The sequence below is a fragment of the Tauraco erythrolophus genome, chromosome 9 (assembly GCF_009769465.1).
Source record: "Tauraco erythrolophus isolate bTauEry1 chromosome 9, bTauEry1.pri, whole genome shotgun sequence".
Classification (NCBI taxonomy): Eukaryota; Metazoa; Chordata; class Aves; order Musophagiformes; family Musophagidae; genus Tauraco; species Tauraco erythrolophus.
The window spans coordinates 7,155,183-7,227,271 of record NC_141473.1 but is presented as its reverse complement, the minus strand read 5'-3'; the positions used below and the strand labels follow the sequence as shown (position 1 = coordinate 7,227,271).

The 72,089-nt window shown below is 41.1% G+C and overlaps 1 protein-coding gene across 1 annotated transcript; it reads right to left on the bottom strand.

Moving 5' to 3' along the window:
* Positions 1-13,289: 13,289 nt before the first annotated feature.
* CACUL1 (CDK2 associated cullin domain 1) lies at positions 13,290-62,387 on the bottom strand. The gene is made up of 9 exons (XM_009982498.2): positions 62,102-62,387; positions 55,374-55,500; positions 50,776-50,878; positions 39,811-39,906; positions 33,644-33,746; positions 23,522-23,611; positions 19,239-19,377; positions 16,473-16,516; positions 13,290-15,341 (listed from the first exon to the last, which is right to left on the bottom strand). The coding sequence occupies exons 1-9, from the start codon at positions 62,385-62,387 to the stop codon at positions 15,301-15,303; spliced, it is 1,029 nt and encodes a 342-aa protein (XP_009980800.2). The 3' UTR covers positions 13,290-15,300.
* Between the last annotated feature and the right edge of the window lie 9,702 nt (positions 62,388-72,089).

Below are 72,089 nucleotides of genomic sequence, written 5' to 3'. Positions count from 1 at the left end.
TCAATCAAGAACATGAAGTTTACCAAGACTAGGATTTCGCAGCAAGTCATTCTACATCATCATTTCAACACAAGGAAGCAATGGGAGCAGAGAGCTGGTACAATGAATTCAAAAGAATCGACTCATTAAAAATAAATATTGAAATGGCTTCAGCAAAACCAAATCGCTAATACAAAGGACACTTCTGGGCTTGATTTCTGGGTATCCAACTAGATAATTTTAAAGTTCCTGCGAGCACTCACCAAGGCACAGACCTATATGAAAAGTCTTGTACAGAAGGGAATTGAAACTCTTCGAGTTGATAGTGATATAATGGATTAACCACAGTTTTTCTGTGATGAAAAGATGCCCGAAGACAAATATTTAGAAAGGTTGCCTTTCAGTCAAAAACACAATGACCTGTCACAGAGAGTGAACTGTGCTGTTACCCTCAGGAATCATTTTAGGCTGGCACAGGTTGTATTTGCACTGAGGCCCGGGAGCAGGGGTCACCAATTCCACACCACATGGATCGTCCCCGATATCACCCTGCACCGATATCACACTGTTAAGAAAAGCAGCAATGCTCATGGCCACCAGAAACGGAGAAATACCTCAGGAGCCTGAAAATGTGATTTTTCAGCAGTTAAGACAGTCTTATTCATTAAGCTGACTTTAGCACTAGTGGTCCCGAGAGCCATTCTCCTGCACGGGTGCCAGTATCTACCCAATCCTGCTGGCAGCTGGTTCAGGGAGAGCTCGCAGCAGAAAACCCCTCACTTGCCTGGTTTTGCTGGACTGTTTCTTTCTTTGTTTAGTTCCCTGAACCAGCTCACCTCGGGATCAAAAAGAAAGAAAAAAAGAAAAGAAGCACCAATATCATCGCTTTGAACGTCAATCGTGCACTTACAGAGTTGAGAGTGAATTAAAAGCACCACTTCAAGATGCTAATACACACAGAGAGACCCTTAAAGATGGCCCAAGACCAGTACAAGAGAGTAAACAGGAATTTCGCACAGGGAGTTGATACAGAAGAGGAACAAAGAGCTGTGACGCGAGGCAGCCTTGCTGCCTGCTCTTGCTTTTATACTGCAGGTGATGAGAAATCCAGCAATGAGAGGATTCAATGAGAAAGTCTTTGTGAAAGGCTCAGTCGACCCTCAGAGAGCTTGTTTACTATAGAATGGTTAGGGTTGGAAGGGACCTCAAAGATCATCCAGTTCCAACCCCCTTGCCATGGGCAGGGACACCTTCCACTACACCAGGTTGCCCAAAGCCTCATCCAACCTGACCTTGAACACCTCCAGGGATGGGGCATCCACAACTTCTCTGGGCAACCTGTTCCAGTCCCTCACCACCCTCACAGTGAAGAATTTCTTCCTTAGAGCAAATATAAATCTACCCCTTTTTTTTTTTCCTTTTTTTTGTTTCATCTGAAGGTGCTGCAGCAACCCCACGATTTAGTTCTGACGAAGGGATTCCTACTGGCAGGCCCCAACAGTGAGCTGCCCCATGCCTGCGATGTCAGACCAGCTACAGGAGCAGTCCCCGTGGGTAGCAAGAGCCCCAGATGTGGCAGGGAGGACATCGGGGCACCTGGACAGTTTCAGCTCCTGCTCTGCCTATGCTTTGTCTTGGGAAACCACCTGTTGTCTGGAATAACCTCAGGAATACACTCATTGTCTGAGATAATCATGCTGGTTCAGGTGATCAGCTTCTGTTGGTGTCCACATCTCAGAAGATGAATGTGCTTCTCTTCTGGGTTGCTTCAGCAGGAAAGAAAATATGGGGGCAGGGCAGGGGTGCATTGGTGGCGCTGCTTCTGCAGCTTCCCAGGCCACCTTTGACAGCGGAGACCCCCCTCCCAGCTCCTCAGGGTAGAGAAACACAAAGGTTACCCCACCTTTTTGTTTGTTTTAGTGCCACAACAGCTGAGTGCAAAGCTGTAGTCTTGTCTCCTTCACAGGAAAGAGAGGGGCACATCCCACAGAAAAACCTCAGCAGCTTCTCCGCCCAAACCAGAGCTATGGAGACTGCCACCTCCTCGAACTCCCACTCGTGCTCCCAGAGTGCTCAGATGAGGCACACAGATTGGGAAGTTGAACATCAAGTGATGTGACACCACTAACAAAAAACCTTTCACTGGGTGTCAGAGGTCACTGCAAGGATGTGCCATGTTCCACGTACCAGGTGGGGAAGGCAGAGGTTAGTACACAACACCCCCAGCTACTGAACAAGAGGTTGCACTGGCCTGACCTGTGAACCAACCAGGAGCTTGCAGTGTGCCCACCAGCCTCTCTGGGACCCCTGTCCACATGATACATGTGCTTCTGTGGGGTCTTACTAGTGGCAATTACATCCTCTTGATTTCCTTCATCACACAGAGCGAGGAAGGAGCAGCTCGTATGGCTTAATGCCTCCTCCTGCTGCCCGGTGACTGGTTTTTATTGCATTGGTATGAAACCTCCAGGCAGCAGCCAAATCTACCAGGCAGCACAGAAGCAGCGAGAGGAACATCAGGATCTGTTTAGCTGGCAGCAGTTACCAGCTCCACATCCCTCCGTGAGACAGAAACACAGAGGAAACATGATCTGAGAAAGGCAATTCCAGCAAACGAGGATGCTGTATTGAACGTGGCCAGCTGCGCTACACAACTGCTCTTTTGAAGGAAACAGACACTTCATTACCAAAAGCACCATTTCTAGAGACCCAGCAGCACCAGCCACAGCTGCATCTGCTGCAGTATTTAGAAGGTGCAATCTCCATCAAAACTCTGCTGTGCGTCAGGGAACGCACAGTATAAACCAGGCAATGTGATGGGTAGGGAGGCAGAGAGGACATCAAAATTTGATGAAGAATTCCTCAAACTTGTTAATTATTTAATGAAGCAAGAAGAGCCTGCATTTGTACTCTGTGCAGCATCATCTATGGGGAAACAGCAGTGGTAGGGCTTGTAGGAAGACAGTGAGGTACCTTGTTCTGTGAAATATCCAAAACTGAGACAAGAAAAAGCAATTATGTCCTCCTCATGGGTGAGGAACAGAAGCTTAGCATGATTTAGCATGACATGTTAAAAGTGAAGTACCTCAATACTTGGCAAAGCATCTAGAGTACTAGACAGGAGACAGCTAAAACACATCTGACTGTGAGCTCCACTGATTTCAGCAGTATTTCCATGCTCAGATGGGTTTTTTTTTTTGCAGTTGAAGCAGATACTGAAGTGACTGGGTATGGCTGAGGTGCAGCAAGAAGTGAAACAGAAGTTTCCAAAATTACTGACATCCTCCCTCTCACCCCTCCTCACCATGCTGCAATTTCTTTCCAAAAATTGTATTCCAATCATCTCCATAGTCTGTGCAGATTCAACAGTTTGGGGCATGGGGAACTCAATTCGGGGCATTGGCTCCCTCAACGGTCAAAGAGATGGAGAAGGGGCAGCAGAGAAAGAGCAAGTCAAGAGATTGCAGAGCATGAATCAGGATCACGATAACAAGGATGGCCCAGAAAACCCATCATGCAAATAAAACCAGGGGTAGCAAAGAGCAGCATGAGGGTTTACAGCCTTTGGGGGTTCAGCTCTCAGAAGGAGTCCAGACTTTCACCCAGGAAACACGGTACATGCACATGTCCATGCACAGCATCCATGCGTTCCTCCTGCACTCCGAGAAGGCCCGTTGGCTTCACAGCAGGTGAGTAATCACGGTAGAACTAGGACTTTCCTACTTGCCTTATTCTGGAAGGATTTGTGGAATTGTGCAAGGGACTGTCAGACCAGTAATGTGGGTGAGGAAAAGCAGAGCTAGATTTTTTTTTTTTAAAACTTATAACTCTGTTGTAAATATAAGTGCTGAATGCTCTTTTAAATTGTTCATAAATTGTGTTACAATAACAGTAACATTAATTTTGATGTTAGTGAATAATTGTCCTTTATGGAGTTCAATGAATTACACTGAGCAAAATCTGATTTTAAGCACAGGAAAAGACCTTGCGACTGGAACAAAAAGTCTGTAGGCTACAGCCATAAAGTTACTTACCAAAAGTCATTGGGGGTTTTCCTGCAACGGTATGCACTTCCTCATATAGAAGGTAACAACCAGCTTTTGATCTTGATGCAGTCACTGGGACTACAAGCAACGTCCGTTGGTTGATTGCCCATCAAACTACAGCAGCCCAAAGCTGCAGGCAGAGATCAGATGATCCCTTCCTGCAGAGCTGAAGCTGTGATTCACAGAGGGAGTTCAACGTCTTTTTGAGGGCCAGGGCTTCATATCGATCTAATTTATAACTTCATCCGTTCCAGGTATCTGTCACTGTGCTTGAAGACACGACAGTGGGGAAGGGACTGATGATGACCATGTGCAAGAATATAATCTCAAAATACCAGTCAGAGTTCTTGAAGCAGTGGGAGGGGGGACTTAAGAGTATGCAGGAGGGGGAAGCCTACAGAGAAGAAAGGTGCCTCAAGGCTCAAGCTTCACACTCTGCAGATGTGGGTTCAGATCCCCACTCCCCAGCAGAAGTCCTTCATGAATGCACAAAGTCAAGAGTGCTGTTTCTCCCCAGGAGATACAATCACCTCCCAGGTCCAGGGATGCGCTATGAAGAAAATCACCTGAAATGCTGAGAACTACAGAAAAATCTCAAGTACAAGAATCATGTAGTCCTCCCAAAGGCTACCTCAAGATCACAGCATGCAGGCAGCCACAGCATCTGGAAGCTTGAGAGGAGTAGCTGGATTCTTGAGGTGGTTCAGACAAGCAGAGCCAGAGATACCAAACCTGCAGCTCCCCACACGTAAAGACCCCTCCAGCCATCCCCATTCACTAATTCCATCCCTGCAGACAGCACACCACCGCTGTAGGACCAACATGCCTACGTTGAGGGCAATGGTAGCAAGTCTTACTAAAACTCACAAAGTCGCTGCTAAGCTCATGCTATGAAGCTCTTCCAGACAGCGTTGTTCTCTTTCTCCAGGCTCTACGAGCACACATTCATGCTGAACAGAAACTTGACAAGAGGAAAGACAAGCAGGGCCAGGCTGGGTGACCATGACCTCCTTTCTGGCTGCCTCCTGTACAAACACTACCAGAAACGCAACTGATGTTTCCCACTTCCCTCTCTCTTTCCTCTCCGAAGGTGCACCAAGCGCAATGCCAGCCCACAGCACGCGTAGGAGGTCTGCATGCTGCTTCTGCTCGCCAGAAAGGGAGTGGTGCAGTTTCCCATGTGGCACATGACTGGTTTTTTTTTTGTTTTGTTTTAAGGCCAGACAACAGCTCGGGGAGATTAGAAAGCAGCTTTAATGAGTGTGCCAGGCCTTTACTCTCCCCTGCAATGGTTGCACGAGTTCAGGTTGGTGGATACATGCCTAGGTTACATCAGATGACCTTTAACAACATTTTGTGCAATCTGATGTTGCTACTCAAACCCACAGGTTTCCCTATGTTTACTCAGGGGCCAGGCAGCTCTGTTACCTGATGGAGAAACCTATCTACCCACACACTTATGAGGTCTGACAAAATTTGATAAAAAGTTTGCCTCTTCAGCCCAATGCAATTGGGCATTTACCCTATTTGTTCCTCAGCAGCACCATGTTTGCTGTCAGGGGGATTGGGAATAGCCCCAAGGGCACCCAGCAATCAAACACGCCATGCTTGGCAGATGTTGCAGACTGACTGCTTGCATTTCCACAGGATGTACTTTCTCCAGCCTTTTGAGTACTGCCATCCCTCCAGAGCTGTGAGCAGGGCCGGTCGTTTTGGGTGAGCCCTTCCACCCCTCCGCCACCAACACTCAGAAAACTGCAGGCAAACTGAGCCCACACCATCTCCTTCACTGCTCCTTCGTCAAGGCAACGATCTTCCATGAACTCTCTGAGGTCAAAGACCTCAGTAGACTCTAACGTGTTGCCTAATTTATTGTCTAACCAGTTTCTGTAAGTCTGGATCCTTCATTGGAGCCACAGCTTAACACAACATCCCTATTCGGTTTGTGCATAATTTAAGGAACAGCTGAATGCCATTTCCTTCCTTGTGCAACAGTGGAAGCAGCTGCACATCTGCGCACTTTGCTGCACAAAAACCTCAGGTCAAAACCACGGCATTTGGTATTTTGCAGGGAAACTCCTGCCAAGTTCAGCGGCAACAGAACTTCAACCTGTCTTTATAACACCAGCATCCTTCACTGTTCATTGCGTGTGCCACCTTGTTTTCTTTACAACTGCTGCTTCATTTTATGCTGTGAGGTATTTTTTTGTGGCTCTGTGATCTAAAAAAAAAAATGTTAAAGTATATTTTCTCATTGAATACAGACAAGAAAAGTGTTACTCTGTGGTGAAACAAACCTCTCACATACTGAATTAATGGCTGGCACTGCCTGATGGCTAGACACACACAACCTGTCTTCAAGCATACAGACATCCTCAAGGAATTCCTCAAGGAATTTTTCTTTGCTGCAACTTCCAGGAATTTTCCATAAAGAATAAGCCTTTCTGACAGCTCTGACTCAGAGTGGAAGGCAGAAGCAGTGACAGGTTTGGACGGCTTGAGAATAAAACCAGAGAGAACACACCTGCCAGTGACATCAGCTTCATACAGATTGAAGTAGACGATAAAAAAGTGACAGCAGAAGAAAATCATACATTGTAGGAATCCACAAATCAGGAGAACTTGATTGACAGCATAGTAACACCTAGACAATAACTGACTAGGATCGCTGGCGGAAAATTTAAATATATTTAAATTGATTCCCCCATTCCTGAGAAAGTCAATATGTTGACACTCGGAGTAGCTGCAATTTCAATCTGTTTTGAAACATCAAGCTGCCAATATTTTCATCTTTTCTGCAATACGACCATTAAGGAGAATTAAAATGCAACATTGCTAAATGACTGCCGGTACATCATCCAAGACAGGAGGGAGAGATTAAAGTTGCTTTGACAACCGCAGCCTCACCCAGCTGCAGGAGAACATTGCTTATGATAAACAGCCTACTCCTGAGCAGCACTCAAGGACAGCAGCTCAGAAGGGAATGAGTACAAACAGCTTTAACACCATGTAAAGGCTCTTCAGAACACGTTTGGACAGCCAGTAGCACAGATCACCAAGTGGTTAAAACAGGATTAGTAAACCCAGTGGAATTCAGGTCATGCTATTTCTCCTTAGAAAGGGACAGAGACCACCTACCTGCACTGTGGTCCTTCCTTAACCAAGTGGTCTTGTCCTGTCCTATCCCTTCTCCTCCCCTTTCTGCTCACAGCATCTGCTTACAGAGCTGCACAAAGCAGCCCAAAGGCCATGCCCTGGGGCAAGGAGGGAAGTTGGGGGATCTGAAGGTGTTCAGCATCTCCAAGTCAGAAGACACTGGAGAGCCAAAACAGAGACAATATTTGACACTCTCACGGAAAATGGCAAATTTCAGACATAATTCGGTGACTACATGGGAGAAGCTAAAAGATGCTAAAATCATGCCTGAAAAGGCACACACCAGTTTCGCACCGTCTTAGCATGTGATCAAAGACAAGCTCTTCCAAGGGATGAAGTGGTCCCTCCCCTTCTGTCTGTGAGTTGTCATGTTCAGCATGACCTAGGATTTTTATTATTAGCTCTTTGTGATTCTGAAAATTATCTAGGACTGAGCCAGTTGTTTTCTGAAATTTATCTAGCCAAGAGAAGAATTATTTTTTCTGTACAAATATCACTCATTTGCTTCAAATTCAGTTTATTAGCCTTAATTTGACTGATACGAAAATAAAGTAAGTCACAATGACTCAATTAAAAGCAGCCAGATATGCTTTGATTTTTTTCTGTGTGTAATTTTTTTCTGTGTGTATGTAGCCCACGGAACAACAAAAAAGAATAATTTAATGACAGCCAAAGCAGTTGTTTGTATCCAACACAAGAGGAATTCATCAGTCTAAAGTAAGCCTGAACTAAGTCACTCCAAGTATGCAGACCAACAGAAAGTTAAATGAGCTCCAGTGGGAACTAACTTCACATGGATTATTTTTCAAGATGCTTTTAAAAATCAATAAAATAAAGCTCTTGCAATACTTTAAATACAACCAAAGACTGGCTGCAAAGTAGCTAAATTAATTGAAGAGTGGAGGTTTGTTCTGCCCCAGGAATTGCTAAATAAAAACAGAAGTGATATTTGGTGGTACAAATAATAACATCCTCCCTAGCCAAACACACCCCCCAAGTCTAGGCACGTGGCCAGCACTTCTCCCACCATCAGTACCTGTGCAAACACCAGGGAATCCTGCTCTGCTCAGCACCCTTTACTCAGCACGTAGCTCTACACTTCAGAGCATGTGGAAAAGTGTCCTCTGTTAGCCAAGAGCCCAGTCACTGCTGGTCTGGCAGGAGACTGGTTTTGTGGTTTGGCCAGCGTTAATTCAGCTTTCTACTACGTTCTCTCCCAAAGTCCAAGGGAGAGCCATCCAAATCCAGGGCAAAGGACAATCTTTTGTTTCCCTGTTTAGTAGGTGTCCTGGTTTCGGCTGGGACAGTTAGGGGTTTTTTGGCAGCTAGAATAGCGCTGTGCTTTGGATTTAGTATGAGATTTGTTATGAGATGAGTGTCAATATCACACTGGTTATAGCTGGTACTGAGACATCAAGCACTTTCCAGCGTCCCACGTTTTGCCAGCGTGCAGGAGCACAAGAAGTTGGGAGGGAGCAGTGAACAGTGCAATGCAAAGTTCACACACTATCATCCAAGGAAGTAAAAACTATAAAGAGGTACAGGACTTCATTAAGCAATGGGTGAGAGATCCAGATTATTTATGTTTACATTGGCTGACAAAACAACGCATTGGGAAAACACGATCCAAACTTTACTTTCACAAGGAGGAGCTACTATTACCCACAAATCACATCTTGGGTTATACCAGATAGCTCTAAGAAGCATTAGCTTGATATACGCTGATGATTAAGAATAGGCAAATTCAACACCGGGAATTATTAGAAAAGAACGAACAAAACATTATTATTACACAAAACATGAATGAGGTGAAGGATTTATACCAACGATTGTGTGTGTAGTTTTTCAATTCATGACGCATCCCTGGACGGGAACATGAAACAGAAGTATTTACGGAGAACTTCATTTTACTCCATAGGTCTGCCTCTCTCGCGTATCTGTACTCGGTACCTACGGCATTCTGTGAAATAAAAGATTGGAGGCATAACTGGAAAGCATATCTCCACTTGAATATGCTTTCAGAAGTTGTAACCGAGGGAACAAATAGGATAATTAGATTATTTAGATTACAAGTAGATAATCACCAGGTGTGATGCATCTCTGCATTTTAAGGGAAATGGTTCTATAGCTGGGATGAAATTCTGCCTAATCAAAACCGCATACCTTGAACAAGTTGGACTATCCAAGCAACTGGGAACAGCAGGTGCCTGACCAGTAACGACTTAATATAAAAGTCATTAAGAAAAAGAACCAAGCAGGCCTGTTTTCGTTCTGCTCTTGCACACGTAAGACAGGTCCTGTCTAGCAAGTTCTGCTTCCAGCTTCTTTGATGAGGAAGGTTCAAGTACCAGCAGGCCATAGCTAGTAACAGAGACTCAAAACCAGAAATCTTGGAAGCATTCTCATTTAGTGCTGCGTGGTACCTGCTGGAGAAATCTTTCGCTTCACATCGATCATACTGGTAATTTAAGTTGGCACCTTAACAAAGCGGCAATTTTAAGACGTCATGCCTTGACCTGTTTCAAACACGAGGGATATGTCACTGCTCAGCCGTTCCTGCCACAGGAACAGGTAACTATGAAGATAAGACATGAATTTGCAGTCCATCAGCTATCTCATGGTAACTGACTCTGCAGAGACTTTTTGGGTGTATGCTCACAGCGCAGCTCCCTCCACAGTCGCTCCATGCTTCTACGGGGCAGCACCATGAACCCAACCAGATGCACCACCTCAGCTCTCCAGCAGTGCATTCAGATCTCCATCTATCTTGTGCTTTGAACAGGTGCTCTTTATCCTGACAATGCACCTCATCCACAGGGTAACATCTACCGACTATCCTGAGATAATTCATTTATGAACTGTTCTCTGGACAAAATCGTGCAATTTGCTGATAGATGGCAAACGGTGCTAACAGATAAATGACCTGCTGCCTAACAGAAACCAGTGGTGACCCAGGTCATCTCAGAACCTGTAACAGCTTTTCTTAAGGAATGGTTAGCTGAAAAAGGCAGTAAGTGGTATTACTAAATTCATCCTGTTGTCATCATTAGGGGAGTCCACTTTCCTGTTCTGTGCTAATTAGATCAGTTAGCAGAAGCTCAGAAACATTAACCAAAGCGTACCTGGAGCATCCCAGGGACAGATGGAGACAGCCAGAAGGGATTTCTGAGTACCCATTGCCTATGAAATTTTGGAAACATCTGAAACCAGTCATTCAGGTTAGGTCAAGATGTATGGGTTTAATCCTTCCACTCCCTCTAGCAAAGTACAAAGCACTTTATCAGAGAGCTTTCAACCGAGGCCAAATCAGCAAGTCTGTCTATGTGCTAACGTGGCAGTGCTGATGTTCTGCATCTCCTGACAGAAGGCAAGGCCTCCCCTGGCATATGATTCTGCTCCCCATTCAAAGACAGTGTATTTAAGTACTGATAAAGATGAAATTTAGATTCTATGACCTTTTTCTGTTAGCAGGTGCCATGGGTATAAAAATATCTTGTTGGTCACACCAATTTACAGTATAAAAAGTAATGCTCTCTGGGACAAAATAACTTACTTTGTCCTGTAATTACTAGAATGACACCTGCCAGAGCAAGCCCGTCCCTGGTTCACACCTTCCATGATTACCACTACCTGAAGTTTGCAAGCCTACCAGAAAGCACTGTTTATCCTAGATCAAATCCAGAATTAAGTACTATAAGCACAGTGCACTCACTGTGATTGACTATCTTGCACCATGTCTCCCTGGAGACCAGCAGACAAAAATCAGAGACAGATGACCCATAGTCCTTTTCCTTGGAGGAAAGATCCTTTCCCTCTACCAGCCAGAAAGTATTTGCCAAGAAAGCTCCAGAAGGAAAGATCAGACTACCTGCAAACTCTTCTCTATCTTACCAAGAAATAAAAGACTGAATTGGACAGAGACCCCCCATTTCCTTTTACAAAAGTTGTCACAGTTACTTACAGACTGAGGTCAGGTTCTGTGCTGCAAATGTGCATGACGGGACACAAGTAGGTGCTGCAGCGCTGACATGACTTGTGTGCATCAGCCCAGCAAAGCAGCAGCACTGCACGGCTCCACCCTCCCCTGCTGCCCCTCGGCCAAAGGACAGCACGGAGGAGGCTGCACCTCGTACTAGCGAGGCACGTGCACGTGCTACTGCAGACCTCCGGGTCAGAGAACGGGGGACATGCAAAGCCCGACCCTCTGTATTTTTCCTGCCCAGCGACAACGTTGGGAGCACAGTTTGCAGCTCAATATTACACCACGCAAACACCTCCACAAAGAGGCAGGGATCTTTAACGTGCATTTAAAGGCTTCTAGTGGAGGTACTCCAAGAACAGTTAAGGAAGCCAACACCACCAGTGAGAGCATATCCAATCCTTAACAGACTTATTTACAGTATTCAGCTATGAAAAGCAAGCTCAAGAGTTAAATGAGTGGTCAACACAACACCCCTCAAAAAAAGGAATCTTCAACCAGAGTGGCCTCAGCACAGTGACTATCCCCATATTATCACACAGTCCCAGCAGCGCAGAAGGGAAGTACACTAATCCAAACAGTGTCCATGCCTCCCCAGCAGGACCTTTTCATGTGGTCAAGAACTATATTGATCCTAAAGGTACCATAACTTGCACATTGTGAGTTGAACTACGTGCCTTCTGGGTATCTGGTGCATGTCAAGTTGTCAAAAAAGCTTCGTTTTCTCTCAACTGGAGCTGGGTTGAAGACAGGAGTCAAATTCAAGCAGTTGGGTTTTATTCTGTAGTCCTACAGAATAGTCCTTTCACTGGGGTTGCCACAGCATACAGAGAAAACATTTTCCAGTCACTTAGAACATGGCCTTTGCGGTTGGTTTCTACTTTTTTTTTTTAAACCTGTAGAAAGTAAGCCATCATATTAGGGAAAAATTAAAAGGGATGAATCTGGCTGATCATATTTCTATCAAACAACAGGAGTCTGAAAACTTTTGCTTCAACATACTTGTCCACAAATACTTCCTCAACAACTGCAGAAAGGCATCAACAAGATCCAACTGCAGAAGAGTTGAGTACTTACCCAGTTACATCTCCCCTTCATGATTTGTATCAAAGACCATCTTGACCATATATTAATTGCCTACTAGTACAGTAGTCAGCAGGGTGAATTTAAACATTTCAACTTCCCACATCAAGAAATGAAATTAATCTAAAAATATTTTAATGTAGCAAGTTTGGCTATAGAACCAGTGCAACATAGAGAGGACATCCATCGTATAATCAACTTTACTGCTTAATCTTAACAGAATAAGCTACAGATGCAATGGATTTACCACAAGTTATCTGGTTAAATTAAATACTGCAGTTAGGATCATGCTGTTGGTAATTGTGGCTTTACAGTACCAATGCTCAAGTTGGCCGAGTTAGTTTTACTGTAAGTAAAATGCAAGTTTACAGAGAAACAAAATAATTTAGTATAGTATGCTGTATTCTGTTTCATGCTCAGTCACAATGATAACGTCTTTGACAGCTAAACAGTATTTCAGCATTATGTTAATAATGCCAAAACATACAGGAATTTTAATGTCAAATTTACAACATAATACAGTGCTTAACAAACAGATTTCTCGGGCATGGTGGCCAAGTGAGAATGCTACACAGGACTGAGAAGCATCTGAGCACCACCCGGTACATACAAAGTGAACCACAGGAACGCTTTACCTTTTGATGGAATTCTTGTTCTAGAAGTTTGTGTCCCAAACATAACACAACATAAAACGAATGCTGAACCCTTGCTTCAAACATGAAGCAAAAGGACTACCTGTTATTTACACACTTGAACCAGTAAAACCACTGTAAGAACAGGAAAAACATTGTGATCACTTGACAAAGACGACAGATTACTGTATTATGTGAACTAGAATGGTAACGAAGTTGTAAACAAATTTTAACCAAATTAGGTTAATGCATCTATTCTTAACTCAAGCATATTGTCATTTCAGCAAACAGTGATTTTTAAAGCTAAAGAGGCTACAAGAGGTTTTTTGTTTAAAGCCAAAACTGATAAAATTCTGGAAAATGGCAAATCACCTTTGTTCCCTATTAGCCTTCATTAACTTCCCTATTGTGTACTTTTGCAAAATTTTCAAAATCCCTGTTTTTGTCTAATTCTGCTTCAACTTTTTAGCTGGTAGCAAAGTTGAAGCAAATACTATCAACTTGAAAATCTCTACTCAGAGAGTGGTTTGGTTTTCCACTATTGGGGATGAGATTAGACTGCTGGCATTGTTCCTACACAGAAAACAAAACACTGAAGCACTCATTTTTAAAAGAAAAACTTCCTCAAAATTAAACAGGCTTTGCAAATATGCAAAGAAATATATAGGTAAATCAGATTTGAATCTGTCAGTCACAGAAGTGTCCTCTTCATTCTTCTTCCCCCCTACTCTCCAAACTATCAGCAATGCCAAAGTGGCTGATGTGAAACTGATAGAATTAAATTCATTTACAAGAACTCTGGCTACAAAACAAAATGAAACTTTATCCCTGCCGCATCTATTTTTATCTTTTTCCTGCATTTTGAAATGAATTCATGCAAGCATGAAGGGGGTTGTGTTGTTTTTTTGTGTGTGTGGTTTTTTTTTTAAACAGTCATAAGAGTTGTGCAAGACAAAACTGAACAAACTTTTGTTTCAATTCGGAAAGATTTTATATTACCAACTAATTTCTCTTCATAACTAAAAGGTGTCAAAAATAAATCCATAGTAATAAAAAAACCCAAACCTGTAGTCAAACTGCTTTTTCAAGTATGTTTCTCCCCTCACGAAATAATTGCATTAGCCATAGTACTGGTTAAAACCCATGACACAATCATCAGGATTCAGACCATAGGTCCAGATCTCCTGGAACTGGGCTCTGCTGGATCTCCAGCTGGGTTTACACAAGACTGGAAACTGAAGTCTGATGGGTACACATGGATGCATTAAATCACTTCTCAACTCCCTGACTGTGACAACATCCACTATCATACCCCCATCACATCCTCAAAACAGGAGAATTCATACAGGAGCCATAAAGTGATCTTGGACAAGTACCATCATTTCCTGATCAACTCGGTGCAAATCCGGTTTGTGCTGACAGAGATGCACTTTTCAGACTATAATGTTTCTACATTGCAGAGCATAAAACACATCTTATTATTTCATTCAGTCTGGAACTCACATCTCAATCTATTGCAATTATGGAAGCCAATGAAAAGTCAATGAGAGGGGTTGTACAAGAGTTGGTCCCAGCATTAAGCACTAACACATACGAAAAATAAAAGGGGACAAACTTCCAAGTCACTATTAGTGATGGTGATAGGTTCAACTTTTCTTCCTTCCTCCTCAAAATTCACCTCCCGTTAATGCAAGAGAAAAGTGCAACTTTGCAGCATGTTTGTTCACATCAAGTTTTTCCTCACGAAGACATTTTGCAGTAACAAAACATGGTCTATAAAGTCGCAAAGTGCACAAGCTGAAGGCACAGAGTACAAACACATAGGAAAACAGATTTCAAAATACCAAGTAACAAAAAAAAGAGACAAAAGGAAAATCTGGATTTTCAAACTCCCTGACAGAAGATACATTTATATGGGACCAACTCTTAAAAGGTGACAATTTTTAAACTAATGAACAAATACTGCAAAATAATGAAACTTTATTCTTATTATTTAAGTAAAAGCTCCAGAAAATACCTTGAAGTTTAAAAACTAATACAGTGACGTGTTATCTAGTTTTAAGAATGTCTTTAATATTAAGAAAAGAGTGCAAAAAAGATTCTTCCATTCTAACGCTTTTGGAAGCTGCTGATTTTGGCTGCCCATTCCCACTTTGAAAGGATTGTTTTTCAAGGTGCATTCCTCACAAAAATCACAGAACATGAACTTGTTGAGGTGCCAGACTGAGGAATCGTGTCTTTCAAAGTCATCCCAATTGTAGCAGCAACTGACATTTTATTACATAAAGAAGTCTAAAACTCTTCTTTGAGGCATAGTTCGTGTCAGAGCTCAAGCATCAGCAGTTGCCAAAGGAGGCTCCGGATACCACCTGTGCTCCTCCAGTGTCTGTTCTGGCTAGGAATAGAAGCTGATCCAGTATATTCACTATCTGTACCCCCTGGAGCTTGCACAAGCTGATGAGCCATCTGAAATTATATAAAAAGTTCAAGAAAATCTCTTGTATTAAACTTCCACCTTATGTCCTTTGTCCCTCTTCCCCCCAAAACCAGCATTGCCTGCAAAACGTTACCAGTGTAAATTGAAGCTGATACACCACATAAACATTTCAGGTTGTAGTAAGAGTTCATCACAAAGCTGTATGACATTTTATGGTAGGAAACAAAGCAAACATATTCCACTGAAAGCACAGGAGGAAAAGTTGGTGGAAAGAATGCCACAAAATGAACTGGAGCTAACAGTAGCACCAGAACAGATACTATTCCCAAGGTTATTTAAAGACAATCAGGGCCTCGTACTCAATCCTAACCTAGAATGCACAAGACTAGATTCTCTCCTGGCCAAATACTTGGTCAGCACACAACACGGGACCTTTGACTGATCCAAATTAGGGCTGTCTGGAGTAGAACAGCCAACTGAGAATGGAAATATCATTCCTCCCTGTGTCTCCTACCCTCACCACCTAACCTATACTGGAGGAAATTAAGGGAGTAACAAAGAGAAGAACCCCAGTTAAACATGCAGCAAGAGCCTGCATCTACGAGTGGCAGAGAACTTCCCTGCTGCGTGACTCAAACATTTGTAGCCAAATATTGCCTTTAGTATCTCAATGCAGGTGGATCCCACATTGTATTTGTCACGTAATTGAGGGTTCCAGGTCGGAAAGCACAACGCCTCCAAACTCTCAATTGTGTCAACAGACAGAAACACGCATCACCAGTGGGTGATTTATATCAGAGGTAGATTAGCTCATCATTTCATTGCCTGTCACGTGTATCCTTATCAGACAGAGACTTGGGACAACTATGTTCTTTTTCCTCAAGACCTCAGCTCCGCACTTAAATGACATGGCAGTATCTTGGCCTCCGTAGCTAACATATCTTACTACCTTAGAGGTGGCTGTGGGGCTCTAGCATAGTTGGTCAGACTCTAGAAGTTTATATTATTACTTAGAATGCTAAAGGTTACATCAGCAGACAGCTAGCTGCATGTGGAGGTGCAGCCTCTGACACTTCACCACTCCCAAGAACACAGAAGTCCATCTAGGACTACTGTATGCCCAACACCACGCTGGAGGGCAGGGGTAGATGCATACTTACTGTAGGTTAACTCTTCTCCAGCTCTCTTCCGTGACTGGTCACCCCTAGGAAAGAGAAGGAAGAAAGGCATTTTCATGATAACCTGAACTAGTTGAAGATGCCCCTGCACACTGCAGGGTGGCTGGACCAGATGATCTTTAAAAGCCCCTTCCAACCCAAACCATTCTACGATTCTATGATTTTAAAAAAGGGAAAACAATAGTGAAACACCTCAGCACAATCAACTTTTACAGACTTTAGAAACAAAACCACAAATGTAGTAGCAATATCATGTGACTGCAGGATTCTCAATTTACCAAAACAGAAATGCGAGATGGATTTTATAGATTGAATTAGTTCATCCTTTTGTTAAAGACAGTAGGTTTGATATAGGATCATTTTTTACAAAATGAAGATGAGGAAAATTGCTCATATGCAGCGTGGTCTTAAGTCATGTATAAAACTCTTCCTTAATTTAAACTCCTTAACTGAACTTCACAGAACTACATGAAAAACTCTGCATCTGTAAGCCTAAAACGGTAAGATGTTCCTGAAAACCCAACAACTGCACTCTAAGCAAGTCTGAGCTGACAGCACTCCCTCTTCAAGCAGAAGATTTAAATAATTAACTACAGTTGTATAAACACTCCTCAGGAGCGAGGCGCTTTGGAGCGCTCCAAGCTGTGCCACCATGGCCACCACCGGTCGAGTGGCAGCCGCCCACACAGGAGGCTCTGCAGGTCCTTCGTCCTCTCGTCACTGCAGGTCCGGCATGGCTCAGGTTCCTTTGTCCTCTTAAATAGGTTTATTCACAGAGACACTGGCTGGCTCGGCCCTGGCCAGAGGTGGGTCCAGCAGTGTTGGAGCCGGGGAAACTTCTAGCAGCTCCTTACAGGGGCTATACCTGCAGCTCCTCCCATGCTACCAAAACCCCACCACATAAACCCAACACAACACCTCCCTGAGCTGTGTTCCTCATGGTTAGCGTTATAGGAAGTGCAGCAGCAAAGACGTCACCATTTTTTGGCATAATTATAGGAGAACAGATGACATTTTGTGCTAAACCAGAAGCGAACAGACTTGGTATGCTTCTTGAAAGACAACCCTTTTATACAGACATACATATACATCGATATATGTAGGAATATATAATCTCAGAACAATTCTGAAAGGTTATAAACAAACATACCCTGTGTTTCTGAATATAGCAAGAAGCATATTACAACTTGAAATACATTTCAAGGTGAAATGCATTTCAAATACTGATGCCAAATGCCATGTAGCAAATTGTATCACCTTCTGTTTTTTTACCTGTGCCCTTTTAATGATGACAGACTCGACTCTAACACTTTATACAACCCCCATATTTACCAGACTACACTGAGTTCCCAGCAGTATAATCATATAAAATACATTGTGCAAAACACATTCATCAGAGACCAAATGCCATCGGTTGGTTACTGCAAAGTTTTATTTTGCATTTTTATGTAATAAATCTAAAGCAAGCTAAATAGAAACAGCAGTTGCACCAAAGCATGGGCTAGGGTGGGCCAATTTTCTAAAACTACAAGACATACCAAAACTCTTCACATGGCCAATACCCAGAAGATCACATGCTGTGGAAGGCCAAAAGGAAGAGGAACTCTTATAAATTAGACTCTGCAAACAATATGTGACACAGAAACCTTGACTTAGCTCTGCCCTGTACGACTATCCTCAAGTCCTCAACTCTTCTTTGTCCTCTCCTATCACACAGGACAGAAACACTTCTCTATGGATTTGCATTAGTTCCAGTGGTAGAGAGTTACTTTTCTGCATAAAACAGGAGTTGCCAAAATATATATTCTGAGGATCCCAACAAGTGTCTAACAAGAGAGCACCACATGTTTGGACAATGCCCTTAATAACATGCTTTAACTTGGCCAGCCCTGAAACGGTCGGGCAGTTGGACTAGATGATTGTTGTAGGTCCCTTCCAGCTGAAAAAGTCTATTCTATTCTCTTGTCAGCATAATATGCCTACTCAATTTCAAACAGTCTCAAACTTCTATTTCTTGGGCCAAATGCCCTGCTTTTCTCAGCCCAAGTTCTCACAGCTTGAAGATGAAGATGTATTCTCTTCATGCAGAAACAAATCTCTCGGGAACAGAGCACAACAGCTTCCCCAGCCTGACCCTGGATCGTCAGACTACTGCAGAAGTCATACACTGCAGTAGCACAAGCTCCGTGCTTCTGTCCAGGCAGTTAAGTAGAAGAGCACGGAGCAACACACACTGCCCAGAGTGAGTAATACCCGTTATAAACACTTTCCACTGTCTCTTACTGTTTGTTCCTTTCACCCACCCCAATTTAATACTGAGAAGAGAAATGTCTACTTAAAATAAACACCATGACTGCATAAATAGCTCTGAAAGTGGAATAAGTGGAAGTCATCAACTGACATTTTCAGAAGCATCACGAAAAAAGTTAGCTTATAGAAAATAAATATAATTAAGGCTGAACAAGAGCATGATCACACATTAGAAACACAATCAAAACACAGGGATGCATGAACTGTAAGCAATCTGTTGCATGAAAATATTTCCAGACTTCCAATCATTTGCTTTTTGGTACCGTCTGCATGCTGGTATCCTGCTCAAAACGTGGAAAATAAGGCCGTATTTCAGATATTGAGACGTGAAAGTTATTTATTAACTCTTAAATTATGTCTTCAATTTTTTAGGTGCATTCATTTTTACCATTGCAGCACTGTACAGCACAATTACTACTGAAGACTGATAATTATTACCTAGTAAATCCATTCTGCATAAGCTCTCTTTGAAGTTTCTGGTCTTGAGCAGCATATTCCTGAAGCTCAGATTCCACAGCAGGGGGCAGAATATTTGGGATGAATTTAGAAAATAAAGCTGGTGCCATCTGTACCCATTCTGTAAGAAGAGGGAGAGCAACAACTAAACACGTGGAAGAGATCTTTCGTGAAAACTTTACACTTTGACAAATATAACTTTGCTTTATTTTAAATATATTTTAGGATCTTGGGAAAAAAAAAACACAACACAATACAAAGCCAAAAAATCCAAAATCATCCCCAAAACCCACAGAAACTAAGCCCTAAAGCAGGACAAATAATCAGACTGTTTCCATGATGATGCTTCCACTGATGTTTCCGTGTAGATAAAGGAATTACCACTTTTTTCAGTCATCAACCTCATCATCAAATTGCAATTCAGTTCTTGCTGCATCTCCCAGGGCCTGCTGAGTCTCTGGACACTCTAAAGGACAGGCAGTGACATTCAGCAAACTCGCCTTGATAAACAGATCGTTTGTAACACTTCACTCCAGGAAGCATATTCACAAAATCTACACCTCCCTTCCCTGAGCCTTCCTTCTAGAAAGCACAGGAATATCACCATACAACCCTGCCTCTCCAGCCCCCAGTTCAAATGAATTAATGCAATTCTCTCGCTGCTCTTCCAAAGCTTAGCTGAACACTTGTTTTAAGTTCATTATTTAATATTAACCAGTATTAGTTCAGCTTCAGGATAGAAACGTGATCTGATTTCGCTAAACTGAGCATTGCCTTGCAGGAGCAAAACAGTTTACCTTAAAGCTGCTTCAAGGCTGATTATAAGAAACACAAAGGATCAAAACTGGGTTTCTAGCAAGAAGTCCTGTGAAAAATAAACACTCAAGTATTTCTGAAGCCAGACTTTCACGAGGTTGTAGAAGTTATTCTAAACTTCATCTTTATTACTTGGAAAAAAAAAGGATGCTTTAAAATATATTCAGAGGCACATAATGAGAATTTATCCCATTCCCACATATGTTTACCAGGTCGATGCCAAGCTTCAACAGTCTTTAATCAGCAAACTCACTCACTAATCATTACTGGCATACAGGTGGTTTAAACAAAAACCAGTGCACTAACCTCCCTCGTCACAGAATCATTTAGGTTAGAAAAGAGTTTTAAGATCGTGGAGTTCAACCGTAAACCTAACACAGCCAAGTCCACCAATAAACCAAGCACCACATCTACAAGTCTTTTAAATACTTCCAGGGATGGTGACACCACCACTTCCCTGGGCAGCCTGTTCTGATGCTTGACAATCCCTGCAGTGAAGAGATGTTGTCCTAATACCCAATCCAAACCTCCTCTGGTGCAACTTGAGGCCATTTCCTCTTGTCCTATCCCTTGTTACTTGGGAGAACAGACTGACTCCCACCTCGATACAACCTCCTTTCAGGCAGTTGTAGAGAGTGAGATGTCCCCTCAGCCTCCTTTTCTCCAGGCGAAACAACCCCAGTTCCCCCAGCCACTCCTCATGAGACTTGTGCTCCAGACCCTTCACCAGCTTCGTTGCCCTTCTCTGGACACGCTCCAGCACCTCAATGTCTGTCTTGTAGGGAGGGGCCCAAAACTGAACACAGTAGTCAAGCTGTAATCTCTCTAGTGCAGAGTATAGAAGGACAGTCATTTCCCTGGTCCTGCTGGCCACACTATTTCTGATACAAGCCAAGATGCTATTGGCCTTCTTGGCCACCTGGGCACACTGCTGGCTCATATTCAGCTGGCTGTCAACCAACACCCCCAGGTTCTTTTCCACTGAGCAGCTTTCCAGCCACTCTTTCCCAAGCCCATAGTGCTGTATAGGGTTGTGGTGACCCAAGCGCAGGATCCAGCACTCAAGCCTTGTTGAATCTCACATAACTGGTCTCGGTCCATCAATCCAGCCTGTCCAGATCCCTCTGCAGAGCCTTGCCACCCTCAAGGAGATCAACACTCCCACCGACCTTGGTGTTGTCTGCAAACTTACTGAGGCTGCACTCGATTCCCTCATCCAGATCATTGATAAAGATACTAAACAGAACTGGCCCCAGTACTGAGTCCTGGGGAACACCACTTGTGATCAGGCACCAACTGGATTTAACTCCATTTACCACCACTCTTTGGGTTCAGCCATCCAGCCAGTTTTTTACTCAGTGAAGAGTACAACCATCCAAGCCATGAGCAGCCAGTTCCTCCAGAACAATGCTGTGGGAAACGGAGTCAAAGGCTTTACTCAAGTCCAGGTAGACATCCACAGTCCTTCCCTCATCAACTAAGCAGGTCACCCTGTCACAGAAGGAGATCAGGAGAGTCAAGCAGGACCTGCCTTTCATAAGCCCATGCTGACTGCGCCTGACCACCTGGTTGTCCTCTACGTGCCGTGTGATGGCATTCAAGGTGATCTGCTCCATAACCTTCTCTGGTATCAAGGTCAGACTGACAGGTCTGTAGTTCCCCAGGTCACCCAGATCACAGCAGTGCTTGATAAAGAGAAAAAAAAAAAAAGAGAGAAAAAAAAAAATCGAACCCCCCCAAAACTCTACAGATGTGAAACAGTACTTTTCATTTTATGAAATACAGTAAAAAGGTACCATGTAGAACATGTCACCTACTAAAAACCTACTGCTACCGAATAATTTAGCCAAGCTAATAAACTGACTGGGAATTCAAAACATGAAATACTGTGGCAGGGTATTTCGTGCCACTGCCAGATCATTACAGGCAAGGTGAAGAGAGTATTTCAGATTAAATTCAAGTGGGGCAACTGGCACCCTGAGCACCTGCCCAGGCTTCAACATTTTCTACTGCAGCCACTGAGTGCTGGGGCTAGAATTAGAAGACGGTCTTTTCTGGTGACATTTGAAGTCTAACAGTTGTCAAGTACTTTCAAATTGAAGAGAAAGTAAAAGAAGAGAAAGCCCATGGCCATCAGCCAAACGTGTATCTGTTTAAGCAATAGCTTGAAGTCAATCACTTGGGTCTTCTTACTTAGCTGTGGAAAGCAGATATCGCAAACTGTAGAAACAATTTTTATACTTAAATATCTTACAGATATAAGACAACTATTCAAAAATTTGATCATGCCCATGATACCACCCAAACTAATATTTGTTGCGTTGTGAAGTAGACAGCAAGACAGGGATCATCTGAAATGGAAAACTGGGAAATTACGAGTCCATCACCTACAACATTAACTGTGGTATAAGAAAATCACACTGAGCTGCTTTCAAAAGAACTATACTTTTATATATACCCCCTTCCTTTTGTTGGTACTGAACAGTTTATAAAAATGAAATTAGTATTGCCTTAAAAATGATGGTAGGATGTTAATTTCACTGTTGTAAAAATAATCCTCATTGAAAGTGCTTTATCCATGCACTTCATAAATAGAGGGTCCACCACATTCCTGGCTTATATACACACTAAACGTTGCACTAAAGCTTTTTGTAAAGCTTTCCCATCCTTATTTCTATAAATGGGGATTGCAAAGTAAAAACAGACTGAGTTCAGACACAATCCTTCTGTCAGTCACACCAAGCTTAAAAGAAAGTATCAGTATTGTAAAAGGAAACAAAGTAGGTGCCATTTATTTATGGATATTTTGAATACTTCCTGTTTCTAAAGTATTTCCAAACACAGGTTAGAGCTCTACTCAGTTCTCCAAAACTTAAAGAATGAAAGATTTTGATACAAAATTGATCAAAATCTGCAACACTATCTTCCTTTCAATATAATTGTTGTTGCACAAGATGTCCTGATGTCCTCATGAGTTAAATTAAGCTCTTCCATGAAACAACACCAACCAAATAATGGCTTCATAGAAGAAAGAGTCATTCATCTCATGTCAAAGATCTAGCCATTTGAAGCACAACTCACAATATAACTTTCACCATTTCAATACTTCTAAACTTCTGCCATGACTGACTCATTAAACAGCCTTCTTTATTTCCACAGAGCAAAAGAAATCAGTCTTCCCTTTGTCTCCAGAGGAGAGAGTTGGGCTGTTTTTTTAAAATGAATTTAGTATTTCAGTGGTACCTTGTGCAGGTCACAGAGATGGGCAACATGAAGAGCCAAGAACAAGACCAGCCTTTGCACAGTTAAACTAAGCTTGATGATGGACAGAACATAATGCACATTTGTTTGTTAAACGTGCATTAGATAGATAGCGACCACACATGTATTTAGGAAGACACATCACAACCACAGGACAAGAGAATCCTAGAAACATTTTTATTTTTTACCTGGTCGTAGTGTATATAGGCCTTTCACAATATTTGCCATGGTTGAAGGAGTTATTTGAAAAGGTGTTGACTGAGCTTCCAAAAGTAAAGCTGAAATAAAATTAAGATAATTAGCGTTTTTTCTAATCCAGAAATATAGGCTCTTACACATACAATTTTGTACCCAAGAAATACAGTAGTTGTGCTTTTTTTGTTATCTGATGACCTCACAAAGGAAACAGCCATGTATCTGATCGAGAACTTAATTCTCACGATTAATAAAACATCACCTTTAAATAGAAGTATTCTGTTCAAATTATGCGTGATGAAAATGTGAAATAACTTATTTTTCATCTGTTTTCAGACAGGTAGCAGGAGTTATGAAGAAAAACCAAGCAAGCAATGGCTCTAAGTATTCAGATGCAGAACTGAAGTAAACAACTTATTTTTAGAAGCACTCTCATACTGGGTGTGCTGAACACCTAGAGGTCCACAAATCCTTGCTTTATATTATTTACCTTCTTGTACAGAAAACCAAGGACAGATTGAAAGTCTATGAACGAAGTACATGTAGTGTAAAAAAATAAATACATAAAAATCAAATAGTTGTTCTTTTAAACACAAGTGAACATTTTTTATTTCATTCTTGATATCTTCTGTAGTAAACAATGCAATAATTGCATCTTCCTCTTTTAGAAAATCCTGGCAATAGCACATTTACTGCTTACATTATGAAATCCAGGCCTTTATCCTGCCTTGTATTTGTTTGAGGTTTGTGTGTGTGTGTATATATATCTATATGAATTACAGAAACACACACACACAAAATAAATCAATAAGGTTTAAACCAACTGCCACCTCTCAGTTTTTATTGCTCTACAAAAGGAGTCGAACAATATAAACCTTTCAGTACCCGCTATGTAGAGGAGAAATGACTCTAACAATTCCACCTAATATAAAATCTTCAGTAGCATGTTCTTTCTAAAACTGTTTAAGCAGCTCATGTAATAGCGAGGTTAAAAAAGAAAGTATTTTTCTAACGTCCAAGTAATCAAAGTTGTTATATTTAACTGTTACAGATGAATTTATTTTACAAAGAACCATCTTAAAAAGTGCTTGCTCCTTTCAGCTGAAGCCTTGAGCAGGTGAGAGCTTGTGATTTGTTTTGTAATTACATATTTACAGGCTCTTTCCCAAAGATTTTTCAAACAGCCTCTTGGCAGCCAAGACAGCTGCAAATGATAAAATTAAAAAGGGTATAATGCTTTATAAAGAAAATACACGACAGTAATGCACAATCCAAAAAACATATACACTTAATTAGACTGTAGCTACTTCATCCTAAGCTTCATCAATAGATTCGCAAAGCGTCCAGAGAACTGTAAATTTGTTCTTCATGTGTGAACATCAAATTATATTCCTAAAATATGTATAAGAAATTATTTAAAACAAAATAAGCCTAGGAATTAATACCGACATAAAGACCACAAAGTCCAGAGTTAAGTCACTTGAATATTTTGAAATATGTTAAGAAAATTAAATTAACATAGCTTCCTGAATTTATTCCTGATAAACTGAAATTCATAGTCTCAGTAATATCCAAGTTATGACTAGCAAAAGCCATTAAAAAATATTTCAGAAGCCACCTTATATAACTGTGGGAGAGAAAGAAGCTATTCAGAGCTGCTTTGAGGACAAACAGGCATTAACAGAAGCTGCCCACAACTACATAACTAACTAGAAGGCATCTGACTACTTGGATACCTCTGAGTAAACAGAAAATTGCAAGCCACACTTACTCCATCTACGAATGAAATCTGAAATACAGTGCCTATACCCTGAGCACACAGTCGTACGTACTGTCATCTCTCAATTATTATTTTTTTAAATAACATAGAACACAAATATATAGCAGAGACAAAGAAAAAATTTATTTCAGGGTATATATGGATCAAGGACAAGAGGTGCTGAGTACACCAGACTGATGGCCCACCTTATGCCTCTCAGCTTGTGGTACTGGAGACATGCTGGAGGTAAAAGGTGCTCTACCCTTTCTTCTTCCCTTACAGCTCATGAAACCCCCCCCAGCACTCCCATAAGTGGTCCCTTAACGTGTCCAAGGTGCTGACTAACAGAATCATTTATACCAGTGACAGTTTAAGAGGACAGTCCACATCTTGAGTACAGTTCACCATTACAAACATGCAATATTGTCACTTTTTTAAGGTAATATTGACCCACGAAGCTCATTTCAATTGTGATCTTTTGAGTTAATGTGAACAGATCTGCAATATAAAACAAGTATAATGAGCAGCCATCTGTTTCTGTTCTAGGTTACTGACCACATTACCTGGCACTAGAAAGGGGTTTCATGAATAAAATCAGTGGAAGAATTCACCTGGAGATCAATCCTACAGAAATATCTCCTTCATCACTTCATTGCAGCTTCAGAAATTAACATTTCTTATCTTTGTTTCTGCACCTGCATACACCATATGCTACAATGCAAATTTAAATCACTCAACTCCTAATTTATAGTCAATAAATACAAGGCATGATGGTTATTACATTCAACAACAATGTAACAAAGTAATGGCATATACTTCCTGTTTCTCAATCAAGCAAGCTAAAAGGATAAACTACTCATTGAATCCTAAAGTATAAACTAACCTAGTCTACACCTTTTCCAAAAGCAAGATGTCAATACCTGAAGAGTGAATAGCACTGTTGTAGGACATGTATTTTCAGAATGATTTCCATAAGGTTGAACAAGACTCCTCTCTTTAAGTAGATCTGAAAAATCTCAATGTGGGTTTACAGACAAAGATGTAAATGGTAAAAGATTTAAAACTTGTTTGCACACAAAGTCACCTTCGGTTTTGCAATGAAACCTACCTAAATGTTCAATCCTATGTTACTTCTTAAGAGAGGGTCACTCCAACTCAAGGATCAGAAAGCTGTGCCAGACACGCTGAAGTTACCTTTGTTGTTATTTTACAATCTTACAAAAGATCTCCAAATAGCAAGGCTTTGGCTCTTGCTTTATTAGAATACTTAATGAGACTCTGCAACACAGAAGTTGCAGGCTCGGCCTGACTCCCAGAAGCTCCACCTGCGGCATTTGCAAAGACAGAGCAGGTGAGGCAGAACAAAACTCAGACTCAGCTGAATGGCAGCAGTAATGACACTATCTGACCACCTCCACGGGGTTTATGAACTAATACTGCATTTTACAGACTAAGTAACCAACATGCAAAGAAGCTAATTAACCTGCAAATAGTCTTGAAAACAACTCACGGCAGAATCAAAGAGGAGAAGTGGGTTCCCATGATGAAATGCTTTAATTGCGGTAAGATAGAAGGTGCTTTGAAATACTGTTGAATGGAGGTAGGACACAATACTCAGAATCGCCTCAGGATTTTTTTCAGGAATGGTGGATGAACTATATTGAAGTAAGTGAGGTATGAAACTGCAGCACTTCAGGTACTCTACAGTAACCAAATTCCCCCAGCGTTGCACAGGAACACTGAACAAGCTTCTCCCTCGATGAAGGTTTAAGCTACTTCCTAATTACAGGGGGGTAATTGGGGCAAGATCTGGGATCCCAGTAACTCCAGGAGTAGCAGATGGTGTCTTAAAAAGTTCAAACTCACTCCTTCACAACTCAAGATTCACGTGCAAAAACTAAGAGCTAGGTATTCTAAAAAAAAAAATCTTTTTCTATCCTTCAACATTCCTTTCAAAATAGATTCATTTTGCCCCTTGGCAAAGACGTCATTTTTCTGGCAGAACAGTGAAACTTCTACATATTAGTGCACAACATTTTTTTTCCTCCCTTTGCACTAATCTAACAGAACTTCAAAGAAAGATATTTTAACAAATCATACATAAGTACAGCTTAGGCAGATGTGTTCAAAGTTGTAATTATTCAACAATGCACTTAAAATTATAACGCTTATTCCCATTAGAAGCAACTCCAACAGCTTCCACAACTAAGACAGTCAGCTTCTGCTCTCCAGTCTTCAACAGAAGCAGAACAGATTGCTTAACGAAGCTGCAAAGTAAAACAAATGTATTCCCGAGATCTTTATCCCATAGTACAAACCATGCTCTTTAGTACTTACTTCCAATATGTATGCAACATTTGTATCATTTTGCAGAATAACAACTTCAGTATTTCCACAAAACGTGAGTCCTTACACAACTGTATGTGAGCTACACAGGGATGCACAGCAGCAACGATGGAGCAAGCACCACCGCACAGCCCAAACAAACCTTAATAGCACAGGCTCACCTGGCAGTTCTGCCCTTTAGGAATACCATCAGATCACATGGAGTCAAATCCGTAGCATAATAAACTGCCTTTCTCTCAGCTAAATTATATCGGATCCATCTGACCACACATACCCTCCTACTTCACTGCGATAACATCAGATTCACCTTGAACATGGTTTCCGTATCCCAACTTTACTCCCTAATCCAGTCCATGTAAAGCACCTGATTGAACCTCACATCCCAAAAGGAATTAAATAGCACAAGGGAACAGCTACAGCTGGTGCCCAAGATGGGACTGCAGGTTTTTGTTGGTTTGGGTTGAGGATTTCTGGGAGGCTGGTTGGGTTTTTGTTATTTTTTTTTGTTGTTGTTCTTTGGCATTGTTGGGTTTTCTAACCTGCTGCTTATTTTATTATTAAATTGACTGATGAATCTTGATTATATATTACCTTTTCATTACTTTAACCCGGGTACAATTTGTACATGTTAACAATCAATCTAGAACTTCAAAAGCCCTTTGGATGAAAACTGACCTTCCTTCTGGCTTAACCCTCACGTTTGCAGTCACATCGAACACCTCATGATTCTGCATTTTTATTTTCCTTTAACTAGAACTAAAATAAACCTTTAGCAACTTAAATTCTTCAACAGTTTGTAACAAATTAAAATGTAGAGCAGAAAAAAACACATTAAAATTTGTATTTATTATTAAGCGTTTGCCATAGGCATTTAATAAAGACACAGATTACTTTTAAAATATTCATTACATAGCCCAAAAGCTTCATTAATTACCTCATTAAAGTGATACAAAATAAAAAATTCCAAGTCTTAATCACATGGAAAATATTCAGTGTTGTAACAAGAATAAATATGAAAAATAAAGCTATAAATGTAGAAATATAGACTTTTAGACTTCTATAATTGGAAAATAAAGTAATATTTTCATGTTTACAATTTCATGAAGGCTTATTGAAATGGGAACATTACTCCTATTTCTTTACTGAGGAGCCAGATTAAACATGACAGTCATTGAGACTATATTTTTCAATTAAAAACTGCCTTACATTGAGGTGCTGAAACTTAATCAACATGAAAAAAATACAATAAGGTTAGAATGTAGTCTGAAGTGGAGGTAATGGAACTAAATTTTTTAAATCGATTTAAATTTATTTTCATCTTTTTTAATAGATTAAATCTATTTGCCTATGTAGAATAAAACAGAAATTAAACACTGAACAGATTCACAAATCTTACAGATGCACAAAAATCTTTAAAAATTACTTTTAATTAAGAACTTGATAATTAACACATCAGCTTTATAGATGGGGAAAAAAGTAACTCAGCTTTTTGTTGTAGAGGAATTCTAACAGAAATCACTCCACTTTAGTCTAGGATGCATCACAATTTTCTCCTAGTGCTCTGCTACCTTGCTTCATTTTTAAGGCCCTCAGGAAGGAATCTTCTCATTTCATTTTACCTATCCAGACATGTAGGCTGGCTCTAAGGACAGGGAGCAAGTCACTCCACAGGCAAGTGATTCTGCCTTTTTCTTCTTCTTCTATTTTTTTTTTTTAAAAAAACCTACCATTTTATTTTTCCGTATCATCCTTAAACTTAAAAAGCAAGAAACATAGCTTGGGAAGGTGGCAGAGTAAGGATGTGCAGGTTTTCTTCTCGTACTGATTTTGAACACGTTAAGGAAAAAAGTCAGCAAAGCAGTGTCTAGGGGCTGAGCAACATCCAATATATCACAGAAAGAAAGAGCTGCAGCAATTGAACGGGACATTTTTTTAAGAACATATTGCTTCTGCCATCACAGTAGTCACTCTATGTCTCAAAGAAAAAAGAACAGTGATTTCAAACGCTTAAGGGCAGATTCTATATTAACGCTTTAGTTCAGACCAGAAATGTGCTTTTGAAGCAAATTCACTGATCATCCCCACTTACTGCTCCTTGGTTCATAGGACAGAGCTGCCTTGGAGCATATTAATTTAATTCTTTTTGGGCAAGATTAAACCAGATGTGCTCAAACTACTAACATTCTGTCCACAGGACCAGACATTAGCAAGCGTGAAATAAAACTCTCCAAAACACGTGTAAAGGTGAACACTGGATCCTCAGCACCAACACGTAGGGCTTTCACGCTCTGTAGATCTGCTCCCTGTACAAGACACCACTTATTAATGTAGACATAGCCTAAACCATGCAAGGAAACCTTCAGCTCTCACATACCTTTCAAGATATAAAACCACAGTCATCAAATTTCTGCTGCACCAAATCTATAATGATGCTTTACGTGTTTTTGCCAAGACCAGGACACTGGGCTACACTAACTTTTGACCCACCTCAGCACAGCCGCTCAAGAACAAGTTCATTTATGAACCTAACTACTGTTTCCTTATGAAACGTAAGCATTAGATTTGACATGGTAATGAGAAGCACAAAGAACAACGACTTCTTGAATGTAAATCCAAAAGGGCAGCATACAAAAAGGGTGGCGGCAAGGCTTTCTGTAAGAAGCTGAAAAATAACAAGACTGTTTTCCTCCGTTTCCAGGGAATTTTCTCTGCAGTTTGTGAGTCAAGACAATGACAGCTTGCATCTCCTATGCAGATCACTTGAGACAGATGTCGAAATGCACAGGGGAAAAAAGAAATGCCAACGAGAGCAGGGAAAAAGTCAATTCAATCCATCTCTTTCTTGTCTATCTCTGCAGGGTGAGGGATGGGGAGTGAATAAAAAACTCAACACATCAAAATAAACCCCCGTGTTCTCTGTTATAGCTGTACAGTCAGGCTATGAACCTGGCATCAATCACAGTCCTTCTCTCAGCCTTTTGCACTGCTCTTCTTCTCCTGGGGTATTCACAAACCAAAGCTAGATGTGGAATTTATTAACGAGAAGCATTATGTCATAGCAGTTCACAGCCAGAGAGACGAGGGTCCTTTGCTTCACTGAGATCAACGGGCTTCTGGAGGTCAACACAGCAAAACGCATCTGCTAAGTATGTGGGTCTGGATGCCCACAGAGCAACACACCCTCTCCTGCTCATCCACTGCACAAACAGGAAAACATCTGCACGCGAAACATGCTCCCTGCTACATTTATCAAACTCTAACAGTTCTAACTTGATTCAGTCTTTGTAATTTTGTATTAAATTTGTACCTGTGGCAAAAAAAAAGGACAGCTGCACATCTTCATTGTCAGAAAGCTGTTAGCAACCTTCTCCAACTTCCAAGCTAACTTTTCAGAAAGCATCAACACCATGGAAATAGCTTTCCTGATACTTTTATAAAAAGAAAACCTTTTCCAACATAAACAGCCCTTCTATTGAACTATAATATACCTCCAGAAAAAAAAAATAAAAACTAAGAAAAAGGAGCAGCAAGATCTCTTCACCACAGCTGTATCCAAGCTTTTCTTTTTGGTTAGATTCAAAACCAAGATTTTTTTTAGGCAGTGAGATGCCAATATCCAAAAAGAGAAGAGTAGCAGTTACTTGCAAATACCCTCTGCCATTGAATTTTACCTACTATAAGTACTAGAAGTAGAGAGTTTCAGGAGCTGTTATTCATTTTCACCACTGAAGACAGTCAAAATTTGCAATAATTGCCATTCTTCTAGACACAAGAACAAACAGGCAGGATGTTCCAGGGCACTGAGATTAAGTCCAGGAAACCTGAGTCTAACCTACTAGAAGAGACACTGTCTGCATAAGGAGAGATAACACATACTTCTGAATTTTACTGCTTTAAGTCACCTCATGCAGGACTCTAGCAGGAACAAAGACAACCTTCTCCACCACCCCCTTCCCTAGTGACAAGGGGGTACTATCTGCATCTTTCCCCCCCCTCCTCATTTGTCAAGCATCTTGTAAATAAGATGCTGTATCTTTGCTTGTTACATTCAGCTAAGTAGTTCTGCACACAGCAACTTCTCCCAAGCCATTTCATACAGCAGTCTTATCGGCAAGAGCCAGCTTTGGCTCTGTAAGGAAAATAAACGGGTTATATTCACTTAGTTCAAATGTATCCACTTTAATTTGAAAAGCATTGACTGGATAAATATGTTTGAGTGTAAAAGTATTTCACAAACACAACTATGTTCATGGAGCTGTGTATTATATAATTTACGTATTTACTTTAACTGCTCAGAAGTGCTCTAGTTAGTAGAACATTTTTTTAAAACCATTTCCTCTGCCAAAAAAAAAAAAATGGAACGAAATTGTTCGTGCAGGCAAAATTTATCCAAGTTAAGTTCACTTAGGCAATATTTCTTCTGTAAATAATGAATTCACACCTTAATCAACTCTTATTTTCTGCAACTAAGTGCTCCCACCACAGAGACCGTCGTACCAGGAGATGGTTTTGCATCTTCCTGCCTTCAACCACACAGCACAGGGACTAGGGCCGATAGTGAGAGTTTGCACAAGATTAAACACTAAGGAAGAGATCTGTGCTGCACTGCTTCTCTGACACTTTTTTCCTCATCATTTGAAGCAGAGCAGGAACTTTTTCTTAAATCAAATGAACCTGAAATGTACCTACAGTCCTTCTCGAACACAACTTCAAATAGAGACAGGCTCTGACAGAATGACAAGATACCACAAACAAAAGCCCCTTTGTACGAAAAACATGGCAACAAATTTCAAGAGTAAGAGCAGACGTTATTCTTGTCTTCTGAGTCTAGATCACAAACTGATTAAATTTTGTTGTTTGTTTTTTATAATAGAGGGAAGGCATGTTTCCTCTCACTAAAATGCCAGCTGTAGTATCTCTTAAAAAACAGCCCCAGAATTTCACTTCTCTATATAGATCACAATTTCATTGACTTTAATTTCCTAAGCATTTCTCAAAACCTTATTTTTCCCCTCCTCATAATACAAAAACACTCTTCTGTTGAAGCGAATCCACATCAAATATCAGGAAACAGTACCACACACTGACAACGACATCAGGAAGTAAGGTAATTGACACACACTGACTTGTATCCTGGTTTCATAGAGCCCTTATGCTTCCAAAAAAGAAGGTAATATTCTTATCTATTATGCTCTGAATTTCAGCAAGCTAGAAAAAACATCTGAGAACAGAAGAAAACACAACACTAGAACTTTTTCAGCACCTGTACAGTACAGTATCATGTGCTATGTGTCTTCAGTTATTTCCCAGGAATCCTTTGCAAGTTCAGAATTTTATTTAGGCATACTTTAACTCAATTTAAAGATCCTATTACCCAAGATTTAACCAAGTCAGATCACAGTTAGGAGTTTATATGTATCAGTATATACTGTCTTACTTAGGAGTAAGAGAAAAAGTAAATCACTTCGTTTTAATAAACTGACAGTAAGACTGAAACGAAATCCAAGAAAGTTGCTATTCAACAATAGATCCCATATACAGCAACACCGTTGGTGACAGCCCATTTTTATTTTTCAATATTTTCTTCTAATTTTACTTCTGCAACTAACACAGAGCTGGGGAGAAGTATTTCAGACTTTCCCCACAAACACACAACAGGTCTTTTCCTTGCAATAGCTCATCTGCAATTTCTATTTGATTTTCTTATTATCATCCACAGAAAACTAATTACATAGCAACATACATCTGACATTACTTATGTTCTAAAGATTTGACCAGTGTTACCTTAGCATTGTCATTAAAAAAATCGCATTGACGTTTTCATTGCCTGAAAAATGCATAAACTTAAAATTAAATCCATCTTCATGTGGATGCCTTAAAAAGGAATTCGTATTTCAGTTCACTAATCATTTGCCATTTTGTCCCTATGTGCTGTGGATTTCTGCAATATCTCAAAGCACTGCGGTTTTCCAGACTCCCATTATAAGAAAAATTCAACAGGTTTACTTACGCATTAGGTTGTAAATGTGCTTTTCTGCAACATGTTCCGTAAACAGCTTTATAAGGTCATCTTTTAAGTCTCTGTTAAGCTTGGTTTCTATGTAAAATTTATTCTGGAAAATAAGATAGAAGTTTTCAAGTTTGTTTTTCATAATAGCAAATAAAGTAAACTTACTTTTTCCCTGAATAAAAACAGCTGTAGAAAAAAAAGCTGTAGAACATTTGACCTGTAAAGTGCTTCCTTGGTGACTGTATTTATACTAAATAGAACATTCCTGTACAAGAAAAAAATCATGTATTTGAAGTTAAGAATGCATGTGGTACTATTGGTAACAAACCTACTTACACGCAGGCATGTATTTTTTTGTTTTCTGTATCTACAGGCATATCTCCCTATTGATCCAGAGTTTGTACAACAACCACTCCATTTTAGAGCTTCATAAATGTTCTAACACCAAACTAGGGCTGGACATCATGTTTATAACAAAAGAAAACATTTTGACCAATGTCTAAAAGTGATTAAGCCATTAAAATAGGTATGTTACAATAAGAAATCACCAGTACAGCTATCCACTTCACTGATTCATCAATACTCTCAGAGGACAGCTACTCAGAATTAATCAGCTGTGGAAATAAGTGATATATACAAGTCTATACAAAACTGAACTACATTAAAATTTTTAGGATTCAATTATCTTGACCCACCTAGCATTAATAACAAATTCATCTCTTCAATCCTCAAAGGAAATTCTATTCATGAGTTCCTTGAGGGCCTCTATACCTAATGTACCATTTGGTGTTAATTCTCAGTTCCCAGCCTGCAATTAATGGTAAGATTTCTTGTCTGCATTTTATTCATAGGTGGGTTTTAAATGCTGGGAAAAAAAAAAAAAAATCTGTTTCAAGACAAATCTCCTAGTGTTAAAACAATAACGTGGAAGTAGAACAACTGAATTAATCCGGACAACTCGTGCAAAAGAGTTAAAAAGGCAATAAAACATCAACTTAAACAAAAATAAGATACTGGAACACTTATCTGAGAGATTTACTAGAGGAAGGGATATCTTAAGGGAGAAAGGTTTTTCCACACTTTACATCAGTTGTTCGCCTATTCGCTAAAGCATTCAATGTAACTGGAACAAACCTGCAGAATACTACTGGAGCAATCCTTCTGTTTTTTTTGTGGAACTCATTCTCTTGGCCATTACCAAAACTACACACATACTGTAAAAAACTGTCCAAGCAGAAACCACTTGAATTTTCAAGGCAAGCATTCAGCTGCATTTATTTACCTTTAATGAACACTGAGCCTGTTAAAACAAAGGCAATCTGAGGGGTGAATACATGCCCCTATTGAAGTTTAGATTTTTTGCAGTGATGGACAATAATCTTAAGATTTTTAAACAATTTAGTAACTTCTTACTGCCAGTTCCCTCCCTGAAGCTACCCTACCTGTAGAGCTTTTATTAAGGGGTATTACTCAGTTGTTTCCCCCTCACCTGGACCTGTTCTTTGAACAGATATTGAGGGAAAGGCTCTGCAGACAGAATAACCTGTCTTGTAAGAAACAGACTAACTTCATCTGTAATATTTTTGGTCAATGGTGAATTGCCATTGCAACAGAAATTCACAGTAACTGAAGACATACATCTTCTAAGGAAGACCTAACTTCCTAAACCATCTCCACCTTGAGCTTCTTGACCACATACTACCACGTACACACCGGTGCAACACACAGGAGTGACCACAGCACCTCAGCACAGAGCTACTCACCTGAATCAAACCTGACAATGTCAAACTACTGATTCTTATGAGCTGACAGATGAGATGCACCTGGCTAAGGAAATAATTCACTTTGTTCCTTTCCCAGCCTCCAGACCTTCTTACATCAAAAGCAGCTGGCAACGACACATGCAAACTGTGATGCTTTCTTTTGTTTAAGAGTTGGAAAGCCTATACCATAACTAGAAAAGCAACAAAAACCCCAGTAGTTTCAAGGAGAAGAGTTACAACACAGTACTTAGGCGTAGAGCAAGTGTAAAGCACTCTTCACATTTGCCTACTTGGAAATACCTTTCCAAAAGATGTTACACTTGCATGGATTTAAATAGACAATGAAAAATCACCTAAAATAAGTACTTCATTCCCAATGCACAGTGCTGAAAGGAGGTAGCAGAAGAGCTGTCACCTTCCCCATTCTTGTTAGTGGAAAAACAGTAAGATATTCTGTATAAGCTGTCATCATCTAGGCTGTACCAGTATTTCTTGAAAAGTGTGTCTAGTCACCTAAAGGTCTAACTGACATGTAAAATGTAAGTAGATATCAATAACTGAGAAAGTCAAATATGACATCAGCATTTCTTCTACAAACCGCCATATCATAAAGCAACCTGGCAAACGTTAAGATACGGAATCGTGTTAACTTTAAGAGGAGAGCAATAAATACTTGAAAGAAAAAACAGCATATAAGAGTACTTATCTCATTCACACATATATACTCACATATAGTTGTGTATACAGACACAGACAAAATGCCTAGCTGATAAGCAATAAAGTGCAATACTACCCAGTAAGAACAGTAATATTTTAGAGGCAATGAAAAAATTCTTAACTCTCCTAAACCCACAGTGCTTACAAATTTTAGGTTCATTTAATGTCACAAGATAACAGATTTTCAGCTACATCTCTTAAGTATAATTAACAACTGAGAATCTATTAGAAAAAAAGTACGTAATCTAAATGCTGATTTTAACTTTTCTTGAAGTGGAAACATGATTTTTATTCATTCATGTGTGCAGCATACTGTGATATGTACAATCTGTAAGCACACAAAATAAGCTCATTTAGGTTTACAAAACAAACAGCTATTCAATAGGTATTATTCTTAGCCATAAAGCACTGTGTGCTAAGCTGACTTCTAGTTTAATTTGCTTTATCTGCAATTACATCTCAGAAGATTTGAGGGAGCTTAAACATACAGAATTTTGGAGGGACAAAAGTGGTTTGGATCTCCATGCTTTCTTGAAAAGTCCACTGTAGCAGCAGATGAAAAAAATCCATCATCACATGAAAAAGAAAACCAATAGTGCCTCTAGCAAAAGAAGGGAAAAGAAAAACTCCCTCCATTGCAAAGCAAACCCTTTCAATTAGCGCTCAAGATAAGCTTTGAAACACACCTCAGTCACCATATACAAGCAGGTTAAGAAAACACTTTTCCAGTAGTCCCACCATTCATACACAAGAATATGGTTTCGTTAAGTATCAGGAAAAAGAAGAAGTGCTCTTGATATCAAAGCACACAGGACTAAGCCTAAGGCAAAATACTATGCCTTTTTTGGCCGCCATGGGACAAAACCAAGTTCCAGTTGTACTAAAACCTTTAGGTTTTCCTCAGCTTCACAGATTTGTAATTATTTAAATACACATCAAAAGTTTTCCTAAGCAGCAATATAATTATCCTCTCAAAACAAAGATTATCAGTGCAACTCAAAAGCCTTGGAAACTCTAGATTAAAGCAATCACATAACTACCAAAAAAGGCCAGCCTTGTCATCTCTGATAAAACGGCAAAGTTCAACAACTTAGTCCTCTTCACTTAAAAATACACTGAAAGTATCTGTTAAAGTAAGCGCAAAGCTGTAAGTGATACTGTAGAATAATTAGGCTTTCACCTCTTGCAGCTGTTTTTCAATTGTATTTTCTTGTCTAAATAAAGGAAACTGCTGCTGCTGTATGACAGAAAACTTGATGGGCACTACAGCGTAAAATTGCACAAGCAGCTGCACATAAAAGAACTCCCAAATGCATACAGAAAAAACTGAGGCAAACATTTTTCATCCTGACTTCTCTAGAGATATTTTCCACATCATGCACAAGACTGATTAATAAATTATTTCAGAGAAGAAGTATGAGACCTAATTTGACATTGGCCTTCAAAACCAGCTAGATGGCTGAGCCAAATCAGCACTGCATTTGGCAGCACAAGGAACTAACACGTAAGTCACTAGCCCTACTTAAAGGGGGCTTATAAGAAAGATGGAGACAGACTTTTTAGCAGGGTCTGTTGCAACAGGACAAGGGGTAATGGTTTTAAACTAAAAGAAGGTAGATCCAGTCTAGATATGAGGAGGAAAATTTTTTACAATGAGGGTGATGAAACACTGGCACAGGCTGCTCAAAGAGGTAGGAGATGCCCCATCCCTGGCAACATTCAAGGCCAGGTTGGACGGGGCTCTGAGCAACCTGATCTAGTTGCAGATGTCCCTGCTCAATGCAGGGGGGTCGGACTATGTGACCTTTAAAGGTCCCTTCCAATCCAAACCATTCTGTGATTCTATGATAACTCTCAGGCCTAACTTGAATTCAAATCACTGAAATGAGAAAGCGTTCACAGGAACAGAGTTCTATCGCCTGAACAGATCACTAGTTGTGCTTTAAAGAAGCTTCTCCTTTAAAACGATAGAGTATTTTCACTCTTCCTTGTTCTTAAATACAGACTATCTAACTATTCATTTTACAGGTCTGTTTACTCCTCATTAACCATTTTTACTATGTTCAGACATCAATTAGATTCAAACTCTAAAAAACACTGGGACACAGAACACTCCTCATTTGAAGACACAAACACCACATCACAACTGTGTACAACGGAAGATATGAAAATCTATTCAGCAATTACACCTTGTCTGGTCATAGAGACGAAGCTTATAATGATAAAACCTGCCTGTTTATATGTCTATCGTTAACATTTTTTTTTATGCTAGTTACTGCAGTCTTAATTGTTAAGGAAAATTTTGACCTCTGTGCTGGAAGAACCTCAGTAACAAAACTAAGCATTCAATAAAAGTACACACCTGAACAGCTTATCTCTATTATCTAATATATCTAACGGATATTAACCTGAACAGCTTATCTCTACTTGTAAATGGATATTAAATTATGAGATTGCTTAAACACCTGCCTGCAATAAGCAAATTAAGTACACATAGGTGAAAAAATGGCTAGCACTTAAAAATATCTGAATGCAATAGGGGGAAAAAATCTCTTCCTAGTTTTTCCCCCATATTTCACGACAGGAACCAGGAGAAAAATAAAACATCATCACCAGAAACACATTCTTTAGTTTACAAGTGAAGCTGTAGCAACTAGATTTCATTCTGTATTAACTAGATAAAAGAGAAGATTAGAAGACACCCAGATCAAGAAAGGCAAATTCTTCTTTTAAAATAACAAATCTGCGTGGTAACACTACGCCAAAAGACTGTAGCAAGTTACCTGGTTTCAGATTCTCTGAAACATAGGAGATCCTTCTAAAAGATACTGCTTCCCAAACTCTGGGAAGCTACCAATAAGCATAATTTCAAAGAGTTTGAGATTTATTTAATCTAAATCAGTTTAAATATATCTTCCTTTAAAAAAAAAAAAAAACAACCACATTTCTTTCCCAATCAATACTTTCTTTTTTTTTTTTCTTTCTTTCTTCATTTCTAAGTGATGCCAATGCAAGGACGGTTTCTGGGAGGACAAATTTCAAGCTTAAGTTATTCATTACCAAAAAAAAGCAATAAAAGTCTTGGCACTTTGACAAAAATGATGCATGTTATAAACTTCCTCAGAGGTACAGAAGATTTCACAAAATCAGCACGACGAACATTTGTAGCCAATGGTTTCTGAACCTCTGCAAGTATGCCTGACAGTGCTATGAACATCAGTTTGTCTTCATCCAGTCAACGCTCTAAATGGCTTTATCAAGTGACATGGACATATCCAAGAGACATTTCTTTTTATCTTGTCTGTATCTGTGCAATTTAAAAACAAAAAACAATCATCTTTGTAACCTGCCCAAACTACCAAGCCAATAAAATTCTCTCTATTCAAAAATATATAAATAACGACCTACCTATTTGTGAAGGCTTTTTTCCAATTGAAATAAAAACTGTTCCCCCCGCTCCCAGGAAAGAAATACCTAGGGCAGAAACCAACTGCAAAACTCTACATTTAAAAGCACAGCTTCCCCTTCCTCTGCCCACACAACTTGATCAGCACTGTAGCAAAATCAGGCATGAATCATAAGTTCTACAAATTAAAAATCATTAAAGCTGCATTTTATTCTTTTCACTTTCAGTCAGCATCTTGTGTAGGGACATACTTTATTTGAAAAGAATTTTCTAAAACTTACCATATATATGAAAAGAGGCACAATGCTCTGCAATGCTCCCATATACTGTCCAAGAGCTACGTTAAATCTTTCAATATAGAGATCTGGAGGGCTGGCCTGCAAGAAACCGTAAAAGTCAGGTTGGAATTTGAACAAGAGAAAGATCTGGAACAGCATGGGCCATGCTTTCACAGCAAACTCAAAAAACGACAAAGTATTTGATGCACTAAGTCCACACAAAGCAAGCCACACATCATTCCAGAGTTTCTGCGATAACTCCCTCCAGCAAAAAGTTTTCTCCAGTAACAGGTTTTTGAGTAGGACTATGTGTCAGTGCCCAGCAAAAGGTGCATTCAGTAAGAAATACGGTATGCCTGTACCAAACTAGCATTCAGCATATGCAAATAAAAACACTATTAAAGATGAGACCTTCACTTTGAAAGAACTACCTGTCACACCTAGGACCCATAACCAAATTCCAACGAGTGCTGCGGTGTGTGCTCCGATCCCCCTGCAAGCTTTGACTCCCAGACCGCGGGGTGGCATTACGCTGCTGCTTTGCATCAGAGCTGGCAAGCGGCACATCCTCCAGCTCCAGGGTGCACTGGCCTTCACTGAAAACATTTTTAAGTTTTTGCTGGGTCACCTAAGGCAAGGCAAGCATTCAGGGTGTTGAGTTGGAGGGATTATAAAGCGATGTCTTCATATAGAGCTCCAAATCTGGCACCCTGCACTCCACATCTGGCCCATGAAAGCCTACTGCAGTGCTTCAAATGCTCAGCGTTACCCTGAAGGCCCGAATAAAGCATTGAACACAAAATCTGAATGTGTCAACTTTATGACAGGCCTTGTAGAGCCCACAGTGACAGCACTGCTGTTTTCTGTGTACAATATCGTCTTTCCCACAGAACGAAATAAGGAAGCTTAAAAAGATCTGTTCTGCAGAGAGCCAAGTTAAATTGAGAAGAGAACCAGAAAAATGGGATGCACTAACCACTGTTTCTTCTACAAATATTTATTTGAAGGGGTGCAGGGGAGCCAGGCTAGAGCATCCAGAAGCACACTGACACACCCAGGGATGAAAGTGGAGCTGGGGTAACGTGTTCCTCCACTATCCCCCCTCTCCATCCCAACCCACTCACATACAGCGCCCTGCCTCTGGCCAAACTCCTCCTGCTTTCCCCACTATGGTCTTTTCAGAGGGCTGGGGGGAGGGTAGCTGCCTGAGTTTCTACTGTTCCTATACATATACACATCTATACACACCCAAGGACAAACTGCTGCAGGCTAATGCGAAGCAAAACTTCTCTTCCCTTGCACCATCCTCCTCTCCGACAGCACCAAGCCAGAAAACAATGGAGAACGAAGCAGTGACAGGGACTTGGTGAGAAAACAAGCTTAAAAATTTTTCTAAAGCCAAAGCATCTGTGGCATGAGAAACGCTCAAGGCGAGCTGCACCTCGACCAACCTATCGAAACTGAAAGCTCTTATCTTTACGAAGCAGATTTTCCAGCCTTTGTATGGACGTTCACCAGGGGCCCTCAGAGAACAGTTAAAACTTACGTTCACTTTTCGCTTTATTAAGTATTCTAAATTTCTAAAAGTTTTTTTCCTTTCGACTAGCTCCTTTTGCCTCCCTCCTTAATGCGCTTAATGAACACATGGGTAATTTTCACAGCAAACACCAATACAGAGCAGACATTTCAGAAAGGAAAGCAAAACTGGCAAAGGAATAGAGAGTGTTATTCCATATGCTGTTGCCAAAGGCTATATATGGTTATTTCTCATTTTGATCCTAAGTTTTTACTCTTATTACAGATGCAGTTCTCAGGGGTGGCCAAACAAATTTCAGTTCAAAATGCCAACAATGTACAAAAGTGGCTATGAACTCCAAGGACTCCCTTTCGTATATAGTTATATATATAATTTGTTGCAAATAACATGCAATGAAATCTGCTTTTCCAAGCGGTATGTATTCCTGCTTCACTCCTTTTTAACCTCAACTCTAAATATGGTTATACTCTTTGATTTGTAAAGACTCGGTATACACCTTCTAAGATTGAAGAAAAAGGAAAATTCTATTCCAAAGAACATCGGACAAAAGGAGACCATCGCCTGACACAGGCCATCGCTCTCCCCTCCCTCACAGTTTGCCATTTTATTTGCCACTTTTCATTAAAAAAAAAATAAAACAGACAGGAGTTTGCCAGACAGTATGTGATTTAATCCCATGAACAGACTCTACACAGTGGTATACAGCCAGTCTGCCATCTTTTTTACAGGGAATATTAAGGATTGGTATCTTTTTCCTCCAGTGAAGATGAAAATGCTGCTGGCTCACCTCACAAGGCCTATGTCACATTAAGAGAAATGTTTTAAGAGGGAACAACAACTGCACACTCAGATGTCTCCTGAGAACAACCTCAAGAGTCCTTTAATGGAAGGATACCTGTTGACCACCACCACCTTGCAACCAAGTGGAAAACAACTGCTAGATAAAGACAAAAAGCCAAGAAAAGTCTTGACAGTTTCAGGGGAAGCACTCACTAGTGTCAGGTAAATATCAGGTCTTGGTCTTAAACCTCTTGAAGGCAAAATCACGGTGTCAACTGCTTTATCAGCATGAGATGTTACCTCGGAGTTTTACTCTCCTGATAGGGTTATGAAACCAACAGGAAAGCACATACTACCTGACTCTGCTTGTTTCCAAAAAAAAAAAAAACCCACAAACCAAAATCAAAACCCCCCTCCCCTCAATTACTGCTTGACTTGTAAACTAACAAAAACCCACGCCAAAGAGAAATCAGTAACAGTATTTTCACAGCTCATCTGTGAATTATCAGAACCTGTGTGGGGAAAACAGAACCATCTGTCTTCTGCTTGTTAGGGTGTTACTGTATGGCTGCTCAAACCTGCTAGACCAAAATCAGTTACTTGTTTGAGCACAGGAACTTTCTCCGCATCTCTACGTTCACATTAATAAGACAATAACTGGAATGGGATTAGCTTTACATAAACTACATTAATTTTATAAACTAAAAAGCATGGCACCAAATGCATGAGTAAATAGATGTTGCTAAGATTTTTGTATTAAATAGTCATCATTAGGGAAGAAGTTGCATTTTTAAAATAATCTATATTTATTCAGCTATAGCTAGTATTAAAAAAAAAAAAAAAACAACCAACCAACAAAGAAACCACAAAAACAATTGCTTAGACTGACATTTTTCAGTCTTGGTTTTAGTCCAGAAAAGATAACACGTATATTTGGCTGTTTTAATTACAGGGGAAAGGTGGAATTAAGCATGACATTTACTTCTTACAACCCTCCCAGGAAATATGAAGTCTTTAAAAAATCACTCCTATCTTACCTGAGGGATGTATTACAGAAGTTATTTAAAGGAAGAAATATGTACTGCTAGCCTAAGGTTTTCCAGGAAGGAAGAGGATCCTTCGTTCCTTCACTCTCCATCACGAATCCCAAACTGCCAATTCAGTTTCAGGTTTTTTTTTTTTCTTTTTTTTAAAGACACTCTATACAGGGAGACAGTTTAAATCCTCTCCTACATTTTCTCTCATCTACCACTCATAGCATTAAAAACAGGTTTCTAGCAGCAGCTATTGGGCATCTGTCCACGGGACCACAGAACTTTTGGCCAGGTTTCTCAAATTTTGATGCATTTGCTTAACATCTTCAGCTTGGTTTTGAGCTGACTACTTCTTAGAATGAAATACTACAGGTGCTGTTAAAAGCTGATGTTAAGGACATCACAATCTCCTTACACAACACAGTGGACATTTCAGCACCAAGAGAAATAAGAAGTAACAAGAAAACACATTTGAGAAAGGATGACATGTAAGAGACATCTTCAAACAAAACAAGCAATTAGAGACCCAGTATACTAAATTACCCTTCCCTTCTTTGCAATGTAATACCCAGGCATTTCAATGAACTTGTGGGCAAGAAACTGTATACATGAAAAAGATGTGGGTTTTTTCAGTTTGAAAACGAGTTTCAATCTCATTCTTTGAACATGCAAATGAAACCAGAAGACACGCTGCTGGCTCAAGACAAGTCAGAAACGGCTCAGAAGAAAGAAACAGTGACAACAGTTCTTTGCTTGAGGAACACAAAGTTAATCTGCTCATGAATAGTTGTCTGGCACAATCAGCAGCATGTTCAGTAAAGCTCACACTCCTATGTCGAACAGGCAGTTCCATCTTCCTGGGAACATGCTCACTGCCGAAATGCCAGCACACATGGCTGCAGCATCTCTCCCACGCCTGCCAAGTGCAAAGGGGGAATGGCTACGACTATGCAAATTAACCTGCTATTCAGGTAAGTGGTCTGAGATTTTTAAATCAGTTTTTGTTCCTTCTCAAGAAAACGTAACTTGTTTACTTTGCCTTGCAGAGAACTCATGTGATGCGCAGGTCTACCTCACTAGACAAGGGTATTAAAACTTTTTCATAAACTAAAAAGCATGGCACCAAATGCATGAGTAAATAGATGTTGTTAAGATTTTTCTATTAAATGGTCATCATTAGAGAAGAACTTGCACTTCAAAATCTATATTTATTCAGCTATAGCTATTATAAAAAAAAAGATAGAAAGAAAGAAACTGCTTAGGCGGACATTTTTCAGTCTGACTTGATGCCAGACGATGTCCAAGTCTGACATCAGCCAAAGTACAATTCATTCAAAGACTGACTGTGTCTTCCTATTCAAGTCTGCACTCAAAACTGGTCAAAGCTGTACCACACTGTGACGTACTTCCAAATAATCATCTTTGAGCAGGGTAGCAGGTGTAGGTCATGCTTCCATTTTTATTCTACATGTTTGTAAAACAAAAAGTCATTTTAACTAAGGACCATCAAAACTCTGTTTAACAGTAAGAAATCTTCAGAACCTTTTCCATCTAATAAATACATATTTATTTGTGCTCTACTTACTTGTATCTTTCTGTAATTATATCAGGGGCTGCAGCAGCCAGTGTGGTGTAGCAAGGAACTAAAGATGACTGCAGGAATACACACCTTTACAAAAAGCTGCAGGCAAGGATACTTTTCTCAGGATAGCTTGCTTGTGACAATGTCATTTTTAATGGCAATTCTGGCAACATGGTGACCTCCACCTCAAGTCACAAGCCATTTTTTGATGTCCACACATGAAGATGCATACATTTCTAACACTTCTGGTTTCTGCAGTCTGAGTTCTACTACTGGCTCATTCATTTGATCTGACTCAATTCAGTGTGATTCACAGCATTAAAGGTTTGTTTCACACACAATTAAGCAATGTTCCCCCAGCAAAACTGATGGATAAATGCCTATGGCTCTGGATGTTTGGGATTTTTTTTCCTTTTAAATGTTGTGGAGCAGATAAATGGCCACTCTGAGTCCCCTCTTTAAAAAAATGGACTGTCGGTATTAACAGACAATACAGTTTACCCAAACAGACTTTAACAAACTAAACATGTTAAATCATTACTGTAACAAAACAGTTACGAAATACAAGTTCTCAATTTCCATTTCTCACCTCTATTTCTGATCTCTTCTATAGGCAGAACATAGAGGAGGTCGACTTGTTTTCTACATAAGCATTTGAGAAACTACTGCAACTACAGAAATTATTTCAGGGAATCAACTAATTTCAAGTTAACAAGAGCTGATTTGAGTGTTAATTGCTATGCTACAAGAGATGAGACATGAATCATGAAGAAGGCTCACTATTTCTCCTTCAGCTAGCAAATCAGACAATGCCCACACTAACAGGGTAACAAAAATGGGTTTCTTCATGTGGATGGAGTATATAACCTGGCCTCCCATAAGAACATTACTAAAGTTTAATCATAACTTCATTAGCAATCTGATTTACTAAGTTTACGCAAAAAACAGCCATACATGATGACGTCAACAGTTCTATTTTACAGACAGGCATAACTGCTCCAATTACAATGTAGCACTATATAAAGGTAATGTTATCATCAGAGTACCCTGGAAGCAAAGCAAAACATATCTACAAAACAATCTGGGGTAAAACTACCTTGAAGTATAAGTATCAAGAACTGCTATGAGGTGGTACCCAGCATATGACACTGCCCATAGTCAGAATTTCAGTTATACCAGTCCCTCAAAGTACTACTTGGATACATTTTTATATCACCCTGATTACATGCAAAGCTCTCAAGGTAAACACGAATGCTTAAGGCTCATGCCTCTACTCCAAGCTTCAGATTAGGTTCTGAACTTCCTTATTTGTCTTTCAGAAAGAGTTGTGTAACTTTCAGTATTTCTCCTGATTACAGAAGTAAGGCATCCGACAGCCCTACTGCATTTAGCAGATCGGTAACGATCAGATTAATGTTTCAGACAGAACTGGGCAGGAGACGACAGGCTCCTCACCACCGGATGGCAAAACTCCATATAATCACAGGAGACACATGGAAGGTAAACACGAGACAGAAAAGAAGAAAGGAAAAGGCAAGGAAGGAAGAACAGGTTGTCCATAACAGATTTTGCTGACATATTTGTAAGAACAGATGGCAACCAACAGTGACGTGACACAAGGCGCTCACTTCCCAGAGATTTGGCAGTTCTCAAAATAGCAGAATAGCTTTTACAGTAATGTGACTCCAATACACATTCTTCCAAGGAAACAATAGGTGAGAAGATAATTTCATGCACTGCACCGGCTGGTTGAGAGCTGACAAGACAGAAGGCTGAGAAGTTGTAAGGCTTAAGGAAAGCAGGAAAGAGGCAGGAAAGCCTTCTGGCATTGCACAGCAAAGACCCTAAATCTGCAGGTCCTGGGGGCCACACAGCAACCATGCAAATTATCTACCGACACCAGTGACTGCTCAGTTCAGTCATGTTCATTATAAAAAAATATATTGTTCGTAATTAAAAATATATACACACACACGCATGCATATCTTGAGACATAACAGAGGAGAAAAACCCCAAGCCCTCTGGAGTGTTCAAGAGCCTAATTATGGTATCAGCAATTGGCTCCAAATTTAATCCAATGCTTTTAGACAGATGGAATTTAAGCAGGAGATTCTGGTATTTTAGCTCTACCACTTCTGTTTGATTTAAAATAGAAACAATGCAAGCAAAGCAGTGTTTATTTACTCAAAAGAGAGACTGATTCTCACTTAACTTCAACAAACACAAACATTACATACAGTTAATAAACTCAACTGTTTCTGGCCAAGACAAAAAAGAAACAACAAAAACACCACAAAAAATAAAAAACAATAGATCCCTCTTTGTCTTTTCTCTAAATAGAGGGTGCAACATGACAAAGAACTTCTCCTCAGCTCTCAGTCATTTCCTAAAGGAATTACGGCGATTATTCTAACTAAACTGAAAATGTTTCGCTGCACTTGCACAAAAAAAGCTATTTTCATCATGGGCCAGCTCAATGCCTCAGTGCATTTGGATTGCCAATGCTTAAAGTACTTTCCAGTGTCTTCTGCTGAAAAGACACGTAATGGGCAGAGTATTTGATTTTAAATGACTTTATCAGAGTGCATAAGTTAAGCCAGAAATACTAGTGCCTAATGTAAATATAGCTTTATTCATTTTAGAAAGAGAGGTATTCAATTTGAAAGCACATGCCTGTGTAGCCACCCTACCTCATGCATCTGAATGACTCAGCACTTACCCACAAAACCAGCTGCCATTATTTTAAACCGCAATATAATGGGCTATGTCCATCACCAATAAAATGTTTCTAAATAAAGCATCTTGGAAAAATCATCTGTATACTGCAGGCTTTATGGAGCTCAAGACAACAGGAAACATGTTCAGCTATGCTTTCTGCAGTCACTCTTACTTTCTTTTTTTAAGCACACAAAATTCAAAATTCTGATAGACTCCAGAATCAGGGAAATTTAATTCTCAATTACTGGAAGTTCCACATGGCAAAGCTCAGTCTTACTAATACAGAGAAATTGGTCAGGCATCAATTGCAAGAACGGAAGGCAATCTTTGCTCAGAGTCTCTCCACAACTGAAACAGCCTGAGGAGAGGATCATTTACCTGCAGGAATAGCAAGGAGAGAGCTAGAAATGTCTTGGGATACAGAAGGCCCTATTTGGAAGAGCTGATGGTCTCATGACAAGCAATTCACCTCATCTAAACGTAATTCCTCTCAGCAGGCAACGTCCACTGCTTTTCACCCTATGTCTAACACAAATAGAATACATCAGCCTGCCTACTTCTTCATAATGCCTCTGCCATCACTGAAAATTAATTTTTTTGAGGTGAAAACCTGTAAAGCAGACCTTCAAGAATACACATGGCAACAAACACCAACGCCAGACAAGGTGTCTTGCAGTCTGGAAGAGCAGAAGTGCCGCAGGGGATGACCAAGCAGCCTGTGCGTGTGTCTGTGACCATGGAGCCCCTGCAGCAGTGCCTGGGGCACCCAGCTTGGGACATGTGAGTGCCCACCACTCTCCTGACTTCAGCTGAGGCCAGCTGGTCAGGCAAGCCGAGGGCTAAGCACACGGAAGGGGAGGAAGATAAAGGGAGTTTCTACAGTGAACGCCACGTGGAAAGAAGACAAACTCCAATAAGGCTAGAACCACGAAAGAGCAAGTCTGACCGGTCCCGAGATGCTCCCATTTTTACTATTTGGTACCTCACAGTGTTACTACTTTTGCTGTTGATGAATGGTTCTCATAGGAAACAGCTTGCTCTGGCATGTTGGTTACAGGCGGATATTCTGCAATCCACCTGCCATTAAACTGTTGCACTTCTATGCAAAGAAGTTGCTCAGCTTGTCCAGAATAAAACATTGCATTTGCCTGCCATTTCAGTTTTCATGATCACCGGCTTTCTCACACAAATCAACATTCCTGCTTATATTGGACTACATTTGCATTTCTGCCTGTAAAAAAAAAAAAATAAAATACTATCTTACATCAAGTCACACCTTGTCAATTAAACAGAACTCTGCAATTAGATTAAGTATCGTTGGCAGGTGGAATGAGCTTATGTCAGAGAAAGCAAAACAGCACATATTGTGCATTAAAAGGATTCGCATACACAGGGTTTTTTTTATAGTTTGCCTGTGCGAATCAGAAACTTCGAAGCAATCAACATTTATAAAGTAATTTGTTGTTGTTAGGGTAAAGATCTTGCACCACGTTTTCAACATAAAACCCAAGTGACTGAGTGTCATCAAAATGTATTAAGATCAAAGAGGTATCAAGATAAAATATATTGTAGTAATTTCTTAAGAGTAAATTTCGCAACCCACAGGAAAAACAGTTTTCTCACAGTACAATTTTCTAAGGCACATGAGTTTTACTTCAAGCAGCTCAAAAAGATGGATTTACCACCCAAAACCAGAGTCACGTTCGCATCTGACAAAACTCACGTAATGCACTCAAAGATGATATCATGTTATATTACAGTCCTCTTGCCACCTGCCACAAGGTGTGTCTAACCTACGTAAGGAAACTTTTGCAACACCAAGATTGCATTAAATAGCTGTCTCAATTATTGTTTCAACAGCTGACGTTCAGAAGGCAGCCTCGGTTTTAGACAGAAGCATTTACTGCACTTACGTGCTAAAGCAAACTTTAAAAGCAGTTGCCTCAGTTTGGGAACTTCAGAGGAAACAATCAAGGAATACCACAGAGTAAAGAATTTGGGGTGCTCCCAAATTCAAAGGAAAGTAGTGCAGTACACTACTACGGGAGGTATCAGAAGAACTGGTCAAACCTGTGCAGCTGCAATGATTCGTAGTTCTCACAGTCAGAAGAAAAACGTAGAGGCTGCACCAACTCAGCAGAATCAAGGGAAGGCTTTATTTTAAATACTATGTCCATCTACTCTAACTAATTTTTACAGAACAGTGAGACTGTCGTTCCATGAGGAATAAAGAAACTGGAAAGAGAAAAGAAGCAAGGAACCTCACTCAAGATGACCTAGATATTTTATAGTCAAAGATTGCCCCAAAGATCGTGCCTATTAAATGCAGGGTGGTTAATTTTTTCATAAGGAAAGCAGCAAGAGGAACAGTGAAACGAGGAGGACATCAGAGCGATCACGGCGCTATATGTTTTGACGGGAATCCACGCTTAGCCAGAAGTACCAGAGGCAGTTAAAAGTAGTAAGGCTGTTTCTGACTGACAGAAATTAGTCATCGATTGTTAAAAGCACTGAGAGCACCTGCTGTAGTTTAGGATTCCTTTGTATTTGGCATCTCTACTTGATGCACTGCAAGTCAGTACAGAACTCAAACATCAGCTACAGAAGTGACAAAAGCTGTAGGGAAACAAAACAGTGTTGCTGCTGCAGAAATGACAATTTCAAGAACGCGTCTGGAGATTCTAGCAATAAAGAAATTTTCAACAAGGAACACACATGAAAGCAAACTTAGATGCACAAATAAGATGCAGAAAAGGATAGGGATATACAAACTGTATTAGGCCTGCTGTAAACCACTGACATCTAGAGATAGGCAAGAAAAATGCAGAATAAACTGTAGCACAAAACTTTCATATGCAATAATTCCTAATTTATACTTCACGATTCACATTTTATTCACTTCAATTTTTTCCTTTTGTCCTGCTTGTGATGCACAAGGACCTTAAGCCATTCATATAGATTAACATGGCAATGGCAGACATCCATGTCATGTGCTCAGATCATGTCTGACTGAAGCATTTACATCCTAAATTATACCGTAGATTTCCCGTTCTCTAGTCTTTGATTCTATACTATATATTTAAGTTTAGCTGCTGCTCTACACATGGTTCAGATCTCTAAGGCTAATCACTGCCACACAACTGGATCTAGTAGGTGGTGTTCTGTCTGACAGCCAGTTAGTGAATGAAGTAGTCCACAATTTAGTAAGCTAGTGTAAATCAGTCTCAATGGCAATCCCCTCCATGGGCCATCTACATGCTGCTCTGATAAAATCACAGATCCCAGGAAAGACAGAATTAGATTGTGCAGCTTCTTACCTGCAGCTCCTTTGAGACTCTCTCTAAGTGGTTAGTTATCTTTTTTATTAGGTCACTATACATCTGTTCCGAATGCTGCTGGCATACACACTTATACACACAACTGCAGAAACAAATATAGGAACAAACAATGAACTTACAACAGTTTGCAATGAAGGGTAACAGACTTCAAAATATTTTGTTCAAGTCTCAATTTCGAGAACAGTAAGAGTTAACTGAATGATTGCTGAACTTTCAAACATAGCCCTAAGCCTGGAACGAGCTCCAGCAGACTCTTAAGTCTCTCCTGGAGGCCCCAGTGTGACTGTCCCATTCCCCCTCCCCAATCTCACTTTAACTTACAATGAGTTTCCTCAACAGTGCACTTTAGAACAGCCAGGATAATTCTGTCAACAGCACACTCCAAATTCTGGCTTTTGTCTCTCTTATGTGAATGAAGTTACCATTAAAATAAGCAGGTGTAATGATTATATGCATAGTCTAGGGAAAAATCCTTATTAAAAGACGGGCAACACTGACAAGCAGTCATAGAAGTTGCACCAAAAGCTCGCTAGCGTTTTAAAAAGAAACAGCAAAAGTTCTAAAATTACAGATCCAAGCATGTTACTCTATCCTGTGCCACTTAAACTGTAAGAAAACCCTACATTTTCATAAAAACATGAAGAGAAAGAGCAACAAAACTTTAATTTTACATTCCATGGCTTGGCTGTATTATCTCTGGTCTTCAGTGTTACCTTTGGTTTTTAAGAACGTTTTATTGCTCTCATACTGCAATATAACATATCTTCAAAATAAGGCTACGTATTGAAAACATATTTACAGCAGTTGTAAAACAAATACGTCTATCACTTTCAGCAAGGCGTTACGTTAAGGTAGCCACCATCGTCAGGACTAACACCAACATTATCTGTACCCAGCAGCTTTTACTTCTCTCAAGTGCTTTCGTTCTTTGAAGCCAGTATTTTGACAACTACCTGCCAAAAAGCAAGAGGCACAAGGAAGACTTCACCTGATATGCTGGGCAAGCCATATCTCCACCCCACGTCTCCATTCTGCTCCCCTCTCCCTCCATCCCTCCGCCCCCAGCACTGTGACAGCGAGCAATTTAGGCCAGAGACTGCTCCTTAGGCCAAGCACAAACAAACTCCTTCCAGCAAGGTCCAGATCCCACACTTGAATTCCTCAGGTTTTTAATAGCACCGAAAGCCTAAAACTACGATACGGCAACACTGTGTCTCTGCAGGGGAACTGTGACATTCCTACTGTCTTCTGAGAAGGTGGCACAATGACAAACTAACTGCACAGATGGGATTAGAACAGCCACAGGCTATGGGCTATTGGAATTTTCGAACGCAAGTGAGAGGTTCGGCACCAAATCCAAGTCTTCAGGGGCCAAGACAGTGTTCTCATTCAATAACTGCCACCCTCAAAGTCTTCTGGAGGAAGATTTTACAAGTGAAGTTCGTATTTATTCCCTTTGACAACTTCAAAAGCCCCAAAAATACAGCGTTCATCCCTACGCAAAGTCTGCTCTTTTGGCAAACCACCTCACACCTCTCCTAGTATTATATTATGAAAATAATTTAGTATCTGTAGTTTGATATTATTTACATAACAAAGTCATCCTGTTTCTTTCACATTAAGTCTACCAATAGCACATCCTATTTTGGAACAGGAAAGTGTAAAAAAGACATTATGGTATGAAAAAAAAAGCCAGACTGATTTTTGTGATCTCTTACAAACCAGCCAGCTAGATAACAACAGCAAACGGCCATTTGTTTGTTTGCTCCACAACTAACCAGTATAGAGTCACTTCCACAAGTTGACCACTTCATTTGCAACGATATAACTAAACTGAACCTCAAAGTACAGGTCTGGTTAGTGTTACACACAATATTGCTATACCTACTTCCACAACACATCCTGCAGTCAAACTCCAGTCTTTGTATGTACGTGCAAAGCATGTTTATATTTTGTCTGAACACTTCTGGTTAGAGGTTCCTTCCTCATTTTCAGGTCCTGTTTCCAGTTCCTGATTATGGGCTGATTCTGTGAATCATCCTTGACCTGCCATTACTAAAAAGAAGTCAGCAGCTTGTTAGTCCTTTAGCATAACCAAACACCTCAGGAAAAGGAAGACCCAAGCAGGACATTAGAAGGTAAGCATTTAGTGAGAGGGATGGAGATCCCAGGCCTGGAAGTTGTCTTGAAGAACAGCAATCTAATTGCATTGCACCTGGGAGGCAGTTGTAATGGTTGGCAGAAGTACAACTCAGCTGTTCACATTCTCCTCATCCCAAAGTTCCCTTTACACCTCTCTGTCAATATGTTTAACCCTTTAATAGGAAGTGACTACACACAGGCAGGCTTTGGACTCAGAGATGAAAACAGTCACTAATCACACTTTGATACCTTAAGGTCAAAGTGATCCATTAGTAAATACCTGCATACACACCTTTCAAGTTATCCCCTAGCTTTCACTGCTGTGGACTAGACACCTACAGATATCACTGATCACATTAAATGTAGCAGTCTGGGTATCTAATAATATATTTTGAGTTTGCACTATGGAAACCTTGATTCCTTTAGTCAGCAAAAAGACAATTAAAAAGACCATTATATTTTCAGCTCAGTTTCATTGTAAAATAAAAAATATAAAAGATACGTAGCTGTTTGAACCACTTCAAAAAACACCCCACTTTCAGACTAAAGAACTAGCCTAGGGAAGCAGAGAGGATCTAAACCTCAAGTCTGCTATAGACTTTCTGCAATACTCCAAGCAAGCATCATCATTAAATTCAACAAAAAGTAGGTTTTCTTTCACTCTCAATCTATGCTGTCTTGATTATGAGACAGGCAAAGGGACGCTCTCTAAAATAAAATAAATTTAAAAACCCTCCTGGTTGGAAGCAGCTGTGTCAGAGTAATTACATCCACAGATAAAATATTTAAAAGAAAACTTAAACTGACACACTAGCTCTATCAGTAACACCAAACGACAGACAATCTTTTGTTTTGGTAAAATACATGCAACAGGCACCTGCACATCATTATAACACTGCACCAGGTGTCACCCTGATGTATAAGGGTGTACCTAGGAGAAACTTAAAACCCATTGTTGCTTTAATAAATAATACTTTTGAGCAGTAAAAAGACGACCAAGATAAACTGCAGTTATCTGAGAACCATAACTAGGTACAGATCTAGGTACTGAAGCCTTAATTTTACACACCTACTCTTTTTCAGAGCTGACCTTCAAGAGATGTTGGCTTAACCCTTACTGACAGCTGTTTGCACATTGGGGATTTCAAGCTAGGGAAAGGATTTTGATTACTTACACTAAAACTGCAAAATGTCTTAATTGAAATTACCATCTCAATTACTTATATACATGATGATGTCCGAGTCCTGATAATAGCAGTTCCAAAAGTTTGGAGAGGAAAGAAGTTTATTAAAGTGTTTAACTGGAATTAAGAGGGAAGACTGAACACATGCCGTCCTTGTATCCGGCTCCCTAATCCAAAGTTTCGAACTAGAGAGAAAGCAGCCAAAAGCAAGCGAGCAGGAGCCAATACAGCTGAAAGCCTCTAAAAAGAGCAATGAGTGACTGAGCTGCCTGTGTTATTTCTTAGGGTGCAATGCTATTGCAAAGAACACCAAGACAGCAGTGCTACTAGTTGTGTTGCTGGCAAGGGTCAGTAGATTTAACAGCATCTTGGCCACTAAATGCAACATCAGTTACCCAGTTTCCACCCTGTTTACCTACCCCTTGGATACCTGTCACCTACAGAACAGAAATCTCCGCTTTCACCACTCTCCTAAGAAATCGCCAGGTCTCTAAAACATCTAGCATTTTGGTTTGGAGCAGTAGTGTGGTTTTGAAGCAAACCTCCCTACCATCCCCACTACTGTGGCAGAGCAGTTCTGGTGAGTGACTAGGTCCCTTTTAAAGCAAAGTAAATTGCAGCTCCAGGCCAGGTACAAATCAAACATTTTCCAGAAGAAATGGAGATGTAAAAGACTGAATCTTGTGTCAGTCCTTCAGACAGCCTCTAACTGCACATGCAGTGGGAAGGCTGGGCAAGGGGGAAATCAGACTGAATCTACCTGATGCAGAACACACAAATGACAGTTTATACTGATGGACCTTGGCACCAGTCGCTTCCACTTACTTCTGCACCTCGGCTGCACCAAATTGGTTCCTATCAGACGTGACAAAGAAGCCTTTTGAAGTATTAAGTCAAACACCTAGCATGCCAGTCTCTTCTCTCCTTTGAGGAATGGGATGTTGAGACTATAATACATTTCTTAATATATGACACCAAGCAACTGTGGTGGAGCTTACTTTAAAGTAAATATTTTCAGCACTTATGCATCTTTCTTGTTAAGCATTTATTCCTGTTAATACGTGACGTCAAGATACGTATCTATTATTCACTCATTCTAACCATTTGTACAATATTGTACTTCACATAACCTTTCCACTTTCCTCTTCATAAATACAAAATATGACATATGCATAGGCTGCAAGATAAAATAAACATTTAACATTAAAGGGAAAAAAAAAAGTTACACAGCACTTAAAATATTTTCCTTACCTGTATATTTGTTCATAGGAGATAGGGATGTAGTCACCAGGACACTGAGTTAAAAGCTGATCTATGGCACTGTCCAACTTTGGCCAATATGTGCTCTTATAGTCTTCAATTGTTATAACATTCATTACTACAAGAAAAAGACAAAACTACATTTAGTAACTTTAGTTAAAACACTCTGCAATTTTAGATCACACCGATAAGACGGCCAAAAAAACTGGGAACAGTTCACTTCTGCTAAGGTAATCTCATGTAAAACTAAAGCCCAGACTTGAATTTGTACCTTTTTATTTACAGAAAATAAAATAAAATTAAATCAGAAAACCTACCAAATCAGTGCTTGGATATTTATTAGGGGCCCAAGTAGTAGGGAAAAATGAACTTCTGGAAGTTTTAGCATGACAATAATAAAAAAAAAAAAAAGTAGTTCAGTAGTTGGCTCAGATCAGTAAGCTACATAGCTCTGTGGGAGTCCAGAATCAACAATTAACACTGGGTCCTCACATGCAGGAAAAGAAGTTTCAGCCAAGACTGGTAGTTTTCAGAATACTCCTTCCCAGCAGATGTTTTAATTTTACAAGTCTCAGGTGGGACCAGCAGCTTCTCTGGCCTAAAAGCTGATGCAATTCCCTCTGTCTTCAACTGCAGTTAGGCTCCCAAGCAACTTTTTTTGATCCGTATTACAGTTTCCCCTCTAGCAGGCACAACAGTATTCCTTTTCCAGATAAGAATCAGCACAGGGGAGAATAGGAGGCATTTAAATTATCGTTCCCCATCACTCCCTGATTTCCCTCCTGATTTTCCTCTTGAGCTTCCCAACTGCACCCTCTTGCACAAGCCACTCTGCGCGCCTTCACAGACACAGACGAGTTCTAATCCCTCTCTTTTCAGGGAGGATTTCCAAACCAACCACTCATGGCTCAGTTCTAACAGCAGCCACAGCAGAAGGGTTAGCACTTTACCTTCAGAGACGTACTCAGAGGACTATCTCGCTGGCTTGTCACACCACCGGAGCTTCATAACATCCACTCAAAAAAAAGCCCTCAGTGTGTATATATATATAGATATATATAGATATATATGAAATTTACAGCACTGGGTATACTTCATATCAAAACTACCCAGTCCAGGAAATCAACATGTGTGTCTGGGCTACATGGAATAGAGAATAAAGATAGTTCCCATTCCAAACAATCAAGTTTAGACAGCACATTGAAAAAAAGTCTTTTGAATACAGCTGCATTTTAAATACACTTGTAAATGTAGATTCACTGCTGGGTTTGAGGAGCAAGATTTCTGAAATGTTTTTTTCACAAGGGGTTGAAAGGAGCTGAGTAAGTCACTTTTGGCAGCACTGTGAAGAACAACTCTAGGGAAATACAGGCAAAACAGTCAACAGCATGATGAGAAAAAGAAGAGTATAAAGAGAATGTGGAATATAGAGAGGTGTGAGACAAGAAAGTGTTTGAATATTACTGAATGGTATTATAGATTCCTGTTGTGTCTTTTTAGGGTATTTCAGCCAGAAAGCTTGCTTAGTGAAGAATGTCAGTGCAGTACTCCCAGCCCTCTCTTCACCTAACCAGCCATCGGTTCACTCCTGCTTCATATCTATTACACAAATAGATCCAATTAACCCAGTAAGTGTCTGAGCAGTGAACAGGTCACCACTACCAGGTGCTGCAGGATGCTGTCCCAGCACTCCAGCCTGCAATCTGAAAGTACGACACCGTTTGCTACCAAGTTGATAAAGGTTACAGGTCCAGGTACATAACTACCAGGACGCAAGATAACATATCCAGTGAGTCAGCTCCACGATGTAAAAGCATCCATCTGGTCAGGAACAGCACAGCACCTGCCTGACAGCAAATTCACCCCTTAGTCATCTATCTCCCAATGACTTGCTTGAGTTCTTGTCCCTGACAGAGCCCAGGCTCAGGAGCAGCTTCCATGTAGTAGCTTTACTATTCATGCTTACACTCTGCAGCAAAATTTGACCATTTATATTTCACTTTATTACCCCTAAAAAGGTGGGTGTCTACAGAAGAGCTCTGTTCCACAGAAAACGTAACTGAATTCAGCACAAATATTAGACCACATCTTGACTTAAGATTTCAATGTACAATCACACCCACATCTGGATTAACACATTAAACAAGTTCTATTCAGTTGAAAGAAGAGAGTCAAGTAAGAATTGAGAATACTGCAAAATAATATTTTTAACAGGGTGTTGAGAGGTCTATCTATTTTCTTCACAATATGGAAAAAGAAAGAAGCAGCAGATAGGAAACCTATCCATTAGAAGTGCTGCACAAGTAAAGGATAAAATCCTTTTATGAACAGGCCCAGGAGACTCATATAGGAAATGCTGATGAGTTAAAAGTAACATTCTAGAAAAGCTTCATTTTTATTCAAAAGACTCTTATAAGTATTATTTCATTTGATTTCCATGCTTCAGTTCTGAAACTAAGCCAACCACAATATTTATATAGTTCACAGTCCAAAGACTACACACTGAACAATCACTGGTTTTATTCTTCGAATCCGGAAAACAAATTACTTTAAAATTTTAATAACTGTCACAAGCTAGTAACGTCCCTTTTTTCTGGCAGTGCTTACACACACAAAAAATGAAGAATGACTTAAAGTAGCACCCTCTAATCATAAACTCTGCAAAAAACAACCTCAAAACCAGGAAGGAAAGGAAGCGTACAAATCCTTAGAAAGAATAGACAAGAGTGCCCTTTTAGAAACTTTGTTAGTTTTTTTAATTTTTCATCTTTTTAGGATGTCATTCTTAAATGTTTACCCTTACATTAGGTATTGAAGATTTAGAAGGATTTGTCCAACAGCCTCAGTTTCCAAACAGCAAGGAAAGGGTGATACTAAAAGATGACTTTCATTTCACTGAGACTTATTACGTTTCTGGGAAGTGACATGAATATTTTGTAAAAAAGCACGCTAGAACACATTATTTTATCCAACTACAGCAAGTTTGGGGTGGGGCTGGGAGAGAAATCAGTCTGATCGAATGGAAAGGAAGCCAGTGTTTTCCAGCAAACTATAAAAGACTTCACAAGTAAAGCTTGAGAAGCAACTGCTGCTTTTCGATATACAGAAAAGTTCAAAAGAAAAACTGTTGAAGTCAGATGCAGCCCAGTGAAACCATTTAAGTGAAAAAGAATATGCATGAGCTTCAAATCATAACCTAGATATTTCAGTATCATAGACATAATTGAAACACAGCCTGCTCCAAGCTACCAAATTCTTTGATATCAACTTCAATCAGAAGAAAGGCAAAATACACTAAGATTAGAAAAAAAAAAAACCACAAAAAAACACAAAACCAAACAGAAACAGAGAGTCCAAGAGTGGTTATACATCCCCCATGAAATTGATAAGAAAAACCTACAAAGCTCAAAAAAGATGCTAGAACAGTAATAGGCACAGGATATGAAGAACAGAAAAATAATTTAAAAAAAAAATCATTGACACTGGTGGCTTTGTAATTTAGACAAGACAACTTAACCTGAAAAGCTACTCAAAACACTTACTGTGCTCACATATAAGAACATCCTTCTTCTAAAACTATAGTTAAAAAAGCAGGGGACAGAGCAGGATAGGTAATCCAACCTACTGTCAAGTAAGCAGGTATTAGTCTGACAATTATCTGTCATTTATTCTGACAATAAAAATAAAAGAAAACAGCAAGGCATCTTTTAGCAGCTTTATTTCATCTCACGAAGTGACATACATGAAGCTTTACTGCTTAACTCGCAATGCACCCTACAATCCTAAAAGACTTTGTCAAAGCGTGCCAACTCCCTGCCCATGGCAGCGGGGCTGGAACTAGATGATCTTTGAGGTCCCTTCCAACCATTCTATGATTCTATAACTCTTCAAGCAGATGTCTGAGACTCATCCACGGACTCATAGCTCTCGCTGCGGCTCTGCACTTTCCTTTTTCTCAGCTGCCACATGCACGTTTACGGAACAGATTTTGCTATATCCCCTGCCTGACACAACCTGGCATCCATTTGCAAGTTTATGTGTCCGCCCTGTAGATGCTTTCAACTCTATTCTATTTTTATTACATGTTTCTCAGTCTGCATTCAGACTGGTCAGTAAAAATGTTAAACTTTTTCTTCATCAGACAATTTGCCTACACCACAACGCACACACACTGCACTGAATTACAAAACAACAAGACAGAAAACTTCGGTTTTTATCACAATTGAGTTATGCTGCAATTATGGAAGAGTTTTACTTAAAGTATTAAAAGTTCTTACTCTTATTTTCTTCCTTATGGCCTTTGAAAAATATTTCTCATAGCGCTACTGCTTTATAAATCCGTAACTATGACTGAAGCTGATCAACTGTAAATAAAGATTTAGTTGTAAGTTTACCACAACATGGACAATTCTCTAAGTAGAAGAAAACCTATTAAATGAACGGTGCGTTACTGTATCTGATCTGAGTTCTGTGTCACCAAAATCTCAAGCAAGGAGAACTGGATTTGGCCCTTTCAAAAGATTTTTAAGGACGTCCATCTAACCTTCCTCCTCCATTATTCCGACAGGTAAATTAGAGAGAAAAAAAAAAGGCCCACCAGACAGCTTCAGTCAGCAACTACCAACACAAGCAAAACCAACACACTGCAAGTAATTACATATTGGAACACAGGCACTGGATTTTTCGTTTTGGAGGAAAGAATCAGAAGGGAGAGACCTATCTGAATGTCCGAGGCACTCCAGTTTATCATACGGTTGTCAGAAACCATATGTCACCCCCATTTTTGAAGGTGACCTGTAGGATAACCTGTCTAAGACTAAGCCTCTGCATCATGAAGCAAGCAAAGCAGGAGTCCTTGCTCATTAAACTGGAAGAAGTTCTTCATGCAGCAGAGAACAGACAACTTTGCTATCAAGCTTAAGACTGATGATCAGCTTCTCCACGCATGTTCTGCCACTGCTAGGATGGAGCAGGCAAGAGGGGATCTAGCACACGCTGTCTCCCTTACATTGTACATTTACATCAAAAGTGACCTTTCTCCTTTTTCTACATATGAAAACTAAACAGAGGGACTAAGAGATCCTCTGCTGGGATTGGAAGAGGTAGGATCCCAACTCAGCTCCTGTACTTTCTCGGTCCATACTACTTCACTGGACTTGTTTTGTTCATACACACATACTGTCAAAATTATCCGTAACAAAAAGGTGTAGAAAAGTTCTAATGAACTTACTCTGAGAATTTTGTATTTTACAGAAATTTTAATTTTCTTTAAAATAACACTTAACACCAGTACAACAGATATTGTGTTGGGATACTAACACTGGAGAAGTGAAAATAAGAACTCAAAAACCACATCCTAAGCAAAATCACACGCAGCCACTTCTTCTCCCCCTCAGACACAAATCACAGATTAGCTGGAAAGTCACCTTCCCACTTAGCAAAGATCCAGCCTGAAAACAAAATTTCATTCTGAAATAGAAGAAAAAACTAAGACTTTAAATTTCTGGATTGGGAATGCAAGAGCTTAGTTTAGCAAGGCCGAACGGCATTTCACTTCTCATGTGAAACTGTCTCATGTGTTTACGAGCTACTCCAAGGTACCTGAAGCCCTGACAAGCAAGGCAGGCCAAGAGTCGGAGAGCTCATGGAGTCTGGGAGCCTCAACTTCAAAGCAGCCAGCCTTGGCAGCGTGCCTGGAGCCGCAAAACCCAGGCTACCAGAGAAGCAGGGATCCAGAAGCCTGAACTTGGAGCTTCTGATCAGCTCTGGAGCTGAGCTGCTGAGGAGCTGGACAGGTGAGTTAGCACTGCAGAAATGGGGGAAGTCCAAGAAGAGACCGAGAATCTCTCAAGAGAGAGATTCCAACTTCCTAGTCAACCCTCACCTATGTACTGGGCATGAGGTTCCATGATACAGAATATTCCAATGGCCAATTTGGGCCTCAATCTTAAGTCTATGTTCAAATCGTAAGAAGTTGTACATCCTTTGTCCCGGCCATGCTCCCCCCCAGCCTGCTGTGCTCCTGCACACCAGCAAAACATGGGAAGCTGAAAGGTCCTCAATGTCCCAGCACCTGCTATAAATATCAGTGCACTATCAATGTTCTTCTCTTAAAAAAATCCCATACTAAACCCAAAACACAGTGCTATTCCAGCTACTAAAAAGCCAAACTAACTCTGCCCCAGCCAAAACCAGGACGGCCATTTCTGTTAAAAGCTACATACAAAGATGTTTTAGAACTACTTTCTAGGGGCGTAAATCCATCTCCAGTTGCTCTCATCAAGCCTTTGCAGACAGATGTCCCTCGTGGGACAGCACCCCCGGCCCAGGGGCTCTGCAGACATTGCTGATGGTGGATGGCAATCGCAAACGGGCTTCAGGCCCACCTTTGGGTTCTCCAGGGAGAAAGAAAAAGTCTTTAGGAAAACACGATCTGAGCTAAAAGCTTCGGGAAAAGCAACAGTGCCTCTGTGCAGCTGCAAACCCTGCCCGCACCCGCGCTCCCAGCTCCACAGCCGGATCCACCACGTCGCCCTGCCGTGACAGCAAAGCAGCAGGAGCTGGGGGGTGTGCAAGAAGGGAGGTTTTCTCCTCCCGAGGCGCCTCAACCCATCTCATTTCGCTTCGAGAAGCCTCCCGGGCCAACCCCCGCGTAAGGGACGGGCCGCGGGACAGCGCTCAGACCGTCCACGGCCGAGGCGTGCAGCGCGGTCACTCACGGAACTTGGAGGTCGAGGCGTTGATGTTGATGGCGGCGGCGATGGCTCCGGCTCCCGCCTTGCCCGCGGCGCCCTCCGGCCCGCAGCCCCGCAGCACGCCGTTGGCCTCGGGCAGCGCGGGGAGCTCCGGCCCGCTCGGGAGGTGGTCACCGAGCGGCGCCGCGGCAGCGCCCAGCAGGTGCCGCCCGTAGCCGCCGGCGCCCCAGTTGTTGTGGTTCTGGTCGTCCATCATGGCCTCGCAGCCGCCGCCGCCGCCGCCCTCTTCCTCCATGCTCTCCTCCTCCATGGCGCCTGCCTGCCGGCGCGGTGGAGAGCGCAGCGGGGCGGAGCGGGTCGGAACGGGGCGGGGCGGAGGATCACCGCCCGCCGCCCATGGCGGCCGCTGTCCGCTCGGCGGGGCTCGCCGCCGCACGGCTCCGCGCGCGTCCCGCCGCCGCCAGCCCGGCTCCGGGCGCGCAGCGCGACACTTTGCGCCGAACGGCAGGCGGCACACGGCAGGCGGGCCGGCAGTGCCCGCCGCGGGGCATGCTGGAGAGTGTAGTCCGGCGAGGCTGGGCTGTGATTGGCTGGAGCGCGGAACAAGGCGGGGCCACGCGCAGGCTGCCCGCCCGCGGTGCATTGTGGGGCGGCGCGGGCTGGCCTGACGGGGGATGGCGGCTGTGGGGTCGGCGCGGCGCGGAGCGGAGCGGGGACGGGACGGGGTTCCCCTTCCCCAGTCCCTCCTGAGCCCAGCGGTTAATTTTAACTCGAGAGAGGAGCCTTCGGCCGGCCCCGTGTTTGGCTCCCCGTTCCCGCTAGGGGCGAGCGGGCGGGCCGTCCCTCCGCTCGCTCCGGGCCCTTTGGCTACACCCCCCTCTAGCGGGATGTTCTCCTGGTAATGGAAAAGCCTGCGCAAATCGTACGGAAAACTGTGTCTTGTCAGCGAACAATGTAACAACCAATTTTTAAATGTTGTCTGGTCGCCTTCAAGTCTACTCACTTTAGGGTTTATTTTTATTTGCAACTGGCTATTGCGATGGTAAAATGGAAATGGATAGTGGGGATCTGCAGAAAATAAATTTCCACTGTGGGTTTTTGCTCTTGCTTGGCAAACAAAGTAAAAAACGTAGATAAAAGCAGAGGTGTCTATCCTTCTTTCCAAAACGTCTCATGAAAAGCGTGTCATTTGTTTCCCAAATAGAAACATCGACTTCTGTTTTAGTGTGAGCCAGAACTGTCCTGTTTTACAAAAGCAGAAGATGCCACCAATTTTGCGGCGCTGTGGAACAGGCCTGTCTTGAGTTGCCTCGGTAAAGGCAAGTGACGAAAAGAATTTGTCCCTATTACATTTTTTTTTTACATATTTGAACCAAAAGATTGCACTGTGAACATCAATGGTTTGTTCAAACCAGTACATGGTCCTCTCCGTTTTCTATCTTGGTAGACACCAGCGAGTCGCAGCTGGTCTTGAGACCAAAAGTGGATTTGGTCCATCACATGCAGATCTTGGGTTATGGATTCAGCCTGTTCACATGCCTGTTTTGTGTGTTCATTTATTTCTATCTGCACCTTAACCACAGCTGGAAAAAGGACAGAAATTACATTTTTGTTCACTTCTGCTGCATTTACTGAGCGGGATGTGTAATGTAAGCATCAGTGGAGTCATTTACAATGGGTATTAAACTTGCAAAGCTGAAGCAGCAAACCGTTTTTAGCTCAGGTGAGTGCTGAAATTTTCTGCTAATCACAAAGAAACGTAAATGAAGTTCACGTATCTCCACTGCTTCAAGGAGGACGCATTTGTGTTCTCAACCTGCAGAGCAGGTCTCAGACGGTTTGCCAGTGTTTAAAAACACTGTGACCTGAGGAGAAATCAGAAACTTATCAGCATAGCTTTATCTTTGTCCTATTTATTTTGAAAGTGTTTATGTTAACATCTAAGAGCAGTGGAAAAGTAAGACAAACCCAGCATTTTTCAGTTCTAAGATTTCTTATTTTGTTTTATACTCTCTCGTTGCACACACCTGGTTTCGTTACCATCTCTGTAATTCACTGACCAGCTGGAGTCTTTTGGGTTTGTTTGTTTGTTTTTGGTGGGGTTTTTTTGCCATGATCTTTAAAGGTATGTTTCCTTTCTGATCCCTTTCACGACGTTCCTTGCACTGTGACTACAGCCACTGCACTTCCTTGTGGCAGGAGGCCAAAAAAGCTTAGGAAATACTTCACTGTGGAGTTCTTTACAGAGTCTCCTCTGTTGCCTTGTGCAACAAGCTAGCTCATCTTACAAACCAAACAAGAAGCTCTTTCTTGCCTCCCATAAGGCAAATGACAAGCTGCAAGAGTCACCCACGGCTCATGCTATTTAAACCCATGACTGCACGCTGATAAAAAGGCTCTATCAAATACTTCATCATTAAAGCAGCACTTGTTTTTGCATGCTCTTCAGAGACTTCTCTGCATCGTTTCCTTTTTCCTCATCAGCATGTGAAAGTTTGATTCAGGCTTTAAATACTGTCTTGGCAAAATTACGTTTTGTAATACCACAACTGTAATTATTTTCAATATTCGTTGAGAATGCAGTATACAATTCTGACAAGACCTGAGTATCCTCATGTCCCCAGAAAATCCCTGGAGAATTGAGACTTGTCTCTATCGTAACTAGCTCGTAAGTAGCCTAGAGTACGTTAGCCAACAAAGTAACGTGCAGATGTCACACTTTGGTTTCAGACTCCTAAATCCTTGTTTCATTATCTAGACAAGTATCAGAAGCATTCGTTACATCTTCATAAGAGTTATTTTTTTCTTTTTTTTTGGCTCAGCACTTTTGATAACCAGGTCACAGCCACAAGCTTTGCCACAAATTAAAAGGGAAGATCAAGGTTTCCTAACAGTACCCACGGAAAGTGTGAATCATTAAAGAAACATTTTCTACACAGAAATTTGTAGAAATGAGGCTACAGGGGAGCTTTTCCCTCTGGGCTCTCAGAAGCAGGCTGTGACACTTGCTTCTGCTGGATGTTCATCTTCTATGTAGTTTCAATTTTAGATGAACATTTGTATCAATTAGACAGGGGTATTTTCTTTTTCCTCAGATATTTGTGTTTATAAAGCAGAATTATTAGGAACCCCAAAACAGCTGTTGCAGCACCCCACGTCACAGCTGGCTGTATGTAGGTAGCTGTTACATGATATATGAAGGCTGTTGGAAAAGGATATGCATAATATATTTTATTTTATTCTCCGCTATCAATAATATTATGACATGGACACAATTCTTCTTATTTTAAAACAGACAATTTTGCCTTATTTCCCAAGTGCCCGGTCAACCGAAGTCAATAGGAAAGCTTTCATTGATTTCAACGGGATTTCAATCAAGCCCTAACACAGCATGTAAAACGCTTCCCAGATTTATAGCTCTGGTTCTAAGAACCAAATGAAAAAAGAAAATAATTCTGACAAGAAAGAAATATGAACGCTAAGCAGAGCCTAAGTGGCAGTCTGTCAGGAGGAGCATGAAACGTAACTCTTTCAATGGCAAATGAGACAGCCCCTTGCAGAACACTGGTGGAGAGCAGATAAACTGAAAGGAGGTTTGAATGCTCGTTATTTTTGAGACGTATTTTGACAGTCTCCAAGAGATGACTTGTTCGAGCTCAGGGAACCAATAGTCCCTCTGCAGCCTGGCAATCTGTGGCATACCCCTTCCAACAGCAACTACCACTCAGGGCGAGCTGATTAGTGTAAAGTTTTCACGAAAATGTGCCGCTTATGGTATGATGAGACCAGCCCTAGAGTTTCTTGACTATATACAGTCTGCAAACACAGTCCATCTCATCATATTACAATCTCTTAGTTGGTCTCTGCCTAGGGAAAAAAAAACAAAGCAGCTTATGTGATAAGTCCTTGGGAACGAAAGGCTGTTAACACACTTTTTTATCAGCAGTATCCGTTTCTGAGAGTTCAGAAGAAGGAAACACAGCACAAGCAGGAATCAGCTGCCTGAAGAGGAACAATCCCTGCCATCTTCCACAGGCAGAAGAATGCAAAAGCAGCAGTATATTTCGAACACAAGGAAATCCCAACTACCCCCCGCCAAGACAGCAGGAGCGTGCTCTTGCCAGGTGCCAGCACGGTGCCTTTGGCGGAGAAGAGGAACACACACTCGCCACGCAGCCAGGGAGCAGTGGAGTAAATGTAAGCTGCCGATGAAAACCAAACACGAGCGCTCCAGAGATGTTTGTCCTTTCTCCTGTACTGTGCTGGACATATAGGTATGCTCTCGCTGGGCAAGGCACAACAAACGTACATAGTCAAATCAGATCATATTCTCCTGAAACTAACAGAAAGAGTTGTATGCAACACGCCACGGTCTGCTCGCTGTTACCCCTGGGTGCATATGCAAAAACTCAGCCAGATAATTTGCATTTAGGGTAAATGGGAAATTTTTACATTAGGTTCACGTGCATACCTGCTTCTGTCCTTTAGCAAGTAAGGCTGTGTTCCTCCTCGCAAGCCTTACAAAGAGAACAGGACCAAGAACTGTATTAAGCTGTTTATAATGCAAATATATCTTCAAACCAACTCCCTTTTAGAGAAAAGGGAGGTTCTGCCTGAAAAGGTGTTCTGCCTGAACACGGTCATCAGCAAGATGTTAAGAGCACAATGACTACAGGAGTACATCCACTGAAATTTTTCCAACCTTGCCGCTAGTGGTCACATTCACTGCATCATCTGTGCCTGATGTGAGGGCCTTGAGTGCACTAATTGGCTATAATTAACATGACTAGCCTCGCCTAGGACCCCCGCCCATAAACCTTCTGCCCTTTGGTCCAGGCGCTCCATTTAAACTCAGAGCTTGAGGTTCTCTGCTTGCCTGTGCTATGTTGCGCATGTCCTGTTACCTTCCTCTACCAGGTCCTTGCATGTTACTCTGTCCCTCATAAATTATTAAACAGGATTATTTCAAAGTCTGTGTCACTCAGCTCCTGGATACGAGGCTAACTCAGTATTTGGTCCATGGGAACAGGCAGAAGAGAAAGCAGCCGTGTTCGCTGGGCCAGAGCCTCGGCTGAACGTGTGCTGGATGCTCTGTTACGTCAGTCAGGCACGTAAAGCAATGCCCTAACGCAAGCCCTGAGGACAGCAGGATGGGTGCCATGTGTATCCTTTAATTTTACAGCACGTACATTTTGCTCGTATGGGTTTGGGTTTGGTTTTACGGCACCAAGACAATTTTTAGCATACAATTCTTTTAGCATAATTACACTACAAGCATTTTTGTGGCATGTGATACACGTTAATCCTTCTAACTACAGGCACAACCAGACTATTCTGTCCCATAAGCCAATATCAAAAGGAACTCACATTTAAATAACAAAATATATTGGCTGGTATTCATTAGTAACCTCATTTTGGTTGTTTCTTGGGCCTTTGGTCAGCCACTCCAATATGTCTGGATTACACGGGCCAGTGCAAGCAATATAAAGGACCCTGAAATTAGTGCTTTACAAAGCCAGCCACTGGCCTCCAGCACACATGAAAAATCTGGGGTGTGACCAGATGTGCTTGTGCACCACAAAATACAAATACAATTGAAGTGAATTCTCTACCACTGGGGAAAGCTTCAAGCGTCTGAAAGACCAGGATGCACGCAGGCAGCTGGCCACGGCTCTTGCCTGGAGCATGAACCACCTTTTGTGTGCAGTTAGATGAAAGGTGAGGTTTTGGCCGTATCTCAGCTACCCATGGCAGCAAACACCATCCCAGAAGGTCATGCGTGTGTGGCATTATGCCACTGAAGGCAATGCTCCCACCAGCCAGGTGGTCTGACCGTTCTGCTCCCGGCACAGGACCCTGACACCACGTGGTCCTTGCAGGGGACGTGATGCCACTTTCACACAGGTTTCTTCAAACTCGTGGCTATCAGCCTTTGTGCTGCTCACGCAGGTTCTCCACCGAGGGTCCTCACCAAGACTGACTCCAGTCCTGCATCATCCGCTCTCACTGGGGCCAAAATGGATAGATAGATCGTTCTGGCTCCCTGATGGATTTGGGTTCTCCAGGAGAGGCGCGATGCGTTTAACGCAGTAAAAAGCTGCAGAGAATGTTCCACCGATGCTGTTTCTACAGCTCGTCATTAGATGTCAGCCCGCTCCCCCGGGACTGCTGGGCTGGGCGGGTCATCAGCCACAAAGCAACACGTGCTTATAGGGTAGCGTTTGGCAATAAACACGAAAGCCTCGGGTTTACTAATGCAAAGGAAGAAGCAAAACAGCATGTAAATTTTCTGCTGTTTCATCATGTTTTCTCATTTGACTTGCTTTATCATCTCCTGGTGATCTTCCACCGTGCCTCCGCCTCCGCTCAGGTGTGCAGTCTATTGGAAGCGCTTTAAAAGCATCCCGTTTATTGAACAAGTGCTTCTTGACTAAAAGTGGAAAGGAAACTGTAGGCTTCCCCAAGCAGATTTTGTTTATTGTATCATTAAGTATTTCATTTCTTTCTCGCAATGTATTCAGAGACTGCGTGAGTCTGCGAAAAATTTGGTCCCAGTAAAATAAGGGTAAATAATGGAATACATTAAGTAACGTTTTCGGAGAATCTGCCAAAGCTTTTGTGCTTTAATCTTCAATCCAGGTTCCCCTTTCCACTTCTTAAGCTGAGAATTCAAATACAAAGATGTGTTGGGTATAAAAGCACAACAATTTATTTTAGTCATTAAAAAAAAAAAAAGGGTTTTGATGTTAACTGGTGCCAATAGGATTTTCTCAGTAGTGAGGACCTTTAAAAAAAAAAGAGGCATTACCAATATATTTAGGAGTAAAATTTAGGAAATATTTGGGAGTTTTTCATAACAGAGTGGATAGAATGAAAAATTTCATTCCTCCCAGACTTTCTGCAGGTAAGTGTAACAGCAGCATTGTGCCGGTTACTGAGAGCCATCAATGTAACAGAAAAATCTGGTTTAGTTTTTCTAAAAAGAAAATTAATAAAAGACCCAGCATAAACAGTGATGAGCAGATCACCCTGTAAAGCCAGCTGTCATTCGCCTAGAGGTGGAGCCAGTCGTCTGCAGGGGTGAACACCAGGAACGACATTTTCTGAGCAATAATGCAGGAAAACTGAAAAAAAAAAAAAATTAAGTCGTGTATTTGCTTGAGTAATGGCTATACGTGTGTGACATCCTCACCAGTAGTGAGCGGCAGATTACTGGAAAGTTTGGAATACATTTTTGATAGCCACAAGAGAACCTTTCAGGGGAAAACGTGGGGAGACTGGGGAAGGGAAGAAGAACGATTTCACAAGGAAAAACAATATATAAAGGGGAAGAGAACAAGTAACACCTTACAGAGTAATGCTTTGCTGCCCTACCATATAGAGCCTTGCTAACAGTTACTGACTTGCCTGATGCTTTTAGGCTTTAGGCAGCACTTCTCTTGCTGTTTCAAAAATAGGCCTTTCTAGGCAGTTTAACCTGATAGTAGGAAAGCTTCTGCCACCACATCTTTTGTTTGCTTTCACATTTAAGACGTTCTGGACAATAATTTGCGCATCACGTATCTGGCTGGCGTGAACCACCAGCATGCAGCAACAGAACTGGCGCCCAGTTTTTGTTTTGTATTAGATACTGGATATCGACTTCCTCATTCTTGGTAGTTTCTCAGAAAATGGAAAAAACAGCATCCATGGTTCCTCCTGCTGGAAGATAATGCATGAATTCACCGTGTCTAAGTTTTAAACTGGGCGCTATCTTTCCGTAACTGTAAGAGAGGAAATACTGATCCATTAAAGCTTTTTCTGTCAATAAGCTGCCATGGTGGGGAAGACTTTAATGACAGTTTCTTTATGTTTATCATAGCTATTAGAGGATTTCTTCGTTTGGTTTCTGCTTTCAATTTGGTACTTAAAGGAAGGTCCACCCATGTATTCTGGGGGAGCTGGTGCCACTTTCCATTCTGCATTCTCCAGGTTCGGAAGTTGACACCTGCTCTGATCTCAGCTGGCCAAACTAATGTCCCCTCTGTAAAATACTTCAGGGTGGAAAGAATTAGACAAATGCAAGAGGTTTTACAGAAAACCTTAAACACAGAAATAACAAATGCAAGTGATTTTTAAGTGTTATTGGTCAAGGACCAAAGACACACAGACAGCAGCCTCTAGCCCTTGTGATTACTGTCCTTACCAGCGTGGCAAGTGGCCTTATCTTAATCAAACTTCACAATTAGCACTTCAGCCTCATTCTTCTCATCCTGCCCAGAGCTTTGGCATCGTTCACCACCCACAATCTTGTCTTGCCTGGCTGCTTTGCTCAGTACTCCCTAATCATCTTCCTGCTTCTTCAGTTATATCTTCCCGTCAGCCTCTCTTCCCCCACTCAGGTTGTGTTTGTGTCCCTGGCTTAACTTTCTCTCCTCCTCCCTTCCTTCCTGGCAGTAATACAATCTCAACATAACAAACTATAAGCTCAACTTCAAAGGGAGCTTTTAATTTCTCTGCAGACTCACTACCTTATCTCCTTCCCTTACCTCTTCTCTTAGCACAGTCCCATATCCCACCTGGGTGCTGCCCTGGCTTGGGCCTCTGTGTCCCACATCCCGCCATTCTTGGAAATTGGTGTGAGTAACATTCTGGCGTATGCCCTTGCTTATCCACCCAAAGGTGCCAGTGTCCTGAGCAGATTCTCTCCTCTTTCCTCAGTTACAGTGACCATTTTTTCACCCCCCCTCACCAAACACAGTCATGTTCTCCCCTTATACATCACACCAGCCATGTTACTAAGCCATGCCAGACTCCTCTTGAGTTTCTGGACCCCCTTTTCCATCGCATCAAACAGAAGCTTCATTTTAAAGGTTCTTTATGATCCAGTTCTTGTCTTTCATTTAGTACCAGGAAACCAGCTCCGTCCTCCAATCCCTTCAGGATAAAAGCCCTTATTTCCCACTTGTTAAAACACTCACTCAGGCACCTTTGTGCTTTTTACCAGGCAGCTGGAAGTATCTGTGAAACTATCCTCATTACCCTTAAAATTCTCCTTTGACATTACGTCAATAAAATCCTTAAGTGTTGGGCTGCCAGTGTGCTGAAACAACAGTGGCTCATATTTCTTTCTGCCTCCCTGCCTGTCTATATCTATTCATTAGCTCTCGTTTGATAGTGAGATCTCGGGCTTTGAAGGACAGACATTACCTTTCTCTTTCACAGCCCCCACCGCATCAGGGGTCTTGATCCCTGACCAGCTGCTCTAGTACAACAGTAAGGGAGTAAATCAATCTATAGTCTTTTGCCATCAAAATTATGCTTCAAGCTTTTTTCACCACGGACTGCGGGAGTTTAGGTGTAAATGACACATAGAACATTGCATAATAAAAGGAAGCAATGAACCAGTGAGAACATCGATGCACATAGAATCATAGAATGGTTTGAGTTGGAAGGGACCTCAAAGATCATCTAGTTCCAACCCCCCTGACATGGGCAGGGACACCCTCCACTACACCAGTTGCCCAAAGCCTCATCCAACCTGGCCTTAAACACTTTCAGGGATGGGGCATCTCTAACTTCTCTGGGCAACCTGTTCCAGTGCCTCACCACCCTCAGAGCGAAAAATTTCTTCCTTTTATCTAATCTAAATCTCCCCTCTTTCCGTTTAAAGCCATTGTCCCATGTCCTATCACTACATGCCCTTGTAAAAAGTCCCTCTCCAGCTTTCCTGTAGGCCCCCTTTAGGTACTGGAAGGCTGCTAGGTCTCCCCAGAGCCTTTTTTTCTCCACAACCCCAACTCTCTCACCCTGTCTTTGTAGGAGAGGTGCTCCAGCTCTCGGATCATCTTCATGGCCCTCCTCTGGACTCGCTCCAACAGGTCCATGTCCTTCTTATGTTGGGGACCCCAGAGCTGAACGTAGTACTGCGGGTGCTGTCTCACAAGAGTAGAGTAGAGGGGGAGAATCACTTCCACAAACCTGCTGGCCTGTCATCTTCAAATGTCATCTTCTGACATTGCAAAAAAATATC

Bases quoted from the DNA above. Each gene is read 5' to 3' on its own strand.
- CACUL1 (XM_009982498.2), bottom strand. From the start codon at position 62,387: ATGGAGGAGGAGAGCATGGAGGAAGAGGGCGGCGGCGGCGGCGGCTGC. The intron at 50,879-55,373 runs GTAAGGAAAATA...TTGTTTCTGCAG, and splicing joins TCCTATGAACAAATATACAG to TTGTGTGTATAAGTGTGTAT. The intron at 23,612-33,643 runs GTAAGTAAACCT...ATTTTATTTCAG, and splicing joins GCACATTTACAACCTAATGC to CTTTACTTTTGGAAGCTCAG.